Raw genomic sequence first — 64275 nt, 5'->3', positions numbered from 1 at the left:
CTTTTAAAGCCTGCTGTCCCCAGCATAGTGCAAAGCTTAATGTCCTTGATTTTGAAGTGTGTGATAAAAAGATTAATTTCATTTTATGGAAAGGGTAACCTGAGCCAGGGGCTTGTCCAAGGTTGTTCAGAAGAGCAAGTTCAGTTAGACAGGGCAGGGACAGGAGTAGGAAGAAAAAACAGTTTATTACTCTAGTCACTGGTGATTATTGCCTCAACACAGAATGGGTATTGGCATTTTGTTTATGCAAATGTATATGTACAAGGAGTTGAGACAGACATTCCTGCTGCAATTATTTGCCCATTTTTAAACATTTGCAAACACATGGAGTTGTTTAGATCATCTCTACTTGTCCTTAAATTTATTTGCTATAGCATGCATCATTCTGGCATCTGTGACGCTTTAAATATTTTCCATTAAACTCAATTCCATCCCAGGATGCATGCTAGGAAGCCTAAAGCAGTGAATACAGCCTTCAGCCTATCAACACCCACTAATCCTTGCAGTGCTGGGCAAGGAATTGAGCCTGTTTCGATACATCAACAGGGCCACACTCGCCTTGTGCAGGTGATACCCACTCAGGGAAGTGCAAATGCTCTCCTGCCTGAGAGGACTGGAGCTCTCCAAGCTGCCTTCCACTCCCATTCTCGTGACCTTCACTGCTGGTTTTAGGCCACGGTGTCAATGTGAAGAGAGGCTCTGTAGTCAAAACAGACCTCACAGGAATAATTTGTGGCTGATTTTGCAAGGCTTATTTGTATCATTGAAGAAGTTAAATGTTGTTGCTCACTCTGTTTTTCCTTCAATGTAAACCAGTGACAACTTTTGAAAACTTTGATGTGATGATTGAATTGTAGGTAGAGTATCCTCCTTGTCAGAATGAAAGACCTTGTGAAGGTCTGCTTGGGAAACTGAGAGTGGCAAGTGAAAGAACAGCTTAGGGCATCACTGAGGGATGTTAAGAGAATCCATTCACACAGAGGTGTCAAGGATTCTGCTGAATCTACTGACTGAATCTATGATTGGTCTGCTGCAGATCCAAGAAGGTCAAACTGATTGCATAGTTTAAAATATTCTGGGAGAGGAAAATAAAATAGGCTTGTTTTAGGAGAGTAGGATAGATGCAGGGAACTTGCTGCCAGGCTGTGGGCTGAACTCACAGTGTTACCTGTGAATAGCTGGCACAGTATCTGAGGGCTGCAATGCATTTCAGTGCCCAGCATCCTGGGAAACCTGTGCTCTCCATATTGACCCTTCTCCCTTGTGCACCACCCTTCCAGTGACACTCTCAGACAACGCCAAGGTCTCTCAACATTGAAACCTTCACACGATTGCCCAAACCTTGTCTTTTCCATGCCATCCACCTGTGATGTTTATATTTGGAAACTGGGCGATTTCACCTCCTATGCAATGTCTGGCACTGTTTTTAGTGAATTTTAGAACATATTAGAGGCTTTCAAAGTAGAATTACATTCCAAGGCCTGCTCCATTCACCTAAAGAATACTCCAGTTCTCAAAAGTATCCTGTGTTTCTCAAGCACAGTCTAGCAAAGGAGAGAGAAGTTGGTCCTTTAGCAGTCAGGAGGGAAAATATAAGACAATATTTAAATGAGGCTTTGGATAGGAAAAGAAAATCACCAATACGCTTGGCAAACTCCTCCTCTTCCATAAAACATTAGAAGAACTTGTGTACTGCATTTAGAACCTGATTTTCTACTGAATGATTACATGGAGTCCTGTAGAACCCAGTGAATGGCATGGGGAATTTTGTGTGTGCTGTTGCCAGGATGTGTTGACAACAGATTCATTTGTGGCAGGTTTAAAATATGTACCTTTTCCTTTTTAGTAAACATTCTCTGTCTCTCCACCCTTCTCCTTGTCTCTGTATGTCTCTTTCTTTGTCTCCTGTCAAAATAAATCTGGCTGACATGCACTGTAGTTAACTCAAAATATTGCCAGCATTAAATGTGCCCAGACATTTTTATGAATACATTAAACTTGCATGAAATTTTTAGGCATTATAATTTACCAAGCTTACACCAAGATGGCATTTGATACTGACATGAGCTATTAATTAAAAAAGAGGATGTTAAATAATTGTCAGTTGACATATAAATTGCTGTTTTGTTGGCTGACAGAATTTTGCCTCAAGCCTTTTTCTTCTCAAGTGTTAGTAAATATCCCATTGAGTTTAAGGGCAACCCATTGTGAATTGATTGTTTAAACCTTAATGCTATATACCTGACTAAATAAAGTGGTAAATTCTGTTAATTATTTCACAGTGAGCTGTCAGTGGCATGCAGGGATCGAAACACTTGTGTTTTAAGTATTTTGGAAATTATCAAGGGGGATGCATTCGAATACTTCCTGATTTTAGTGAAAATCTGTCCTTGGAAGGGGTCAGTTGGGTTCAGTACCAGCTAATTGGGGTTCTGACATGGGGGATGATTATCTGCATCAAGACCTTCAGCTGGTGTGAGGCTGAGCGACTCCAGTGCAGGGCTGGGTGATGCCCACTCAGAGAATTCCCCAGCTAGGGAAATACTGAGTGGCTGGTGGTATTTGTAGGAATAATGATGTAAAATTTAAAACAAAATTTGGCTGAAGGTGAATTTCGTTGAGTGTTCTATCAGTTGGATTAAGTATTTTTTTTTTCCTGAACAAGCATTAATAATCATCCCTGGTCTAGCAGAAAATGAAGATGTTTGCAGATTTGCCAGTTCTGCTCTCCAGGCCTAAAGAGATGGTGTCTCTTAGCACTGAGCAGGTTCCAGGTTGCCTTTCCCTGAGGGATTCAGGATGGCTATGTGGTTGGTTGGAATAAATCAGGTGATTTCAGATAATAGACTTCACTTTATCCGAACACTTTCTAGGACTAGCCACTGGTCTAAAAATTCCATTAATTAGAATTCCCTAGCGAACTGAAGCAAGTAAGTAAAACCAACTTAGACCTAATTATCATATGTGTCTCTGGTGACCTAAATAAATACTACTAAGTATTAGTTTATTAGGGGCATTTTTAAATGTTTATATAGCTCTGTAGTGTTTTTACTGCCAGAGGTTTCCTCAAAACCAGTAGAAGGCTATTCTGTTTCCACAGATTATTACCAACATCACCGAATCCCTTAGTGACCTACCAGAGAGTAATATATAGATGCCCTGAAGTGAATGAGAACAAAGATTTGTTAGTAAATTACTGATTAGCACAGCAGAATTGAGAAGTGCACTGATTAAGCAGTGCCAGTGGATATCTAAGTTTTTTTCTACTTAGCCATAAAAGTGCCATCTTTAACATAAATAGTTTTGCCCCAAAATATTGTGGAATTACTTTCTGTCACTGGTCAGTGTCAGTGGCTCTAAGGCAAAATGTTTTTGTATTGTGTCACACTTCCAGCCTTAAGACCAGAATTTTGTCATGAAACTGGAAATTTCACTCTACCTTTTAGCAAATGCCTGTAGACTGGGATAAGGAAACATCAAAGAGGTCAGTGTAAGGTCACCATTAAAGATGTTAAATTTTGCTGCCACCACAAATTCAGCCACTTCCCCTAGAAAGATCAGAGGATGATGTAATAAATGTTCAGACTGTCTCTGAAGGAAAATATGGCACATAATAAACAGCAAAGAGAGCTAGAGAAGTCCAGTGTGGAACAGTTCATAGATCATCCTGTCTGCATTTCACCCAGGCAATAAATCTACCACTGCCTTCTGTGTTTCTTGTCTTTGTCCCTCTCATCCCTTTATTCTCTTTTCTCTTGACTCTGGTCTCTGGCTTCTCTGTTCTGGCTTAGCTCTTCCTCATGACTTTCCCATTCACTGCTCTGTCTACACTGTCCTGAAAGCATCATAAAGTTTACCAGGTATTCTATGTTTGTTAATCTGACCTTATCACAGCCCTAATCTCTTTCAGGTTAATGCACAGAAATTGCCAGAGTCTTGAGAATGGTGTGTTACTAGAAAAGGAGACATTTCGTGCCAGTTACACTGAAGGAGTGTCTCCCTGGGAAAATAACACGTGCTGCTGGACTGGGCCCTTCTCTGTCAGGCACTCAAAACATTGAAGCTGCTGCTGCAAAGGGTGTCCTTGCTTTGGTGTTTAATTCAGTATTCACATATGCTGTGCTCTCTTTATGAGGAATGGCTGTGGTGGGGACATTCTTCTATCCAGCTCTCTGAGAGAGGCCAAAAGCCATTTCTGAAATCATAGAGTGCAGCTGTTGTCTTCCCTTGATGAGAATGCTCATGAGCTGATGTTTTAGTTACTTATAAAATGTCTCAGAGGGACACAAAAAAGTGTCCACATCTGTATGTTACCATGAGCCACCAGAGCTGGCAGTCCAGAGCCTCTGCTCCTGTAATCCCTTCCCCACTGCCTGTCCTTGGGGGAGATGCAGAGTGGCCATTACCTGAGAAGGCTGGCACTGCTCTGCTGCTGGGGAGCTGGTCAGGTGCTCAAACCCTAAAATTGCCTCACTGTCTCTGGGTGAGGGGGAGGAAGGTGTAGGGCAAAGAGGCATCTCTCCCAGCAGGAATGATCATTGCGTGACCCTGACTTGTAAGTGTGGGGGAGTTTTCAGAACTGAGGTGCAGACAGAGTAACCTTAGAAGAAGCCATTTACCCAGAGTTTGCTGTTATTACTCATGGTACAAACAAACAAAAAAAAGAAGTTTCATCACAAGCGTTTGAAGGATTTTCATTTTTAAAAGAATGTCTACTGGGTTTTCTTGTGTATTTCTGAAATGTTGAGAAGCTGTTAGAAGACAATTCCTTTTTCCATGCAGACTCACTAGATATCCTAGCCCTCTAGAGGCTTATCATGTGTGTTATGTGCAGTCATTCCAATGTGGGGAAGCACCATGCATAACGAGAGAGAGAAATTAGAAGTTGTGCATGACAGAAAACACAGTGACTCTTACCTTCTATCCATTTTGCCATCTGACTCTAAAGTGAGAAGAGGAAAATGTGGTTAGTTGAGAAACAAGCAACAGAGTGGTGATAGGCCTCCACAGAATTTGTGAAGAGGCAACCAGGAGTACATAGTTACAGCTGGTAAAGATCCAGCCATCCTTTCTGAGGCAAAACTCTTTGATATTAGTTGTGTCATGCAACTTTCCTAAAGCCCTTCTTGTTTCTTCCAGCTGGAATATCTCATGACAATTTTCTCAGACCTGTGTCTTAGCCAATACTTTGTCTGGTTTGAGTTAGGTTGTAGCATATCCCCCGGGTATCATGAGAAACAACTTTGAGGCTAAAGAATAGACTTGGTTATAGTGAAATGTAAGTCTGCACTTCTAGGCAGTCCAGCAATTCAGACACTTTTAAAATAGTTCTTCACAGGAACGCCAGAACTGTTGTAAATACATAATTGCTAACACTGAAGCTCAGATCTGCTGTATCAGAAGATGAGGAGAGCAAGATCTATGGAAAAGGGATCAGGAGTATTTTTTTTCTTACCTCCAAAGCCACTGTCAATCATTTTGGCTTTGATCATGCACATTATTACTGCCAGAAAACCGATTGCTAGAACTGCTCCCAGAGTAACTCCTATAATAACATATGTGTAATCTGCAAATAGTGAAAACAGCTCAGTGAGTATACACCTTGAAATAATAAATACATTATTTGAGTTTCAGATGTAACACATCCCTAAAAAAAATGCTGAGCCAGAGTAGAAGGGTCTGAGTCTGTTCTTTAAAATCCCTGTGTACAATGAAGCCATGTGAACCTGTGGCTATGGGGCTTGAGGGTGTTTTATGATAATGAACAACTTCAGCTTTTGGTGTATGGACCTCTCAGCTGAGTTTTAGAGCCAGGGCTTTACTTTTATCCCAAAAGCAAAATCCCCCATCCACACTCCTTTGCCAATCTGCATCCTTCCAAACTGTCATTGCTGCTTCCAGATATGCCCATGCACATATCCACCCCCCAGTCCTGAGCCTCCTGCCTTGCCCAGCTGCTCTGCCTCTGTAAGCCTTTGCTGGGAGGAAGGAGAATTTGAAAGTGTAAACTCTGTGTTGTGATTTGGCATCACTGTATGTACACGAGGGTTGTACCTCAGGCAGGGGGTGCCTGTGTTCAGGATCTGGGTCCCACACTCTGTCCTCATACATGTAATTTAAAGAGTCAGTCACAGGGCAGGACTCTGCAGCATAGGCAACTACAAACTCACAATGTTTATCTTCTACACCTAAAAAGTATATGAAATCTTCTAAGGACATTCTATTTTGTTAGTTTGCCTCTAGCTTCCTGTCTGGAAGTGAAAATCCCACCATGAACTCACCTATTTCTTCCTCCCATGGGTTTCCAGAAGCATGTACCTTTGCTCTCCAAAAATCTGGAATGGAAATATTTTAACCTGTAAGGACATTGAGCAGAATTCCATTTCTGGCTTTTTCCAAGGGGATAGTTGATTCTAATAAATCCTAGGGTAGAATCCGAGCCTTCCTGCAGTAGTGAAATGTTATCAGTCAAGTTAATGAAGGCATCCTAGAAATGTGGCCACACACATAGAAATGTGCCAGTTTTTGACCAGAAGAGAAAATACAATTCCTAAATTTTGTGTTGCCTTAGGACTTTTTCCATTCCATGATTTTGTCACTACAAGCCAGAGAGCTCTACACAAGAGAAGCTGCTATAAATCAAGGAAAAGATTACAGATGCACTAAAGCTAATAAAGCATGCTAATAAGTGAGGATATGGCATAGCCCAACACCCATTTTCCCATGAATCCCAATCCTTCCAGTCTTCAGAATGTGATTTATTGCTGGCAGAGAAGAGTCTTTTCCTCTTGCAAGGAAGTTTTGTGGTCTGGAAACCTGTCCAGAGTGTTCTACACCAAGTTCCCTGTTAATGAAAAGGACACCTCCTGGTTCTTTCCTACTTCATAAAGCCACTAAGCCGCTCTGATGCTCAGAGTGTGCAGGCCCTCAGAATGGAGTGGCTTTGAAGAAAACAATTCATTCCCACATACTTCAGCAAGAAAACAGAATCAACATTTTTTTAAAAATGAGAAAAAGGAGAGGTAGTGTTCAGTTTTAATGTTGCTTGGTTATTATAGGAAATTGTTAAAAACGTACATGTGAATGTCTTTTCAGTGCAAGGATATTTCCACCAGGGGCTTTTCAAGCAGCTCCAAGTGATGTAACTGGTGTGCAGCTGCATGGGGTGCTGGGCCATTGGAAGGCTTTAAAGGCAGATATGGCCCCTGCATTCCACGCCCGTGTGCTGCTCAGCCCCGGCCTCCTGCTCATGCTGCAGGCACAGCACGAGGGCACGGCTCCTTGCCAGGGTGACAGTACCAGGGGCACCTGCTGGGGACACACCTGCTTTTCACACAGCAGCATCTTCTCATTGCCATTCCCCACCACAGCAGGAATTGGGACAGAGTATTGTCTGGCTGAAGTAGAATTTCAGTGTCTTAAATGCACTCAGTTTTCCTGCTACTCAGGTGTCCGACATTGTAAGTCCCAGCTCCTCCCCTCCACGTTTAATGGAGAAAGAATTTTATTTTCTTGAGGTTTTGGGTCTGCACTTTCATTTGTTGTCCAGCAAAATGAATGCTAGGAACATGACTACTTTTAAGGTTGAAGCATAGTCCTTACGTTACAAAACAAGGCATTTTGGTATCTTTACCAAAGAAATAATCTTGTGTCTGCTTTTCAGACTGCTAAAACTCTTGAGCTGAGTGTGGGCCCTGGGGCTTCCAGGATTATGCCAAAAAACTCTGATATATTGGGTGGCTTACAACAGATTTATTTTTATTTCCTGGTCTTAATCACATTTCTATTCTCAAATTTTAATAAATTACAAATCAAGCTTCAAAAATCTGGAGAAGAGCTTAAAAAAATCTTGAGTTTTAAAGCAAATATATTTTGGGAACTATAATTCAGAGCTGAATATTTTTCTTTTTTTTTTTTTGGCAAACTTTTCTACATAATGAAAATGTCTGGTAACTTATTTTGTACAAATAGAAATGTTTTCTCTCCAAAACTTCCATGACACTCAGAGGAGGGTTGTGAGGGGTAGAGAATCTATGCTTACACTGGCTATACTAAATGACCAGTATCAAAGTTATAAAGATAAGGAAATTTAAAGAGAACAAAAAGCTTTAAGGCTACACAGTGGGCACAAAAAGCATAGCTTCTGTTTTTTCCATATTAAAAGCTGGTCTCTTTGCTCTCACCTGTGATTTTATTTCATTATAAATTTAAAAAAAACACCTTTCTTCCATCCCCTTAATTATTCTTTGTGCTCATATGAAAAATGTTTTAAATTCAAGCATAATAAAAGTAATATTGTATTACTTTTATTATCCTAATGATCATAATACATAGACCTTAATATATGCTTTCTAATGGAATTAAACCAGTGACAGATTATGTGTTTTATGGCAGAAATAATATTTTACATGGAATATTTTATGTAGGTCAGTTTAATATATTGAGATTAAATTATTAGTTTCTTTTTAAAAACGGAGGGAAATTCCTGAAAACTCACAAGACTAAAGAGAATATTTTCAATTCATTCTTGCAATATGCTTTTAATTAAGCTTTAATATCATTTACTGAATGCTGTTTAAATACCATTTGCTTTCAAAGGCAGTGTTAGGTGGATTCTATTTGTTTCAGGTTTTTCTTGGGTGGAAATAGGTGGATTGACTAATTCAAATACACGTTTTTCTGTTTGATCTTGATCTTATCTGCAATTTAGATCTTTTCGGGAGGTACAAAAATCTCCCACTTGGGAAGGTTAGAAATGATGGTTTAAACTCTGCAGTGCTGGATTTCTGACTCTATAGAGAGTTTAGACTAACTGTCATGTCTTAAATAAGCCCTCTGGACTTGCAGAGTGCTTGCTCGTGTGTGGAAGAGCCTAGCAGATGAATTTGATACCCAGGCTTGAGTGACCTGTGGATCATTTTTCAAAGAGCCCCGGAGCCAGTGCCCTGAGCAGTGTGCCGGCTCGGGCACGGTGCAGCTGGCACGGGATGGGGATGTGCCCCCGGCTCTGGCAGCACCAGGAGCCCGCTGAGACACCGGGCAGCGCCTGCAGCCCCCGGGGAACACCTTGGTGAGTGCGCTGCTGGCACAGACCGGGCGGCACGGGCCCTGCTCGCAGGTGGGGCTCTGGAGAAAGGAACGGAGAATGTGCTGGGGGAGCTGGGCTGGAGCCGGGCTCCAGCGGGGAAGCTCTCCCTGCCGGCTGCAAACACTCTGCGACTCAGAGCATCCCTCTGCGACTCAGAGCATCTCTCTGTAACCCAGAGCATCTCTCTGTAACGCAGAGTACGGCCCTGTAACGCAGAGTACGGCCCTGTAACGCAGAGTACGGCCCTGTAACGCAGAGTATGGCTCTGTAACGCAGAGTATGGCTCTGTAACGCAGAGTATGGCTCTGTAACAGAGTGTGGCTCTGCCGCTGTGGTTGCCCTCTGCGAGGTGGAGCTGCTGAGCAGGCGATGGAGCCGCAGATAAGCTCACTGGGCTGGCAGCCTCCAGGCTGTGATGTCGGTGTGACTCTGGGCAGAGTCAGCCCTGCTGCACACAGAGCCGAGCCAAGCACAGAGCTGCCTCTGGGTCACACTGCTGTGCCCGGGCTCTCGGACACAGCGGTGCCTTGCCCAGAGGTCAGCTCAGCCAGGAAAATGGGGCAGAATGCAATTAGGGCATAAAATCAGAGAGCAGGAAGAGCTCAATTTCCCCACCAATTAGCTATTGTAAACCACTTCCAGCCGTGACAGCAATGGGTGCCTCGTCTTCATAAGTACTCAGCAATTCCCTTTAGTTCCTTTGTTTGTTACCTCCTGCTTCCATGTGACTTTTTTTCCGTCCCTCCAACAACTCATGTTTCTCCTCATTGCAACAGATAAAGGCTGGTCCTGTGGCTTTGCAGCAGCCAGGAGCTCACCGTTTTTTGTAATTGAGGCAGCAAACAGGAAAGGAAGCCAATCTGGGAGCCCCAGAGGCAGGGTAGAGCACTTCTGCAGATCTGTGGACAGCTTTGCAGAAGGGGAGGCAGGAGCAGATGGATACCGAGTGGGTGCAAGCGGGAATAACCGGTCAGCATGTCTCAGGTGGGGCAAACTGCTTCTGTGGGATTCCCCAGGTGTAGATGGCGATTTTCTGTGACTGTCCGCATGAAGCTGGGTAGCATGGGAGGCGCTCATTAGGTAAAAGCTGAGCCCTGCCACCAGAGGGTGATGCCTGTCCCCTTACCAAGCGTCCAGGGACGGCAACAGCCCATGGAGCTGCTGCCAGCTCCCGTTATACCACACTGTCCCAGTGCTCAGCTTCCTCGCCATGAGCCCCGCTTCTTTCCCGCACAAAGTGGAGATGAGTAAGAATGAAGTAGGAAACAGGTTGTGAGAAAGCCCTGCTTGGGCCAGCAGGGAGCATTAGAAGCAGCGTGAGTCGGGACTCTGGCGGTTCAGTGGGGGAGAGGCGCAGAGTCCAAAAGCAGCTTGCAGCCAGCATGCACGCAGGTCAGTTTTCCCTCAAACTCTACTGAAGTACTGTTTCCTGGACAGGGAGAAGGAAACAGAGTGCTAAACAAGGTATTCAGCAGGTGCACATCTAATCTGCACAGCTGCAGGCATTTGACTTCACTGTGTCTTCTGGATTGTGCACAGCTGAGCCCTTTGCACCCAGAATAAGAAATGTGAGCTAGAAAACTCGGCAAAGTACCCCTCTGGCTCAACAAATGTTTTTTCTCCAAGAAACAAAGTTTTACACAAGATATAGACAATTAAGCTGGGGAATAAAGAAGCCCATCAAGCTCAGGAGTAAAAGCTCTCAGAAATAATGGAGAACAAATAAGTTAGATCACTTACATAAGAGAAGAAATGCCGTTGGTGCTGATATCCAGCTTGTTAGTAAGGTCATTATGAACTTGTGACAAGAGTGGTTTCACTCAAGTTTTCATGAATTTTGTTCTTCTGCAGTGTCTGAAAAAAAAAAGCTAAAACAGGTCACATGACTATTGAGAAAATACCGTCACATCCTGAGTAGTTAATTTGCAAACAGAAGTTCCCTTTTTTGGGTTTAAGCTCAATGCATAAACAAACTTGAAAGTGTTTTGTGAAGAAGGTGGACAGCCAACAGCACAGCCTAGTTCAACTGAGATTAGAGATTTGCTCTCTAAGGGACCTTTAAACACTAGCAGTTATTTTTGCATATTGAAAACATCCTACCACAGTGAATTTGTTTCTGCTGAAATCTTCTGAATCTGTGGATAACCAAGTGGATTTTCTGTCTTAGAAGAAGAGTTTTCTGAGGCATTCTCTTTCAGTATTGCTAGCTTTCTTATGAACTCAACTTGAATGCTGTCATGTTTTCAGCAGAGCACTCATTTGAATATTTCCCTTTCATAATCAGCTTTTTCAGGAGTAGAGAAGCAGCACACTATTAAACTATTGCAAGCCAGTTCCCAGACAGTAACTTCTAAGAAAAATGTCTTGATGCCCCTATCCTATTTTGCTGTGTGAAGCATTGGTGCAACTGACTGAGTGTGGCAGATGTCATAGAAAGTATTTGTTTCTGCTTTGACCTGTACTGTTGGTGTGCACACACACACTGTTGGTGTGTGTGTGTGTAGTTCATTTTTGCTCTTTCTCTGCTCCTGGCTCTCTATGGGATCAGAGTTGGAAACACCAGAACCAAGCAAACAAAAATCTCTGCACCTGCTGGATGGGAAAGATCAGGACCCTTGTGAGAAACCTCCAGTGTTTTTTGTACCTCATGTTTCATCTGCAAATGATACCATGCTTCAAGGTTCCCGAAAACCTCTTCTAGAAGTAATAACAGGAATGTCAGCTTGCTTGTTTTGTTTTGGGCTTTGGTGGTTGAGTTTTTTTTATTTGGGGGGGAGTTGCTTTATTTTGTTTGTTGGTTTTTGTTGCTTCTGATGGCCCAAAACAGCAGTCTCAAGTAGTTTCAGTATTTCAGAGAAGGAGCTAAGCATCTGAGTATTTGGATAAAATCTCTAAAGCTATTTGCTTTATTCCTGTACTACTTTTCCATGAATGCTTCAAAGAGCTTAGCTAGGTGACTGCACACTGTATAAGATTCACTGTTCTTGTTCACAGCATACCTCTAGCAAGGAAAAGCACTGACCAGAATAAGGCAGACTTAATAGAATCCTGCTTTGTAATAGGTTTATTCTGATTCCTGACCAAATTGGGAAATGTGGTTTCAAGCACCGTCATCATTATCAGCCTTCCCCCATTCTTCACCATCCAGCCACTGGGTAGGATATATATGTTTAATTAATTCTGCTTTTACCTTCGACCTGTAAATAGTGGGAGTAATGTCAGATTTATACGTTATATGAATAACAAGGATTTCTCAGGAGACCCTATCTTGGTGAAAGAGGCTAACTGTAATTTTCAGCTGTGAGTAATTGTATATAATATAATCCTAAATGATTTTTCTTCTGTAATTTCATTAGAGTTTAGAAATTTAATTAGATTTTGAATCACTCTGAAATAAAGTAGCAAAACACCCAGAGACTAAGTGCAGTGGTTATTTTGTCCTCTGAGGCCAGAATTCTTGGTCTCAAATTGGCATGTGTTCATTAGGAGGAAGTTTGCAGAAGTTCTTGATATATTATTGTCTTTCAGAACGGACTCTGAATAGGTCTTTGGAGAGCATTAGAAGAGCACACAATTATTATACAGACTCTTTTTGAGGTTTAAGATCATCTGCCTTTCATATACTTAATAAAAATGCGCCTCTAAAGTTGTTTAAGAAACTGTGGAGATAGGAAAGATGCTACTCCAGTGCCTCAGTGCTCTTCCTGGTTTATTAGTAACTCCAGTACCTGTGTATGATGATACAGAGAGGAGCTGTTTGCTTTACTTTAATGATTAGGTAGGTTTATGGTTATTTTTATTGCTACACATATGAACTGTCATGGTGGCTGTAATTAGAGACACACTAAAATGCTGTTCCTCCTGTTCCATCTGAGGTTCAAAGGAAATCTGTCCTGGCCAACTCTGATTGTCTGTGGAATTCATTCTATGGGCAAAAAATGGACTCAGATGGCACTAAACAGCATGAAGCAAAGACCAGAGTGATAGCATGGGGTGCCACGATAGTTGTGGGTTCAAAAAGGAGATTCTCTTAAAAAATGAAAAAAACAAATGTTGTAAAATGAAGAGTTTCATCAGGAAAAATCAGACAGACAAATATACAATATATGAGTAGTAGGTCCAGTGCAATGGGATGCAGTCCCAAAGTGAAAAATCACAAAGAAGCACCCTATATAAGCAGAATATTCTGTTACAGACTGACCCATGCAAACATTGCTGGCTGACTCATGTCAACATCCTCTGTTGACAGGATTCCAGCATCCTCTTCAGCTGGACATGGATTGAAACAGTTCCTTGATCTGATCCACGGGGTCATTTCCTTTGTTTCATTAACAGCTCTTAAGGAAAGCTCATCATCACACAGAACCAGTCCTCAGGCTCAAATATATGCTTTCAGAGTGTGGCCAAGTAAATCTTGAGTCCAAGTGAAAAAGATTGAAAGACTTTGTGCATTTTTCTAGATGGATACCATGGTGATTAGACAACCTCAGGCAGCCTGCTGTGTGTGGGTATGCTGCCTTCCATTAACGTGTCATGTCACATCATGGAACAAATTGAAGAAAACATGTTCAGGCTGGCTACTGCCAAAAAATCAAGGTGCTTTTGCTGTGGGCATCCAGAACAAATGGAAACTATGCTTGAAAACTCACAGCTGCTCTTCCTCTGCTATTTTCTCCATCACCCCCTCTGTCAGGACTCTGAGCTGCTGGGACAACTGGAAGGGATTCCACAGGGCAGCAAGCAGCAGAATCACAGATGTCGGGCGTGCTAACAAAAGGAAACGCGCCTGCACCAGTTATTCAATGCTTTCCTCCCTTGGTCCTAAGGAATACTGTGGGAAACCATTCAGCATTCCAGTCTTGCTCCTTTTTTATTCCCCTCCATCTCTCTTTTCTTTTCCATGTAAAGCAATGTGTTATGTTATAGAGATGCTGATACATTTTTAAAACGTGTTTTCTGGATTTTTCTTGAGGAACACCATAGCTTGGCCTGTTACCAACTCAGAGAGGTGCAAGGAGGCAAAGAAAAAAGCCTTGGGGCGTGTACTCAAATCTCTAGTGTGCATCATGAAAGACAGTGCTGGAGCAATCTCTACATTATTTGTCTCGTTGCTGAAATCTGAGTGAGCAACTGGAGGAGGAGATTTTTCCATAGGTTGTATATTCTCTGAAGCACTGTAAGCCCCAGTGGAGATAATGTAGTATTTGTAGGACTGCCAGAGGAACTGGGATGCTACAGAGGGAAGAAACAATCCCACAAAGCTCATGAAAGACATCATTATGGGAGAGTTTGGCTCTCTGAGCAGTGAGTTTGGACTGGGCGACCCTAAATGAAGGGCTCCAGTATTCACTGGATGATATTGTCTGGTCCTCTGGCTATCTCAGTCACTGGAGGGGTGTTTGTTGATAAAGTTCCTTTAGTGAGGCAGCGCTGCTGGAATTTTTCCTATGTAGGTATTCATACAGTGTGAACAAAACACGCCAGGCAGCCTGGCTTTGTCATTGTTGCATATTCTGGTACACTCAGCTGTGTCTTAAAATACCTTTGACGTGTATGATGATAACTTGGAAAGCTCCTAAGCAACCTCTGAAAATGGCTGGGTGCTTACTCTCTGAAGGTGGTGTGTGTGGAGGAGGAGAAAAAAGCAGTCAGAGCGAGAGGAAAGGGTAAAGTATGTCCAATTTCTATCCAATATTCTTGCATCTCCTGTCCATCTGTATTCTGTGAAAGCATGTTGGACTTTATTAAAAGGAAACCATGGTGAGTTTCCTCCAAATGATCTACTAAAGAACATAGGTGGTAGAGTAGAAGGTAGTTTTTTTGTCTTTCCTATTTCAGGTGTAAAATGGGATTTTCAACAGACTAAATCTTCAAAAGAAAATATGCTGTAAGAGTGGAAAGGTTGAGCATCTTTATGAGGAATTAACTCCTGAAAAACTCCAGCTGTTCCTTTGTGAAAATGTAGATTCAGTGCTCCTTAGGAGTGGTAATTCAGGTAGCTCATGCCCCTGTTATCCCCTCTTGGCTGGGTCACCCACTGAATTGCATTTTCATGATGTGCTGTAACCAGAGAACAGAATAATCCATTGCACTGGCACAGCAAAAATTTGATGTACCCAGGGATTTTTTTTTTCTATTGCTTGTCAGTTCAACCATCAAAAGAGGGGACACAAAACGTGAAATATGTAACATCTACAAGAAAACCTGGTTAGTTTCTGGGTAGAAATGTTCAGCTTGTGGTTTTGGGTGTGTTTGTGTTTGTCTTTAGTGATAAGGAAGTTTTGTGTGTTTGTGTTTGATTTAGTGATAAGGAAGTTTTGTGTGTTTGTGTTTGGAAGTTTTGCTGTCAGACTGCTAGTCAAGGGCAGCTATGCCCAGTGAGCAGTGGACAACTGGGCTGCTACAGATCATTCATATTGTTCCTTGCATGTACAAATATGTTGCACTTTACTTTCGAAATCCTGTTGTCAGAAGCCAATTTTGAATGTACATAGAGCAGAGTTACTTGAACAAACCACGCAGTTCCTATCCAAAGGAATTGCCACTTTCTTTATAATATGAGCAATACTGGTGACATGACATTAGACCTAGCTGTATCCCATTTTGGTGCCAAGTAATATTTGCACTTAGACAAGGCATTTAAGAAGCTGGGACTTCTCTTGACATAAAGCAAATGTTGCATCTTTAATGGAATATAAGAGGCAGAAACAAGTTAATCCCTTCTTTGGGATTAGAAATATGTTTTTTTCTTCTTTTACATCTAAAAACACTAAAAGTCATTAGACATCTTCATAAACACCAGGTTACAGTTAAACAGCCATTCAGCATTCATTTCCATGCAGATTCCCCAGAATAGATTACATTATCTGCCTGTGAAAACAGTCCTTTTGCTCATGTGCACAGTTCTGTGGAAAGCTGAAAGCTTTCAGCCTCTGACAGAGGCATTCAGAAATCTCATCTGTGCATGGTAGGGCTGTGCCTGCCAAAGTGAGTGGAAAGATGTTTATAGACAAAGGAAGAATGGCAGTAAAATTCAAATTTAGATAGCTGAAGTAAGAGAGTTAAATATGTTACCTCCCTTCTTTCTTTAATCCTATAAGTTATATATAGATACAAGGACGTAAAAACTTATTTTAACTCCTTCAACAGGAATTTAAGTATCTACATTTTGGTTTAAGATAGAATCTTATAGGATGTAACCTATGTTATCTTTCTGCTGGATGAGGCCTGAAGTCTTTCCTATGGAGGTAGAGTTACTGATAGGCAGTTAGCAGAAACAGCATCTCAGTGCAGAGGCACTTTGCTAGTAAAATCATCACTATGCCTGATCAAGTGACAGCCAAGGCATTCAGCTTTTGCTGTGCACTAACGTCTGCCTGCATCACAGCCCAAATTAATCTTATGGGAGGGATCTGAAACCAGACTGCCTTTCTCACTGATCCTTGCAGCACCACAAGTTCTGGTGGATGCCATTCCCCTGCATTGTCTGTCTCTATTGAGCTTGCAGACTCCTGCACCTCTGGTTCCCCTTACACAGAGCCCTGAGTGAATTAGATTAATTTAAAATATCCTTAAAAGCTTTCGGTGGTGGACAACAAATGTGAGGTGGTCACTGATGGCAGCTTGTGTAAATGTGGTCTTCATTGCTCTGCCAGAACATGTTTCTTGATTTCCTTCCCTTTTCTTTGTCACTGGCCTTGTTTATCAGTCTAAAGCATATCAGATGAGCCAGGTCAGGGGCAGCATGGGGTTGCTTAGAGCTGTTGATGCCATAGGGGGAAGCAGCAGAACCAGCATGTGAAGTATTCAAGGGCTGACTTCGAACTATGTGAATTTGCGATATGCAAGCTGCACCAGGAAAGGGAATGTGAGGTTACTGCAGTCACTCAAGCCTGTGAAGATATTTGTCATTCCAAAACCATGCTGTTGAGGGCTTTGGTTGAGGGGGAGCATCAGGGAGCGTAAAATAGAAAGTGGAATGTAGGTTCTGAGGATTGCTATAAAGAGGCACAAGTGACATCATGACAAACTCCTCTATTTCTTCCCCAGGGAAGAGGTGGAAACAGGACACAGAACATTATCCCTGATCTCTTGGTGTGAATTTTGCAGGGTTTGTATGAATCTGTTCAGTGTCATGGATATCAGCTTAGGCTGGAACTCCTGTGTTCCAGAGAAATCTGAAGTGCACTTTGGCTTCTCTTGAGCTCTTACTTTCTCTGTGGGCCCGCTGGCACCTGAGCCTGGCCCATGTACCCCAAGTCTCTTTGTGGGTTCAGCTAAGCAAGGGTTTGCAGAATGAGGAGTGAAGAAGAGATCACATCTACATGTCCCTGTTTTGGCTGCAGAAAATCAAAACCATCCCCGTTTGGTGATGAGTGTCCTTAAATGCCACCATCCACCACTGGGATGCCAGGAGAGTGGTCTGTGAAGTGGTGCCACTCCTGCAGCCTGTGTGTGGGGCTGTTTCTGTTTCAAACCCATAGCTCACAGCTGTGGGTTTGCCTAGACATTTCCAGTGTCAAGACATGTCCAATACCTCTGGACATTTTCCATGTCCACTGATAAATTTTTACTTTTACAGCATTTTTCCATGATTTTCTTCTCCTTGGCTATCTAAGGAAGTCATGCCTTGATAACTCCTGCCTGGAAATGCAGGCTGGCCTGGATCCTTTCTCATCTTTTGGGATCTTCAGTATTAATTGTCTGTTTTCTCCTTTTTTGAGCTTTTGCCTTTTCCAGTCCAGTCCTTTGGCTCTACTATCACCTAGCAGTACTATCACCTAGCAGTGAATGCAGCTGCAGCAGAAGGTTTTGTTCAAAATTTATTTCTCTGATGCCCAAAGATGGACAAAACTAATAAAAACCTGAATAAGTACCTGCTGTAGTGGTGGGAAATTTCTGACTTGAAAATGGAAGATTTTTCAGTGGTCCACATGTTCGCATGGTCTGATGCTGTGATTAAGGGAGGCAAGGGTTCATTTTCAGCATCATAGCATGGTTTGGGTGGAAAAGAACCTTAGAGATCATCGACTTTCAACCTCTCTGTCATGGGCAGGGGCACTTTTCACTATACCATGTTCCTCAGAGCCCAGACCAGCCCTGAACACTTGCAGGGGTGGGGTACCCCCAGCTTCTCTGGGCAACTTCTGCCACTGCCTCCTCAGTTCCAGTGCCTCATCAGTTCCAGTGCCTCACATATCATGTTCCTTTGGCATTCAATTGTCTAAATCATGTAAGAAAAATTCTAGTCTGAGTTACGTGTGTGCAGCTTAGTGTGTCACTACTTTAGTATCTTACTCTGTTTTCTCTGTGACTGAAGGATTCCCAAATTTCTCAAGTCACCAGTAGGACCCCAATCCAGCAAAGTTTAGGCATCAGTAAAATTACCAGGTGTCTTTTTTCTTTCAGAACTCTCCCCCATGAAGTCCTTTATGATCAGCATTAAGAGGTCATTTCTTCACCCTGGCAGCCTCTAGTGGAGTGAAATACAAGCACTTTTACCAGCACTTACCATGGATAATTAACAGCTTAGCTGGGGCTTCAGTGCTTACTTGAAGTTGCAAGGATGCAAGACTTAGGGAGGCCCAGTCTGATCATTATTCACTTCTGAGACAAATGCCCATGTAAGTGGTTAGTATAGTCCCTGGCTTCTGTGTGAAGCTGGGAGCAGGGTTTGAGGGGTAGGGATGTAGGGAGGCCATGGGGGAGGGAGGGAATGACAGTAGCAGAAATGAGAAGATTTAAATAGCTGTAGGAGGATGCTGATGGCCACAGAACAGGGGCAGGGACACCCTTGACTACAGCAAAAGTGGCATGACGTTAAAGGAGAAAGGAATTGCAAAACTGAGGGTCAGGCTTAAACTACAGACTGTGAAGTGCCATGTCTGGGGTGGGCATGTGGGACTGATGCTAAATGAGTAGGTATATTTTGTAAAGCATATTTGAGGGCTCTTAGGCTAAGGAAATTTTAGATGAAGTTTCAGATGTCAGGTCAGACAAGGGGACCGAGATATAGCAGTGTTAGTCTGAGCAGGGAGCCAGTGACAGGGCTTGGCTGATTCTGCAGAGCTACCAAGCTCATGCAGCATTTTCCAAAGAAGCCCTTGCAGTTGATCCCATGGACTGAGTGTCCATATCCCCTTGGCTCTTCAGACTATCCTTGTCTCTTCAGTGAGCTCTTGCTATCCCACTTGGTGTGATAAAAGAAGCTGCTAAAACTGGAGGCTGCTGAGTGTTATGCTGCCTCTATTCAAATCTCTAATGAGCTCCTCCTTGTAGCTCTAGGTTTAATTAGTTTTCATTGCAATATTAATGATCCAAACAAACCATTTTAACTTTCCTGTTGCACAGCTGGAATCTTCTTATTTAGTATTGTACTCTGTAAGGGAATCACACCAACTTCCTTTCCCCTCCCCCATTTCTGCCATTAATATGCATTAAAATCACAGTCTCACTGGCATAGAATTTCAGACCTGCTATAAAACTCTAATAATTTCTAAAAATGGTGAGGCTGAACTAGTGACAGAGCCTTATCCAAGTAATGCAAAGATAGATTTCTCCTAGAGTTTGATGAAAATTATGATTAATATTTCATTTATTTATTTACGGTGTATCAGAATTTACAAAGATCTGTTCATTCCTTTGAGCATACATAAAATCTCTCTTGAACTCCTTAGTATTGGAGAAGAAATGTCTAATCTGTCAATCTTCAGCAAAAATGCTTTCTCTCTTTATTTCCCCCTCAGGAGAAGGGCACACCCTGCCCTTCCCAGCGTAGGTCTGAAGACTGCCTGCCTCAAAGTCTTCTCCTGTCACAATGGACTAGGTGCATCTCACATTGCCCTCTGAAATCCCCAACAGTGATGGTTTAGAGGACAGTCCTTTTGTTACTCTGGTGTGTTTCACCTCCTGGACTCACTCTGACTTGTGAAAGCTTAAATAAATTGGATTGTAGATAATCTGGGTATCTTCCTGTTGAAAGATGCTAGAGAAGGCTAGATTCTCTGAAGGACTGATGTGGTGTCTTGTCAGCACCTTCTTCTTTCTAAGCCTTAGAAATAATGAAAAACTTGGTAGCAAGAAAGCTCCAGAGTTTGTTTTTTAAACTGCTCCTCAGAGCTGGTCTGTTGCTGTCCCAAGATCTGGTCAGTTTTGGCTTTTTCCTGTTTAGAAATGGATGTTTTCTAGGAGCCTGAAGAGCTGTGCTCTGCTGAGAGGCTGTCAGCAGCTGGATAAAAGGATTTGCCAGCTATCCTGTACAAGAGAGGTCGAGATACAACTGTGAAAGTGCAAAATTCAGTTCCACTTGCAAAAAGTAAATTTCATTGGGACTTATTCTCATAAGTGCTCACATTGTTTTTGAAAATAGGACTTCGGAGTGTGCCCGTGAAGATAAGGAAATGCTGTGTGAGTGCTTGCTCTGTTGTTGCCCGCAGGGTCTGGGTTCAAAAGAGGAACAAGTGACTGACTGAGAGCCCATCCCTGTGGCCCAGGCCGTGGGGAGCGGGAGGTGCCTCCCCCGGAGCCCCTGCAGGTTTCTCCCTTCCCCAGGAGGGCTGTCCTCACAGAGCACTTTTCTTTAGGGGGTCATCAAGCCACATGGGAGCTAAACTCACAATTCTATCCTTAAGTCAAGCATTTATGGTTCTGTAGATTTGCTTGAAAACTAAAGCAATTCAGTAAATGCAGGAAAGCAATTGTGTCATCAAGGTCTCTGGCTGCTGCTGGTGTTGGGAGAATCATCCAGGAGAGGTTAGATACTGATGGTCAGGACTTCACTCAGTGGTCCCAAGGTTTCCCCAGCTGTGCAGTATTGTAAAAATAAAAGTCTCCACTTATGTGTTTAAATACCATTTCTTTTTCTGCCTGAATACAAATTTTAGTGAGTGAGTATTCTGACTTATGGGACTCGTGGCCCATGGCACATCTCTCTGCAGCAGCAGTTTCTTGAAGATTCATATCAGTGAGCTGGTTTTGCTGTTGCTCTTGTGCTGGTTTACTTCATATTTGTCATTCATTTGTTGGATGGGAGTGCAAGGGTGAATGGTAACCTACCAAAGCATTGTCCTAACCTACATTGTCAACAGCTGGCAAGTGTTTGTCCAAAGTGGTCCTGCTGGAAAGTTGTTGATAACTTTACAATAACTAACTTGTTTGCTCCCATGTGGAAGAAAACAAGAGGATGTGTTATCCCTTCAGAAAACATGAGAGTGGATGGGGTAGAGGAGCAGCCGGGGAAATGAGGGATGCTATCTCCTTGCTCATCTGCAAAAAGTGGAGATAAGCTTCACGCGATCTGAAAGCTGATCAGAATCATATCCTGACAGTGTGACAGGGCGATACAGCCTGCACCCCTGCACCCACAGGAAGGTGTGGCATCATGGGAACACAGCTCCTGGCTGGGCTGTGCCCCAGTTGGGAAGGACACCTTCAAGAAAGGAATATAACAGCAACAGGGAGATACCTTCCCTGAGGTTTCACATCACCAGAGTCACCTTTGTGTTTTGTTGCAATTGACAATACCACAGCATGAACATGAGCAGTTTAAATGCACTTTTTACTCTAAATGCAACTGTTATTTAAGATTAAAATTGGTAAGATCTCTTATCACTGCCAGCTAACCACAGCTTATCACACAAATATCTCCCTTACTTGGTTTCCAGGGGCTTATTGTCTTCCCTTGGCTGCCAACATAATTATGTGTGGTTTCTTCCTAACTCAGTTCTGCCAGAAAGATGAACTTTAGTTTAAGTTCTTATCAGAAGGACTTTCAGTCTGTTCTGTTTCTTCAGAGCCACACCTGAGGCACCCAAAGAGGCCAGCAAGATCCAGAGAGGGGAGATGGGCATTAAGGTTAAGCCAGAAAACTGCTGGGCACCAACACCCCCACTGCATTGGCAGCAATGAGCACAGCATGTGGAACTGCAGCTTCAGTGACCTGCTCTGCTCTTCCTTCAGCCAGTGGCCCCTTAGCCAAAATACTGCTGTAAAGCTAAAATCAAAGGGATTGCACCAAGGGATGGATGTCCTTTCACAGAATAGTTTACTAAATTGAATTAAATTGCTGTTCAAAGTGTGCTGCCTTCAGTGACAGCAGTGTGATTTTACCTCTTTCTATTCCTTGTATCTCTGCAAACCTGAACCACCTGAGAGGGGACAGCTTCGTGCCTCTCCATGTCTGGGCATTTCCACTAAAACTGAGCCAACTTTTAATAACAAAATATGTATTTTTCACTGATGTTTAAATTAAGAGCCTTGGTTAATTTACTGCTCCCAGACTAAATCACATGGCCCTTAGAGAAACATCATTTCATCTCATACCCAAGCACATCTTTCATTGCTGGTGGAGCTGACGGCATCTCTTGAAGAGACAAGACTTCAGAACAGCAGATGCTTTATAGTATTTCTATTAGCTTGCCATTTTGAATCTTTATAACACCAGCTGGAATTTTCTTTAGCAGCTGTGAACATAACTCATGGTTTTGAGGGGCACTGAGGACTGGCAGCCTTAGATAGAAACCATTTAATGGCACTTTTCTCCCTTTAGATGAAAGAAACATTTCTTGTGCTGAAACAAACGTAAAAATTGATATGCTTTGGGTGTAAATTGGTGCTGCTGAATTAAATGCTGAATCTTCTGCCTCCCCATAGAAGCATGAGGGCCAGCAACATTGCCTTAGGTACAGACACTAAAGACAGAATTGCAGACACTCACCTGCAATTTCAGCAAGGGCATTTCTGAAGACAAATAGTGCTGCAGGAACCAGGTGCATTTATAATAATTATAAGAATAATTATGTTAAAGGTGTAGGGTTGACTGGGTAGGCTTCCTGTTCTGGAATTGGAACCTCCTCTTAAAATCTTTAGCCATTTGTCTTGTGACTGAAAGCTGCATGATGTTTCCACATTGGAGCTCCTTGCAGGGAAAAGCTTAAAGCTGTCAGTTGTTCCAAAAGCTAATGGAGACATTAAAAATATAGCAGCTTACTGGGGAGAAAGCAGGGTGTGTGGGGAACACGTGTTACTAGCATATGCTGTAACTGGACTGTAAGTGGTCTCCACATATTCATGAATGATGGCTGACCTCTACTCTGCTAGGGCACATGTGTGCATGTCCATCATGACAACACACTCTGAACTTACTCTATCGGAGCCTCTTGGGAACATAATCCCGATATCTGCCTCCAAATATAACTCTGCTGGTCTGCAATATAAGGCAGTGAGGAGGGCTGCTGCGTCCAGGAGCCATTTGGAAACTGCTGCAGTGATATTCACAGGGATCTCTGTGCCTGGTTGATGACCTTCTTCACTAAGAGGCAAATGTCTGCAGCTTGTAAAAGAAAAAGATGCCTCTGAATGCCTTTCCACTTTTAAAAGCTGCTCAGTGCCGGCTCAGCAGGGCAAGTGAAACCCACAAGGGGCAGTTCTTGCTGTGTTTGTAGTGTAAGAATGTGTGCAGCCATGCATCTGGACAGGGAGGCTTGTCCCAAGCAGGGCACTGGGAATAATTCTTGGAACTGCCTCCAACTTAGAGCTAGGGGTTTGACCCGAGCCAAATCACTAACTAGGAACTGCCTCAAAGTCAGTTCCTGTGGAAATAAGGCCAGTAACACCTCTCTGCCTCAGTGTGCCCCTTTTTAATCTGTTTGTAAGACAAGACTGCAGAGCAGAGCACAAGGGATTGGGAAAGACTTACTCATTTGTATTTAAAGAACATCAGGATCCTTGGAGAAAAGTTCCTTATTAGAGCAATAATGAATACAAAAAATAAGAACAATAAGAGCAATATCACAGGGAAATTGCAGAGATTTGGTCAGCATCACTTGACTATAGCTTTATTTGTCCTGTGGATTACAACAAAGGAACAAATCATCCTCTCTAAGTGTTTTTGAATATAGAAGATGAAAGTTATATATTGAGATCTTTTAAAAGAAAATTAAAACTTTAACTCTGAGGTGTGTGTAATAAAATGGCACTTTAATTCTCTAGTGAGCCATGCAGGCTTCTTCTGTTAATTTATTCACTACTTTTCTTTTTGTGCCTCATGTAATATTCTGAAATTATTAATGTGGCAATATATTTGACCACAAAAACCTGCCTTCTAGTGTTGTTAAGATTGTGAATTAACTCCACAATGGAAGGAGTTCAAGGCAAAGAGATCATGCTTGGGATAAAATTATTTACATGACAGGTATGCAAAACTTATAGCAGAAGGTTTTCCCAGGTGTCTTGCCAACCTGTGGCATTCCATCAGTCAGGATTGTGTCTCTGTGGAGCAGACACCTGTGTACCCCACACCTGAGCTGCTGTGACCCCTGGGACACAGCACCATTCCCCCTGGGCAGCACTGCAGGCCCTGGTGTGCTTGGGACACCTTCCAGTGCCCAGGGAGGGTTCTTGGTGCCAGGCTGAGTCTCTGCATCACCTCCCAGCACAGCACACTGCAAAATCCTCTTGGTAAGGAGGCACCTCAGCCCTTTAATGGCTTGTATGTCATCTGTCCTAGCTGGGTAACCCAAAACCCAGCAGCAGCCAACAGAAAGGAACATTCACAATGAATATACAGATATAGGATCAAACCTGCAAATTTTAGAGGAAAAACAATGACTTTGCTTGTTCTGCTGCTCCTAGTTTTCCCTTTATTCTTCTCTTTAATTTTTAGGATTTTCTCATTATCCCTGTCCCTTTAAATCTCCTCTGTTGAGTATTTCCTTTGTATTTCCTTGCTCAGGGGATCTCAGTCATTGCTGGGTTTCTGTCCCCTTTCTAGGGCCAAGGTCCTGCCACCTCTCTTCAGCTGTCTCAGCACTTGGTGCCTGGGCTAAGCCATCAGGAAGGCTTCCTCTCTTGTCTGCCAGGCATCCTGAGCTTGTGATCCTTCCTTTCAGGAAAAAGGGCATGTCAGATATCCCAGAGGGGTCTGCTGACCTCCAGGGATGAGGAAAGGAGCCAAGCTCAGTTTAAACTTGTAAAAGGTGAGCAGTAGGTGTGCTGGATTTTGTCCACTGATCTCTCCTTCTTGCTCATACAGGATATTTGGCACTAGAGCTGTTCTCTACCTCACATTGTGAACTATTTCTGCATCCAACACTGAAACAAGGGCTCTTAAGTGTCTCTGTCCCTTGAGGGTGAATTGGTGCATTCCTGTGCCCTCACAATAATAATAAATAAAATCTTCTATTTGTAGAGCTTCAAAGTTTCCCAAGGAGCTGCCTTTGGGATGGAACATACCAACAGTTAGTGCATAGCAACCCTAGATAACAACTTAAGACACTTGAATGTATCCAGTCAAAGCTGAAGCTGAGATTTCTGTTGGCAGAAGATAATTGCAAAAGTTATTAATTATTATTGTTTTTGTTTATGCAGCTCTAGACTCAAGAGCAATAGGCACTTTTAAAATATGACCAGCAGTTAGAAAAAAGCACAAAGGTATTGCAGTCATACCACAGTAATTTGCAGAAGGCAGAATGTGCTAGGAAAAATGCTCCATTGGAGGTTTTTCCATCTAGGACTCAGCATAAGCTATTGCATAGTCCATAATGCCAGAAGGAGAAGGAGAAATATGGCTTTTTCATGAGTTCCCAGTGTAAACTTGAGCGTATAGTTTGGTTGCTCTGAAGCTAACATGTCTACAAAGCATGTTGTAGGTGTCAAAAGGTGGAGATGTGGAAAGAATGCCAATGCCAATGCAAGTATTTGATATCAATCTCTGTATTTTGCAGGGTGATTTTGTTCAAATTGACAGTGGGATTGACAGGGATTTTTTGTCTTAAGCTACTGGACCATGTGTACATAGGCCTGGATTTACAGATCATCTCTAATTGCAAGGTGAGGTGTTTGCTCACTCTGGTACCAGCCACAGTGGAAACCACTGATATACTAGATGAGTATTATTAAAATCTCCTGGACTTCACAAACTAATGTAGCTCAAATAGTAAATATAAGGACTGTGTGATTATATTGGAAGTGTTTTGTAGGAGCAGTGAGTCTGCAAATGATTTTTGAAGGAACTGCAAAATTTTATTACTAGATTTTTTTTATATTGATGCCCAAATAAATGGTAAAACTGTGAAAGGTGTGAAGGAAAATGTGAATCAGCACACTGAAATTAACCATTCATCAAGGCATCTAATGCTGAATTATGTGAAAATATTCTTTTTAAATGGTGTTCCATTTTTGCACATTTTATACACAACACCCATTCCTTGCTTTCTTCTGATCTTGCATTACTAGCATGGAAGTTCTGTATTTTTTTCTTCAGTTGTTTTCCTAAATATCTGCAGTCTTTCAGAAAGGGTAGAGATGGGGTTTTTTCAATGGAGATGTTTCCTGCTTGTCATGCTCAACTAAGCTGGAAAAAGACTAGTCCAAGGTCTCATTACATCCCTCCTGTAAGGACAGCACAAACCCTGAAGCAAAAGCAAGCAGAGCACATTCCAGCTCCCACTCATGTCTGTGGAATGGTTTCTGTCGATTAGAGCTGGCTCAGCTGCATATGCCAGGCTGCTTCTGCAGTAAACATCAATTTCCAAAATATCCAGGTTTTGTGCATCACTTTGAAATGTGTGAGATGCCGCTGTCCTTCAACAGGGCTGGAATATGGAAATCAGAGGGAGCTGTGATCCCAAATGACATGGGTGCAGTTAAAAGTGTTGCCAGAGAAGACATCACACCTTGCCTCTGTTCAGGTCTGCCTGCATGTGCAGTCATTTTCTGAATGGATGTGGGAACATTGGGTGTAGAAATTGCTGCAGTGTTTTGAAACAGCAATATTTTCTGTCTCTAACTGAAAGACTGCAATGAAAATGCAGTTTGAGCTTGAATGCTTAAACACTTCAGTCTGCTCTCTTTTGAGTGTAAACGCTTCTGGAATCAAGGACAATGTCTGTATGAGTGTTGTTATGGATCAGCTAGAAGCCTTGATTTTGTGAACGTGTTTAGTTTTGTTCCTAAGAGAAGAGTCCTTAATTTCTGAATTAAGATAATCATGTACCTGTTTGGCGCATAGAATTTTCACCAGTAATAATTTCATTATTGTTTTATGTTTATCTTATTTTATCTAAAACACTTTTATAAAGGTTAAAGGAAACCAGTTGTGACTTTTTTGAAAAGACAGCATTTTTCTCTTTATCCCCATTATGTTTTTATTCAAATATTTGACAGTGTAAATTTTCTAATGAATTTAACAGACTAGAAACATTCAAAAAATGCCTGAAGGCAGTGGTTTATATGATCATAATTCAAACCACATGCCTTTTCCTTAACAGAATGAGAGTAAAGAATTATTTTGTTTCCATTTGTTGGTTTATTGATACCAGCCACTTTAGTAAATTTTGTATGGTGACTTTCAGTCCCAGGAATCACTTTACTACTAGGAATAGTCTCTGATTACCTAGGACTCATCTAATTATTCATCATTAACAGGTTGTGACATGGTTTTTAGGCCTGGGGGAATTCTTAGGGTGTTCTCTGATGGCATCTACTCCACATATATCACTGAGTCCATTCTCCAAGTTCAGCTGCAGGGAAAGAATGAAAATCCATCCTGGCTCACCCAATTCCCTGGGCAGGTTTTGCCATGGATCTTTCAGGTGGTGCAGGGCAGTGCCAGCCAGCCCAGGTGTGCTGCACAGGGGGAGCTGGGCTGACTCCTGCAGAGCAGCAGCGCCGGGCAGTTCTGTCTCTGAGCACCTGCTTCCATTGCCTTGCTCTTGCTGGGGGGGCTTTTCTGTTCCTCATTTGGCTCCTTTCTTCTCATTATTCAGCTCTGTTCTGCAGAGAAGCACATTTGCTATCTTTCAGGCCAGGTTTTTAGCTGTTCTTGGCCTTGCTGTGTTTGCATGACTTCCTCCTGCTAACACTGATAATCTCACTCCTTGTTAATCTTCCATTCCCGACATTCAGCAAAACCTTGAACAATTACACACTGACTTTTTCTGAAAAGATGGGCATGAGCTTCTCCTTCTCTCTCTAGTGCTTTCTGGTTTACTGAATGCTGATTTTAGATTGCTGACTTTTCTTAAATGTGGCTTAAAGTCATATCATTTTGGAGAGACAGTGTTATAATTATTTGGATTACTGGAATGAGAAATGCAAACAGCTGTGCTGCTTCTTGCAGCTTAGGGGTGTGCTCTGTTCTGCTGGTGGGCTGGAAGCAGGTTAAGTGTCTTTGCTGTGAAATGCATACTCCTGGTACCTGTTTTTCTGCCAAGACATGCAAAAATTGAATATATTTCAAAACCTTTGTGGTTTCCAATAACCCTTTCCTGAGAAGCATTCTGAACTAGGAAGAAAGTTGGTTTGAGAAGAAGGAAGTGCAAATTTAAATTTCTTCCCTGTCTGATTCAAATCTGGGCTGAAACCTTTCTCCTAAACCAGCTGGCCTCCCCTTCACTGTCCACTGGTGCTCCAGTACAAAACCATGCAGGGAGACATTTTGCACCCGAATATCTTCTGAACCCATTTTGCAGGACTCTTGAGTTTTTGAGATAATGCAGGCATGTTTTGATGCTTCATTGACTTCTGAGGAATAAAACTGTATTATAAAATTATTTTCTTCTGTTGTGCTTCACTCTTTCTTTTTCTTGGCCCGCATAAAGTGTATTCTACAAACCAGGAAAAGAAAACCCATGTAATTCAGGCAACTCATTTGACTAGAACAAGTTTTAGTGTTTTATCTTTTCTCTCTTCATCTCTCTTCACCTCTCTTCACCCAGAGATAAACACACGTTTGTACCACAGCACCTATGCAGTATCAGCTGAACTGCAGCATAACAGAACTTCCTCTTGTAGTGCAGCACACCACAATTTCCTCTTCTGATTTCCCAGCATCTGGGGAGAGTCAGCCCTGCTCTCCCTGCCCAAACCCCATCTTTCTGCTGTGAAGGAACCTGGGACAGGACAAGGATGGTGATGCTGTGGATACTTCCATGGGAATTCATCCAATGTGTTGTGTAGAGTGCAAAATACTGCATGAAATCTGGATGGAGGTGTGTGGGGCTGAAACAAATATCATCTGTCTGGTTCACCTTGCCTGTGGTGGGGTGAGAGAGTGCAAAGGACTGAGAGCAGCCATGTGACACCTCTGGACTGACTGGACTCCTGGCTGCCTGGGCTCTCACACGGTCCCCTAAAAATAGCCCCTCATGGTTCCCATCATTGTTTGTCCAGCTATTTTAATTAGCCTGTGGTCGCTGGTTTTTGCTTTGCAATTTGTAAATGGGAAATACTTACACTAGGCCAGTGACCCCACATTCTTCCAACCTTTTCTTAAATTAGATGGATTGTAGCTATGTTTATAAATTACCTAATGCATTTGGCTTAGCATCCTTAAATGTCACTGGCTTCTACATAATGTTTTTAATGAGAACTAATTTTAGATCACTCCCAGTATTTACTGGTATTTTTTTCCCACACCTGATATGTCACTAGTGTGCTCATTTCTTAAACTTTAGCTTCAGAAAGACTGGTTTATTGTATGTCCTGGCACAGGCTGGACCTCTCCTCAAAATTGCAAGGTGCTGTCAGGTTTGCTGACATATCCTCATGAGAAGGGAAAGGTTTCCAAGAAAAATCAATGCCCAGAAGGCAGATAGGTACTTAGAATATTATTTTGGTTATTCTAGGTAGTGCAACCTAAATGGGTGAAAAATGGGCTCAGGTAGAAGAGTGCTTTGCAGGTTTAATCTTTATTTGTAGAATAATGTAGAATAATTTGTAGAATAATTCTGCTATTTAACATTCTCTGTAGTTAATTTTTTTATTGCCACATCTGTCTTCCACTCTTGGCAGAGTGTTTAATAGTGCAGCAGTTCTGCAAAAGCATCTTCCTGGGGTTCCTCAGGTATGATCACTGTAGTGAGGTGGCACTGGTAAAATGTGACTGCTCCTGACTGAAATGCCAGTTTGATTTGGGGAACTATGTGCAGGATGAAGTTGTGACTGACATCCTTGCGAAAGTGTCCCTGAGGCTGTGTTTTTAGAGTCCTTCTGGTCTGCATTCTGTCCCCAAAAGCCAAGAGAGAGATGCTGAGCCCCAGGCTCAGCATGAAATGCCATGGTCGGGCATTTCACAGAGGTTTAGGATGAGTGTTCCAGGCTGGAATCCAGACAAGTTCTTTCTGAGTCAGCTGAGTCTGGGTGCTATTGATGGCACAGCAGCAGGGAGAGGAGAGCAGGAGAGCAGAAATTCTTTTAAAATTGCATTTAAGGTCTTATTCACAGATGGACAAAAAGATGCTGGAACCAATGTCTGCCAGTGATTGCAAATGCAGTCAGAGTCAAAATGTAACAGAGTTTGTTATGTTTCATAAGAAATCTGATTTCAGAGAACAAACATAACAATTTTTTTAGGAAATAATATTTTTTACTATTTTTTGAGGGGAGGATGAAAATAATTTTGACATTTTATTTTATTAAACACCATATTATAAAATTATGAGAGATGAAATTAAGGAAATATTTCTTTTTCTTGAACCCTTCTCAGATTTCTTCCAGAGCTTCCTTTTGCAGAGACTTTTTACTTTGCTAGGCTTCATTCAAAGCTTCGATAAGGAAAAATGGGAAAAAATTGCAATGGATTTAAAAAGTTCTCTCCTTGTCAGAATTCTAGGAGACCCTGGAGTTGGAACCAATGATCTTTATCTTCTGGCAAGGTTTGAACCCTAGGGAGTAGTCCTGGGGAGAAGCTGGGGATGAGTCCTGCATCTGTCTCATTGCACAGATTCTGCATGAAGGGATAAGCAGCTCTTCCAGAAAGGTGGAGAAATGTCCCCAGGGAAAGAGACTGCTAATGGTTCTCAGGTGCTGGGGATCTTTATGTCCTCACACACATCTTCTCAGCTGGGTTTGTCAGGACAGAATCTTGTTCAGACCAGGATGTGTAAGGGGCTGGGCACAGACGGAGAGGAACATGACCTGTCATTTCCCCTGATGCCACGTGCAGCACAGCCTGTTTGGCTAGCAGGGGGAGCTGGGCAGAAAATGCACCCTTGATCTTGTTCCCCCTTGGAAGAGAAAATACCTGCATCAGCAATTCACTGCTTCAGTGCTTTTGCTCAGCTGATATGACCCAGAGGCTGCTCTGTCCAGCCAATGCTCTGCACTCACCTACACTCCTTGTCCAGTGCCCAGACATCAAGTTATTCCACTCACTGTGATAATAGTCAATAAATCATTCAATCTCTGGCTGCCAGGTAAGAGCTGAACCTGTGTTGCTTTGCTGAACAAAAAGTGCTGTAAGCAAACAACTGAAAACTCAATATAGTCCTATTGCTCTCATGGGTTCCTAAACAGACCCCTTGTTGTTAATGCCTTGAGAATTATAAAACATTTAATTTCTACAACAAAAACAGTTTGATGCTTGAGTTTTCCTAGTCCAGGGTGATGTTTTCATTTCTGTTTATAATCAGTTCCACTCCTTGGTTTCCATGTACCAGGGACTTTTTGCATGTGGTTGGTGCATTGACCCCTTGGGTTTGCATACTGCTTCCCTGGGATTTGCAGCTAAGGTAACAAAGGGAAAAACTCTCTCTATCAGCAGGGCAGAACTCCATTTATTTCCCTAGAGAAAGTGTTGGGATGGGATACAAATCAGAAAAGGCTGAAAGCTACTGCTCTTGCATAAGGCTCTCTTGTCAGAATTCTCAGTGTTGCCAAGCACACAAAGTTTCAAGTGTGTGTGTGAAAGATGGAGTTCATTATGCATACAAACATACATACATTTTCCATTGACATATTTGTGCAAATTGCATACTGTTTTCATACAAGTTTAAAATTTCAGTCCAAATTGCTGTCTGAAAAAGTTCAATGTGGTCTGTTATTGCTCGACACTCACTGAAAAAAAGCAGCAGGAATTTCTGGTTTTTAAATTTCCTGGGAGTGAGATAACAACATCTAAGTGCCACTGGGTTGTGTTTCCTGTGTGTTATTCAGTAATTTTCCCCAGAAGAGGTTTTATTTTAATGACAGCCCATCTGATCCCAGACTCTCATCTGAGCACTGAGTTAGCAAATATTTACTACCACAGTATTTGAATAAGCTTAATGCCTGTCCCAAGATTTGAGTCCTTTCAAAGCTGGAGTCTGTGAACTACATTTATCCTGATGAATAGTGTTAACCCCAGTTGCTTTCATGTGAGAGGCCTGTTTTGGATTTTCCAAGCAATCAGCCAACCTTCCTGCATTAGCAGTTACCATTTCCACAGGGATCTTTCTAGTTGTGATTCAGCCTCTCAGCAGTTCACAAGTTCAGACCTTACAGAAAGCAGGGCTTACAGAAAGCCTCTCTTCATAGACAGCAGAGATGGGTTTATTTTTAGCACAAATATTCCAGAAATACATTCCTCCCCTCTTTAGAAATCTGTGGGAGAGACAGACACACGTACAGACAGTTTTGCCTACTTTGGTGGCAGTGGGTGCCTGAAAACTACTTTTTCCACTGTCTCTTGTAATCCCAAACATGTTTTTCAGTGTGCGCCAGTTCTCTCCTATGTCTCAGTCTATAGGTGCCATGACTGATGATACCAGACCTTTGTGCATAAGTGCTGCTACAGGTGCAGAGCACTGGGAGCTGTTGGAACTCTGCAGTTCCAGGCCAGAACTCAGCACTTAGAAGTGCCCTGATGTTTGGCAAGACCAGCATTCAGTTTGGGATGAGTTAGAAATACCTGAGCACAAAAAACCCTGAACAGGACTTCAGAAATGTCCTATCTTTGCAAAATCTTCCTGCTGAATTTTAAGTTGAAAAATGTGCCTTCCTCAGGTTGGGAATTCAAAGCTGAAGGCTGCTTTGGGAAGGCAGGTCACTGTCCCTCCAAGGAGGGGTAAGCCTGGGCTGCTCTTGGATCTCAGGGACAGCTAGCTCATCACAAGTGTCCTGGTGCTTGGAGATTCCCAGGCTGCAGAAACTTGCTGGTGCTATAGCAATGTAATTAGAAGGTCTTTTTAATGTGTAAATGACCACTGGGCTCATGTGGAGTCCTGCTCTGCCATGGAAACAGGGCTGTAATGACAGGAGATCCTGCTCTTCATTTTACTGTAGGCTGTGGTTCAAGTCCAACATGATGCTGAACCCCAGGAGAGTCCCATGACTCCAGTAAGGAGCTGTGTGCACTCAGCATGGCACAGGGTGCCATCCATTGTTCAGATCTGCAGTACAGAAATGGAGCTTGTTGACTTCATGGCATATTTTTCCCATTATCCAACATCCTATTGCAGTGCGCCAAATGAAACCCAATGCTGGCATGTGCTCATCTTGTTTGCTTTGGAGGGACAGTGGAAGAGGTCCTTACTCCAAGAAGTCCAAGAACACTGGCTACATGTGTCCAGCCTTGATGATGAAATGAGCTATTTATGCAGAAGCCCCCACAGGACAGCAATGTGTTACTCGTGTGCATATGTGCGCAGTATTTTTAGTGGTGACCCTAATAAACGCTTTGCCTCCCACCTGGAGGTACAAAACTGCAGTGCTCTGAGCTTTGAGTCACTGGCAGCAGCAAGCCCATGGCCCAGCATTGCTGTCTGTATTAGTTATCTCTGAAGAATTACCAATGGCCAATGTGGATGTAAAAATAGCTGATGACTGTTTGTTTCATCTGTCTGTTACTCGACACCGCGTGGTTATTCCAATACGTGTGTTTGCCTCTTCCCCACCATGATCTCCGCTTGGTTTCCCCTTGCCTTATAACTATTTAAATCCATTTTACTAACTTTGGATTCCTTGCTCATTTCACTTCACCTGGCTGGGCAGGTCTGCGAGGATTCAAGGCTTAGCTCCTCCACTTTTATTGGTTTTTTTTATTTTTCAGTCATCGTTTTTATTAAAATAACCATGTTCAGAGGAAGAGTCCGACACACATAAGTAATGGGAACTGCTAATAGCAAGCAGGCTGCTCTAAAATGTGCTGGGGCTTTGACTTAAGGGAAGAAAGCACAGCCCTGCATTGTCCCTGTCAGGAAGCTGGAGCACAGAAGGTAAGGGGGAAGCGTCTGGGTGGTTTTAAAACAGGAAAATTGTGGAGAGTGGTTGTTCCTGTGAACGTGTGTGCACTCAAGGATCAGTAATGTGATTGATCAGATAGGAGAAATCAAACATCATTGAAATCTTTTCTTCAGTGATTAGAAGTGGAATGTCCTTTCATTTTATCCAGTTTTTTTTTTTTTTTTTTTCTCAGAGAAATGCAGGATTGCCTCTGAAAGTCTGTGTGTGGAAAGAGACATACACATAGATTTGTTTGCAGTGAATAGTAGTTATGACATGCAATTATTTTGCAAAGGGGCATGATATTTTAAAAGAGCATGATCTTTTAAAAAGAGCACTAAATTGATATGAAGCTCCATTTAATTTTTTGTACATTGTGCTGTAAACAACTTTAAAGAAATATGTATTGGTTTTACTTTCCAGGTGATTATTGCTACAGATAAGCTACTCTCTAAAACTCCAGTGATTTGTATATGGTTTGGAAGGCTGTTGGATGTTTCTTTTTTTGGAACAAATAGGAATAGAATAATTTAAATATTTTATAAAAAGTAATTACCATGGTACACAGCCTGAAAAATTAAGATAGTTCAAATATCTATGCAGTGCTAAGAGGCCGCAATAAATGACTGTGACTATGACTTGCATCCAGTTTTAATTGTTGGAAGATTTCTTAAATGGCATAGGTTTTTCTTACTCCAGTTGTTGCAGAACTTCTTAGTTTCCTGTCCTAAGGAACTGCACTTTATTAGTCTAGCTGCAGAACCCAGTAGCAAAAAAAGAACAGAAATAATTAAAATCGAGCTTGAGAAGCCAAACTGCTTGTGCTTTTTTAAATTACTTGTAAACTGGCAATTTGATTGAATCTGAATAGAGAAAAGTTTTACAGCAGCAGACCAGTGTGACTGATTCATACTGGATTTGTACAGTGCCAGCTAGAGGGTTCCTCTCTAGTCCTCTGACATTTCTGGGAGGGAGGCAGGGGAGGAGAAGAGAGAAGAGATAAGAAGGACAAATAAGCTTTCTGGACAGGATCAAAGTCTGTGGCTCTCCTCCTTCACTTCTTCAAGGAACTGACCGCTTAAAAAGCAAATGTCCTCAGTTAAATGCTTGAAGGATGAGGTCTGTGACAAACACTAAGATGTAAAAGATTGCCAGTACACTGGAGCCCCAGCTCCATTTCTCCATGCTTCCACACTCGCCATTAGGAAGGTATTCATATGTGCATTCTCAGCTCAGTTACCCAAACAGCTGTAACTTTGAGGCCACAGCTGGGTGCAGGTTTGCAGGTGCAATTGCACCCCTGCTCTGCAAGCCAACAGAAGTTTTGCTCTGTAGCCTCTTATTCCTACCTGCTTCTTCTCTGAAATGCTTGTCTTACCTGTACTTGCATTACCAGAGCTGTGGGAAAAAAGTCCACAAAACTATTAACCCCTCCAAGACCAGAAGAAAAGTCAACTAACCCTATGAGCCATGCTGGGAGAAAATTCCACTCATCTGTATCAGTCTTTCTTAAGTCCAGCTGAGTTACACACAGGGAAAGTTGCTGGCAGAGGCAAATTCTGCAAGTGGTTTTTAGCTGCAGGCCTGGCTGCAGCTGGGGTGCTGGTCACACAGAGCTGTGGCTGCTCCCAGCAGAGGGTGAGTTCATTGCTCTTAGAGGTAACTGTGCATTGCCTGAGGTTGTGCTGCATTTTGGGATCAGCTGTGTGTGATCAGCTGTGATCAGGTGTGTGGGGAAAGGACCACAGTGGGAGCTGCATGTCTTCACTCAGAGGGGAACTTTACCTTGGAGATGAGGTTGCTCCTCTTCAATCAAGCCTGCATATGTTTTTGGATGGATCAGTGATTATATCTGAAGTTGTATATGTGTATGTATGTATATATTATATATGTATATTTGTGTGTGTATGTGTGTGTTGAGCTTGGTGTGTTATGACTCTCTTGCTTCTTGCCAGGTTTTTATGGCTTGCAAGTGTGTGTGGTGGAAGAGACTGCCACCAAGACCCCTGTCCTTTAGCAGTCTCAGAGAAATTAAGGCAGCATTGAAGCTGTAAGAGGACAACCCTTACCTAGAAGAAAGGTTTCCCTTGTGTTTCCCTGCCAAATGATCCTCTTTGGACAGGAATAGAAAGCAGATAGTTAATTATAGTTTGAGGTTTCTTTAACATCCATCACCTGTGCTTGCAAATAATGATATACAAGAAGCCAGTGGCTAGCAATGATTAATCTAAATCATCTGGTAACAGTCAGGCCCATCTTTTTATGAGCCAAAAAGGTCAAATAGGGATGCATCTTTATTTTCAGCCTCTCACATAGCCACATCTCATTAGTTTCAAGGATGCTTTCCCCATTACCTACACACTGTGCCAAAGGCTTTTTGGGGACTGTGAGAAGGGTATGACAGTCAGGTACATGAAGGCCACCCAATTCATACTTTCCATGTGCAACTTTTTTGGAAGAGTCTCTCAACGGAATGTATGTGGTTAACAATTGGCTACACCTTAACAAGCAAAGTCAGCAAACAGCAGTCTCTGGCAATTTGCAGCTCCTGCAGTCTCAGGTGTGCCTCTGTCTATCAACTTTACCTGGGTCAGACATAAGCTGTCATACCTCAAGGCCATCTTGGCTTGCTTGTCTGCTTTGTTATAGACCCATGTACAATTTTGCACTCTTCTGCTGGCTTTTGCTTTGTCGAGATGTATTTCATGTGTCCCAGTCTCTGTCCTTTGCATATTTCAAAGCACAGGGCTTCATTGTGTAGAAATTGAGATAAGTGCCCAGGACTGCCCAGGATGCTGGTGCAGAAATAACATCATACTCAGAGGGTACTGACCCCTGCAAGCTGTGTCAGGGTTTGTGCTGGCAGTGGGGCAGCGCTCCTTATCGTGGTATTGTTCAGTGAGACTCTTTGTTTTGACTGATCTGCTTTGAAGTAGTGATACTGGGACTTGGTCTGTCTCTCCAAAACTGAGACATCAGTCTTTGAGCAGGCTTGTGAATGGAATGAAGCTACAGACAAGTAGCTATAGTTGCCACCTCTGTGGTGTGTGGGAGAATTGAGGAGAAGGGGTGGGGGAGTTGCTGGTGGCAGCACTAGGCTGGTGCTATTGTTTGTCTGCAGGCTTCTTCAGAGGGTCTAGGGGAGCCCCATGCTGACAGCAACACTGCAGCTGCTGAGGGACTGACTCTGCCAGGGTCATCAGAGTCTGTCTCTTGGGGAACGAGTGTGGATTCTCCTTAAATCTCTTGATGCTCCCTTTTCTGTCTTTTGCACATATCCTTCACAGAATAATCACATGAAACACCATAACAAGTGCATTAACTGTGAAAGAATGAGGGACTGGCTTGGGGACACACCATTAAATCATAACAATTAATCAGTCTCTGAATAGGGAATCTGGAGGGCAAAACCAAAGCAACTCCTGTGCAAAATGCAGAAAGAGGCAGCTGGGAGGAACTGTCATCTTGTTTGGGATTTTTCTCCTGGCTTTTGCTCCTCGAAAGGAGGAAAGTAGTATGGCCTCTAGAGATACCTGGGGCAACAGAGAGGGGGCTCTGCCCTGCCCTCCCAGAGGCCTCCCATAGGTGTGGGGCTGTCCCATGCCATCCTCCAGATAGCAGGCAGAAGCCAAGCCACAGCTTTTGTCCTTCAACTGGAATGGTTCTGTTATAATCACAAAGGTTGAGGAGCAGTTTGTCACTGGAGGAGAGATGTTATGTGAAGGGATGGCTGTGTGCTTGGGTCATGTGCTCTGGCATGCACTGAGTATCACCCTCCCTGCCACACTGCGTGCTCAGGAGCAGAGCTCTTCTGGCTGCATTTGAAACCTACAGCAAGGTGTAAGTGAGAAATAGCTCTGTTCCTGCAGCCTGAACCAGAATATTTTAGAAACCAAAGCCTCCATCTTCTCCTCCACCTCTGATACCTACATCTTTTTGTCTATGGTGTTTTGGTATATTGCCTGTCTGTAAATCCTGTGGAATTCAGTGGGTGAGAAAACTGCTTAGAAGTTGGAACCATTTTGAACCTAGCATGCACAAGCATTTTGAATTCTCTTAACAGAAAACAGATTCAGCAGTCTCTGTCCAAGTCTTGAAAATATCCAGAAGTTATAAAGAAAAAGAGCAGACGAGACCATCAGTAAAAGAATAATCCTTTTTCTCTGCAAGCCTGTTATTTCCTGAGACTGTATCCTGTCTGGTGGGTGTGGGTCAGACTCTCCTTGTCAAGAAGCTTAAATGGTTTAAGTGCAAACTTGACAATGCTGATGGTATCAGTGTGTTGGGGCTGATGAGCAGAGGGCAGTGCAAGTGGGGGATGGTTTCAGGTTCCCCAGCCTGGAAAGAGAAGTGAGGCATGGCTTGTTGCTAGCTGCAGATTTCCTCGTGTAGGTCACAGGGGAGAATACACCTGTCTCCCATTTGTGTCTAACATACTTGCTGATATGGTTACAATTTTCCCATGACAGGGACTGGGACTGTCTGGTGTGCTCTTGATTACAAGGCATCCAAAACATTGTATTTGTTTTCTTGACCATATTTTATTTTATATATATCATAAAATTATAAATATATAATTATAAAATTATATATTTTCTTTTTTTTTTTATTATTTCCCTTCCCCCTTTACCATCTTCCACCTCTAACCATTGCAATGCTGTGATACTCCACAGCTTTCCCTCTGCTGTGGGAAAATCTCCTTTCTCTTATTCAGGAAGGGACAACTCAGAAGCTTTCATCATCTAACTCTTTCTTGAGAATGGAGAGAGATGAATACCTGTCTCATCAGCCAAAATCCTTCCAGTGCTCAGTGAGGGCACTGTACCATTGTCATGTCAGCTGTCACCACCAGCTAGTGAGGAAGGCTTGGGTTTTAGCAATCTTAGCAATATTTAGGTATCAAGCACCTGAGATGAAGCAGAGATCTTTGCAGTCAGTCACCTCCAAACTTGGTTGGATTTCACTATACAATATAATGCCAACCTACAGCACCATACTCAGCTGCAAGGGGGTGGGGTGGGGTGGGCTCCCAGAGATAAAAGTACCATGAGTTATGAAGGGCAGTGGGAAGGCATATTTTTGCCTTACCTGAGAAAGGTTAAGCTCTTCTTGTGCAATTCAGAAAACACAGATTTGGTTCCCTGCCCTGCCACAAATGCCCTCTTTGATCTTGGGCAGATCAGCCAGTTGAAGGTAAAGTCTAAGGCAAATCATCCTTAGCTGCTGCCCTGTAGATGAGACACAGATCCTGCTTGCAGTGGGAGAGTTTGCAAAGATAAATAGCCACGAGGTGTTCATATACCATATTGCTGGGGAGCTGTATAAATATCTTGGTGTACAGTGACTGACCTAGTTACAGAGAGTGGCCTTTTCCAGGCAGACATTTAATGCCAAGAAACGCACTGTTTGGGTTCGGTTGCTTAAATGTCACTTGTCTGTGCTGGCTGCAGGTCATAGGAGGAGCACCATCCCTTGTGCCCTGTGTTTCTCATAGACTCGTGCTGTTTGTCAAGTGCTGTACCTGCCCTTGGCCTGTGTCAGTCATGTGCTCTGTGCCTTTGACTTCCCCTGTCACGTCTGCATGCTCCCGGCTCTTCAAAGGCAGTGAACCAGGAGATGGAAAGGATGAACAGGAGTTGCAAGAAAGCCTCAGTCCAGATACAACCCTTTCTGAGAGACATCTCCTTCTTCCAGACGTAACAGGCCTGTTGGCAGGATGGGGCATTTGGAGGACATTGGGAAAGGCAGCCCGGAGACCGGCTGGAAATAACTGCTGGGTCTTTGCCACTGAACCAGAAAGGGAAAGGTAGAGACACTTGCAGTCTCTGTTCCTCCCATTTTTCTTCATGTGAGGTCTTCATCTTCCAGTGTTTGGAGCTTTGTGGTCTGAGCTGGAAAGGTAAGCGTTTCAGCTGGGGCTGCAAGAGGTTCACCTCCTTTGAGGAAAGGACACAGCAGGATACAGAACACAATCATTAACTAGGTACATGTCTTCCTTGTGTTCATACTTCCACCAGCCTACACTGACCTTCCTTGAACTGATGAGTCCCTGGTTCCAGCTTCCATTGGAACAAATGAAGTAGCTTCAGTAGAAGAAGAAAAAGACTTCAGTTCTTTTTTCAGAAAAAAAATGAGAAGAGGTTTGATTAAACAAATAAAATCACAATCATATTCATTTTAATGACATTTCCCCTAGAAAGATAATTCAAAATTTATGGGCTTTATAATTTGAAATATTTACTTAGGGAAATTTGAAAACAAGATCACACTCTCTGTTGCAGTACCATCAGAGTATTGTTTGACATAGAAAATAAAATGAAAGATTTCAGTTAATGCTAAATAGCATATACCCTCTTTGATTTAAGGACACTAATAACATACTATTATAACTATTATAGTATATATACATATTTTTTCTCACAGGCTTTTTTCACTGAAAATGATGAAATAATCTAAAATTTAAAACAAAGTTTTTAATTCTAAATGAAATTTTTAAATTCCCAATTTAATTTCTCTTCAGAATCTTTATTCCATGTGAAATTTCAAAAGCTATCTAAATGAGAACAACCTCCCCTAACACATGCACAAGCATGTTTCCAAAAGTTGATATTGTCCACATGATGGCAATTCAGTTTGGCAGCCAGCTCTGCTGGTGCAGTCTGGAACTGTACCATGCCTACCCCTGCACTCTTAGATCTGTGTATTCTAGTGAATATTGCAGAAAAGAGCAACATTACTTTATCCCAAATGTGCTGCTGTTTTCAGTGATGAGCAATACAGGTGAGAAAATCAGAATTGTCCAGAGGGCATGATTTGGTGGCATAACAATGTGGTATTGGTTCTAACCCCTTTCCTTTGCATGTTGGTCTGAATACCTCATGGTGGTGAGGTTTGGCTCTTCGCAGATGAATTTCACTTTACTGTGGTTACAGTTGCAGATGTAGCTTCTGGATAGCACACAGTGCTGGCTGAGGAAGTTGATGTATTCAGTCACCAATTCTGTTCTCAGTTATTCTACTGACGTCTGTAAAATGACTCTAGATTTATACCAGCGTAACTGAGAACAGAAGCTGGCCCAAAGTCAAGAACAGTCTCTCCTCTCCTCTGGCCCAGAACAAGCTGTTCGAGCCATAATTGCCAGGCCAAATCCTCAAAGGGAATGGACCCATTTCCTACACTGGTTCGGTTCAGACACATGGTTTCTTTGCCTTGCTTTCCAGCGCAATAATCAAAGACCTGATGCTGGAATAGCTGAGGTCACCTTGTTCTATGCTAGCCATTTCTGCCAGCATTTGGGATTTTCACCCTAAGCTAGAAAGATCCACTTGATCATCTTCCATCTGCTGGGGTGGGTATTTTTGTTTGAGTAAAGTGGTTTCCCTTTCCCCAAGCAAGAGAATTCACATTGGTTTCCTTTTATGACTACAAAGAATTGGTGAAAGTGATCTTGTTGGATGAGAGAAACAGAGGCTTGTGCTAATAGATTTAATTTTATGTCCACCTCAATTTAGAAATTGCCTTTCTTGACAGTTCAGGGAAATGTGGCTTGAGGACTGCTGCCTCTTTTGGAGGCAGCTCCCTTGCTTGTTGAGGGTGCTGTGATCCTCCCCTGGGTCCACATGTTAACTGCCTGACACCTTTTTGTTTGTTTTCCTAAATGCGCAATGAATCCATCAGTGCTGTGATCACTGACCACCAGCAGCAGCAGCTCGGTACTCATTCATGTGCTGATCCCTGCTGCCATGCAGGATTTTCCAGCAATATCCAAGGGACCTCACTGAGCCAGCCCCACTTGGGCCAGGGAGGAGCTGCCATGGCTGGGAGTGCTGCCTCAGCTTGATGACACAAAGCTGAGGAGACATTTTTCCATCCAGAGCTCTCATCTGGTTATGAACTCCTGTGTGTGCCATGAACAAATACAAACCTATGCAACAAAGTCCTCAATTCATTAGGGATTCTCCTATTTCCCATGGCAAGGAGCATTAACTATTTATTGTCATTATGAGCCCCTGGAAACTTAAAGAAGCAGCATGTGTGGAAGTGGAGCATGCTGCTGAATAAACATCAGCCAACAGTTACCACAGGGCTCTGAGTTTTGAGCTGGAGCTGTGGATGGATGCCACAGAGAGAGCACCACCTGAAGAAACCAGCTCACAAAGATTTAAAAAAAAAAATCTTTCCTTCTCTTCTCATTCTCATGGGTAACGCCATGCTGCTGACTTCAGACCGCTATGCAACTCCCAGAGGGTGCTGCCAAAATGCCACTGTGATGCCTCATGGCATAACCCTTCAGCCAAATACCAGCCCAAGGGGGTGGGGGAACCAACTGGCCCTTTATATATTGCAGTAGCAGTGATGTCATACGCTCCAGCCGAGTTTGCTGGTTTACCCAGCTCCTGTCTAGTGAAAAAAAAAGGCTGACATTCAGTCTGTGCCAGGCCAGGAATAGTATCTGTAATTTAACCTCCTCATCACAACTTGCTGGGCACTTAAGAGAAACTGAAAAAAGCCACCTATTTAAACAAGATAGGAGGTTGGTTTCTGGATTAAACAGCTTGAAATCTGTGTTCATGCTAACTTTTTCAGTAGCTCGTATCAGATGATGCCTGCTGCTAACACCTCATACATTTCTCAGCATTTCCAGGCGGTTTCAGATGCCCAGAATTGCCTTCCTTTTTCTTTAACAAAGACTAAATTCAGACATCCTTAAATGTTTGAACCAGCTGAATCCTGACCTAAGCTCAAATACTGCACCTTGGTTGTTAGTGGCCATATTTGTCCAAAAGGTAAAGAAACGGGACTTTACCAGGTTATTAAACCAGTCAGGAACAACTTCTTTGCCTAAGAAGTTGTTATCATATTTATACGAGGAATAGCTACATCAGTACAGTGCTGCTGTTTCCATCCAGTCCCAGGAATGGTCTGCACCTTGAACACTTGGTGCAGATGCAGCTTTTCCAGCTTGAAACATTATACTTTACAAGCACTTGTATTATGTCCAGGCAAGACAAGGATTGTCACAAGGGTTTCAGGGACAGTGGCAGTCACTATTCTTTCCTTCATCAGTGGCGCCGAGTTGTTTTTGTAACTGTGACTCCATCTAGGAAAATAATTGTTGAGATTACATCATGATCTCCATGCTTATAGTTACTCTACTCACTTTTCAGCAAAAGTTCTCAGTTTACAGGAGACAATATATTTCTCCAGACCTCCGTCCATGAGATCTGAAAGCCAAGATTCCTCCTGGTTCAGGCTCCACCACCACTAAGCACTGATAAACATTGTGCTACTGGAGAGTAATCAGCAGCCCCGTTAATGAGTGAGACAGAACTTTATCACCATCTCCCATGTCTGTGTTGGCTTTGCACTGTTAAGAGTACCACAGAAGCAGTAAAACTGTAATTTAACCTCTGAGCAAAGAGAAGACTCACTGTACATGTCTGGAGAGAGGATACCCTTTTACATCTGGCTGTAACCAGACATAGCTCTGTTTGTTGTTTGCTTGCTTTTCCTTTACTTTAACTTTTTTTTACCTACACATCTTAGACAACAAAAAGCTGTGATTGGTACAGGCTTATCCCTAAACACAGAGCTACCATTCCTCAGGTGAGGTGCAGGACACAATCACAGTGTGTGATTGCCACTTTTACCCATAGATTTTGAATACCATGAGCTGACTCAAAAGTTTCCTTTGAGAAGACTCTGCTATCTCAAAGCACATTACCTCAGGGCCAGACAGTTCTCCTTGTAGGAAATTGATATTTTCTTGCAAAGATTAGGCAAACTGGCCTGAACCTTGGGGGTTTCCATAGAAGAATGGCAGCAATTCATGTTCACCATGGCTGAGCTTTCCTTTAGCATCTCCAGCCTCTGGTTCATGCATGGAAGCAAAAAGATATTTTGTTTACTGCTCCTTACCATGCCAGCTGTCCAGCTTTCATCTCCTTTACCACAGGGACAGTGAAAATCAAGGACTTTCAAACCTCAGCTACTTCAGTTCCAAGTTGACCAGATGGACATCTGTATTTGTTGACAGTAGAAATCCATATACAGGTGGAGTGGAGGCATGTATTTTTCTCTCAGTCCCTCTGAAAGGGTGGCACAGCAGGGAAGAATTCCTCTTTTTAGCCTGGAGTCATCACCCAGCCTTTGCAAAGGGCAGAATGCCAGGAAATCATTGCTCACTCAGCTGCCTGTCCCTGCTGGGGCTACCAGAGTGTGCTGGAGATTGTGACAGTTGTTTGCTAGGAACCTGACTGTGCTCCACAAAACCCAACAGGTATTTGTTATTGTCACTCTGGGATGGACAGCTGTCTCTTTTTGTAAGAAATCCTGTAAATCAGCCCTAAAATGGTTGTAAAATGGGAGTGAACAAATGAACAAAACAATCCTCAGATCATGCAAACAAATACCTTTGTTTTCAAATTGCAGAGTTCACTTAGGAACAAAAAAATGCTGAAGGCGGGAGACATCCTGGGACACTACTTCTGTGGAATCTACATCACTGGACTATTTCTACCTCCTCACTAAAGATGGTCAGAAAAGAAGCCAAATACAAGTATGAGAGTGAGTTCTAAAAACAAGAAGCAAAATTTTAAGGCAGGTATGTACTTGTATTTCTCATTTATATAAAAGCTAAGAATCAAAACCAGGAGCAGAATGACCTTTCATTTGTCTTCTCTTTTTTCTTGCTGCATTATACAGAAGGATGTATGTCTGTGAGGGAAGTGAAACTCATGTTTGAAAAATCTTTGTACAAAGTAAGATAGAGAAGCTCCGTTAGGCTCATTTTATTTGTGGTGTAAATCTATTGTAGTTGTGCATAAGTCATTGGAATTGCATGGCTGGAAGGATAGGATCTAAATTCACTATGATACCTGGAGTCTAAAAATAGGTTGGCTGAGATTCTTTTATTTAGAAAAGGAAGGTGAGGAGTGTTTTCATTTGAAGAAACAACTGAGCCAGAGTAATTTAGCTGATTAAACTCAGTTCCTCTTACCTTTCATACTTTGACCAGCACTGGCTCGCCATAGAGAAAAACAGGTCCTTCCAAGAGCATCACTGAGATGGACCAAGGTGGAATCAGGGATTTGGACACCTGGAGAGGCTGGAATCTAGATCTGAATTTCATTGTTCCATTCTACAAGCTGAATCAGTGGATTCAAGCTTGAGATGTAGATGTCTTCTACTGTAGATGTGACCTGTGGTGTTTCAGCTCATCACAAGTTCATACTGCCATTGTAAGGAGGAAATGGAGATACAGACCAGACTTTCGTTAAAGTTTCAGCCAGTTCTGGAGTATGCTTTTAAACTGAGTCTCTCTGCAGTTAGTCAAAACTCTGCTCAAGTCCTCGGATGTGAGAATAAGCATCTAAAGAATTTACAGAGAAACTGTGAGAAGTTTTAGTGTAGAGATTTCAAGTACAGCAAAAGGGTCTGTGTTGTTTTCACTTGTTCAATTAAAAGATTCCCCCATCCTGTGTTCAGACGGGAGATACACAAAAACCTCAGTACTGTGGGCCCTGACTGTGTGTCATAATCAGCCTGTGGTTGAATGGGTTGCCTTTAGCTCTCAGCAGTGCTGGAACTGAAATCAATTGTTCCCTGTGCTGCTGTAGTGGGTGTGCCGCAGTCCCCGGGGCACTCCTGCCTTCTGCTGGCTAAGCTGATGTTAGCAGCCTCTGCAATCCAACAAACCAGCACAACCCCACTGTATCCTGCTATGGGTGCCTAAATTGAGCCCCAGCACTCTTTGTCTGGAACATTCACAGTAATCCTTTCTACCTGTAGTGCCACTCTTCTTTCTCAGACAAGAGTTGTGTTCATGGCAATTATAATGCAATTATAATGACAAAGCTGTGACAATTAAGTTTTATTGACTTTACTTTCATTTTGGACCTTGCGTGCAATGATGTACTCAGTGACAACTTTTTTTAAGCAACTTTTGTTGCTAATTCTTCCTGGCCAAAAATGGCTAACCTTCTTTTCTAAATGGATGCACAGCACTTGGAAGTGTTTATGGTTGGTAATGGAAAGGGAAGTACTTGAAATTTGTTTCTTATGACCTTGTTTAAGAGCTAAAAAAAAAAAAAAAAAAAAAAAAAAAAAAAAAAAAAAAAAAAAGAAAAAGAAAATACTTTCTTTAATGGCTCTTTCCAGAAATTCAACTATCTAGCATGAGCAACTTGAATTGATCAAAATAACAGTGATTTTTAATGTTGTTCATTGTGTTGCTAGCATCACAAAATTAGTCGGTGACTGATATATCTGGAAAATGCTCTCTGTCTAATAGTGTTAATATAGAAAAATGGTAATTTGTAATTTTTGGCTTTGCAGAGAAGAAAGTTTCCTTCAGCTATTCTGTAAGATGAGTCAATGTGCAGCAGCACCACCTGGAAGAATGGCTTTGTGCTTGTGAATTGCAAACAGCTGGATCTGCCTCACAAAGTCACCTGCCTATTCAACATCTGAAATTAATCCTTTGGACACTTCACCCATGACTCTCATGAACAATGCAGGGGAATAAGAAACATACAGAAGGACACAGTGACTCCTCAAGTATTGGGAGTCTCCTGGATGACGCAGACAGAGAAGTGAGCAGCCTCACAGCTCGGGCTTTCAAGAGTTTGTGTGTAGCAGAACTCGAAGACCCTTACAATGAGCCAGAACTTTCCATTTCACCTGACTTTGCCCTCCAGTTGTCTGCTAAATTTCACTCAGGGACGTTAAACCATGACATCAAGAAAAGCAATGTCTGTGACAAGTTAACAGCAAGAAACAATGAACATACAATATGGGCTTCTACATTCCAGCAGTTACCTAAGTGTGCTTCGGAGGAGAAGAGGATTGCTAAAAACAACACCTTTGCCATGGAGAGGAAATTGAGCTTGCCAGTCCCTGGTTCAAGGAACAATAAGCATGTTTCAAAAGTGTCCTCATTGATTAAGACGTTTGACAAGACTGCAGACCAAGGGTCAGGAAGTTCTCTGATAACAAATAAGCAGCCCATTAAGAATAGCTTTCAAAAATACAAAATAAATCAGGGCAATGATGCTGCCTCCTGGGATGATACAGACATTTTAAGCATCCACAAGGAACTTTCTGAATTTTCTGAGGCTAGTCAAGGTAGCCACTGCCTCAGTGGCAAACATGAGCCACAGATAAGACCTAATAAAATAGACCTGAGTTATGGGGACTCTGATGGTTATTATCCTGTGCTGGTTGAGATGTCAAAAGTAGCCAAGTCAAATTTTTCCCATTCTTCTAAGAAGGCTTTAAAAAACAGAAACTTGAAAGTTAGTGAGCCAGCAAAAAAAGGTAGTTTTCTTCACAGTGAGAATAGTGCTTTTGAATCATGGAATGTTCATCATAAAAAAATGTCAGAAAAAGAGGAATTTGTTGACATAAAAATGGAAAAGGAAGGTCATGCATACCTGGAAGAATCACCATTTGTTAAAGGATCACACACAGGTGAACACAAATTGTCACCTGCCACGACCACTGTTGCTAAGAAGAAAGAGAAAGATTTTCAGATGAAGCCAACTCTACAAGAAGCTTCTTTCTCTCTCCGAGTCGTCCCTCAGGGTCCCCACCCTTTAGAAACCAAATTCCCTGTTGTTTTCCCTCCCACCCCTCCCCCAAGGAACCATGTACCCCAGGGTCCCCCTCGACCACCCCCTGCCCCACCAGCTCCTCCTCTCCCACCCCCGTGCCATCCCCCAGCACCCCCTAGCCCTGAAGCCCCTCCTGTGCCACCACCCCCAGTGCCAGCTCGACTGTCCCCCACTGCCCTGTCCCAAGGCTCTGTGTCACCCCAGTCTGTGTCCCACAGCATGGTTTCACCCTCACTCGGGTTTGAGACACCCAGTCCTCCTCCACCGAAACCCCAGGGCATCTCAGCTGAGGAGAAACCCCAGAGCCCCCGGCTGGGCAGTGCCTGCCCACCCTGGAGGAGACACAGGGCTGCAGAAAGGGCAGCAGGGAGGAGACAGGCTGCAAAGGAGAAGGTCACAGACAGCCACAGGACCCCATTGTCTGAAAAGGCGACTGGTGCTGACCCTGGTCTGCGTGTGTCTCCTCTGGCTAAACAGGCAAACTCCCCTGGATCCATCAGCCCCTCTTTCAACATCAGCGAGCTCCTAACACCTGTCATACCCCCAAAACAGGACATGGACACTGCTGAAAGGGAGCTGATCCCACTGACACCTCCTCCCACGGAGAGCATGGCCTCAAGAGACCCTGAGGAGAGCACCGTGGATGATTACAGATCCTGGGATAATTGCAGGCTGACGGCATCGAGTCTGTTATTTAACTTAAAGGATGTGCGCAAACGTGTTAAAAGCATTTATACCCCTTCTCCCCTGTTAAGGGCCTTGGAGGAGAAAAATAAAACCAGGGAAAATATGCAGGAGAGTACCAAAATGGATCCCTCATTCTCAACTTCACATGACAAAAGCGAGAAAAATATTACAGAGAAAGATGAATTGAGTGATATAGCTTATGTATTGTCTAGCAGTGTTCATGAAAATGACAATAAAACTGATTTAACTGGACACTTCAGAGGCAATTATCTGACTTTGAGATCACCCCAGACAACAGAAGACCTTCCATTTTACCAAACTGGAGACAGCATGAAGCAAGACAATTCAAAACACCAAGATCTGGTTAAAAACACAGAGGATGACGAAAATTTCCTCTCGTTCAGACATGAATCAAATGAACCTGACTTAGGAAAACATCAGCAGTACACAGCAAAGAGACCATTCAGTAGAGACAATGTAGATACAAAAGCTGGGCAGCCCATGCAAAATCACAATGTGCAGGGTGAGGAAAATGAAAGACAAGCTGCTATTCAGAATGAAAATTTTGCCTTCAAAACACTCCTAAAGCAACTCTCACCAGAAGAAGATGAGCCTTACAGTGGCGCCCAAACCACCATTGTGGTACCTGGCCGTGAAGCACGAGGCAAAAGAAGCACTAGTTCCTCAGAGCAATCCTTTGTCTCCACAGTGGAGCAGCCACTTCAGGAAGAGCCATTTCTGCCAGTGCCCCTAATGGAGCAGACGTGCCTCCAAGAGAGCCAGAGGACTGACAGTGAAACAGGTTCAGGAAGTAAGAAAAGACACAAGGAGAAAGGGAAAGAGGTTGGGGAAGATGAACTGCAATATTATGCTTGTATCAGCCCTGGTACTGGTGCAGCAGAGAAGAGGGAGGGAAGTGTTACTGGGGATGAACAGAGGAGCCTGATGAAAGAGAAGATAGGGAGAGAGAAAAGGGAAGAGGCTGACAGCACAAATTCTGCATCTGACAGTATTAGAGACATGTCCATCCCCAGGTCTGAGGAAACACAAACACCATCATCTTCAAGCTCAACCAAACCCAGTCTGTTTATGATTAAAGATAACACATTCAGGTCCCCTCAGGTGATAAGGGCTGTCAAGCTGCCCCTGCTCCGGTCATTCTCCTTGGATGACTCAGTGAGCAGCAGCTATAGGGAAATGGAACGTAAGTTTATGTCCCCAGCAGTGTACAGCAAGCGGCACCGAAACATGTTGCACGCCCAGGAGGGGGGCTGGTGGGCATCGAGACACAGAGGGCAGCAGAACGTGACAGATGGAGCAACTGACAGAGAAAAAGAAGCCAGTGAGTCTGGATCTACTTCAGTAACAGTGGATCCCACTCTTCTGGAAGATACAGAGAGCTTTTCATTTGGAAAACTGACGGAAGAAGATGAAAAGATTTATGTGTTGTTAAATAAATTTGGGAAAATGGATGAGGAAAGTGTCTGTAGAAGTGAAAAGAAGCCTACAAAGGCAAGACACAGCTTAGAACAGCCAATGACAGGCCTGGAAAATGACCAAGCTCAAAACAACAGCTATCCTGCAGAAAGAAAGAAAAATTACTTTAAGAATCATCATTTATCTAACCGCAAAGGGGGCTCTTGCGCAAAAAAAATAATCACTAGGCAGACAATTTCCCCTGTGACTGGCTCCATGTTAGAGGACCACACATGTTCTTCTGTATCCAACGACACTTTAGAGGATATCCTGCATCCAGAAGATGCACCTTTGTTAGAAAATCTTTCACGCCCTGCTGTCAGAAGCCCCAGGTCAGGAAACACAATGCACTCTCTTGCTGCCAGTTCATTGTCAGATAAACCCACTATTTCTGGCCTTAGAGAGACAGGGGATGTTACAAATCCTGCCTTGTTGAACATGGCACTAGAGAGACAAGCTTATATGCCTGCAGAAGAGATAATCAGTTCGGCACAGAGGAATCTGCTTTTGGATGTCGCAGGGGAAGATGGGAGACTGGAGCCCAGGGGACTTGGTGGGAGACCAGCAGGCAAGCCACCCACTGTGCCACCAAAAACAGAAAAGGCTCTGCGTCGGGCTAAAAAGCTGGCAAACAAGAGGAAAAAGGTGCAAGAGCAGCAGAAAAACCACCAGACTGAGCATGCATATGCCGTAGGGAAAAGGCCTACTCATTCTGGAGAGACAGCAGCATCTGCTTCACCCTTAGTATATTCCCCCCTTCATCCTCCCCTTCACTCAACTTTTACTCCCACAGAAACCACTCCTGGGAAATCTAGGCTTGCACCAGCAGCAAACCCTTCACCCTCTTCAACCCAGCGGAAACTGCTCCAGGACCCTGACTCTGGTCAATACTATGTAGTTGATTTACCAGCTGAAGTGAATGTAAAGACATTTTATGACCCAGAAACAGGCAAATATGTTCAAGTCTCAGTCCCTTCCTTGGAACAGAACTTACACCAGCCCACCTCTTCAGAAATGAAGAATTCTCCCTATGCCTCCTACCCTAGAGTGCTGCCTTTACCAGCCTCATCAGTAGCTGTGCTGAAATCACCTTCTCAGCTCTCTGAGCCTGCCTGGTCAGTGCCTGCTGCACCAGAACGAGCTGAACTGCCTGAAGATGGCCTGCAGGACTACAGATACTCTGAGTCTGTGGATACTGAACCAGCCTCCTACTCCTACCATCAAGATGCTGGAGAAACTCAAGTTCACTTAGGCAAGGATGTGAGCCCAACCCAAAGCACTAGCATTGTCACCCTCACCAATTTAGATGATTTTGCTGCTGAAGGAGTATCTTGATAACTGAAGTAACAAAACATGCCAGCTAGTGTTTTTAAGAACTGTTTGGACAGACACATGCACACAAAAGCACATGCAGATTTGATATTTGTGCAACACTTTGTCTGAATCTCATTGTGGTTTGGGTGGGAAAGGAAAAGGAAGCTGTTCATGTTGAAAGATGCAAAGTAATGACCACTCTGAAGGAAAGAGAAATTGAGTAAGCACCAAACTATCAGTGAGATGAAGGGGCAATGCCAGCTAGACAAATACATTTGACAATGTAAAGCCACTGCTTGCTGCTGCTGCTGCTTTGTCATTAAGAAGGCTGGGATAGCCAAAGCAAGTGTCCTGTTGCCCAGATGTGTTGCATGATACATGACACTAAATAAAATCTGTGAGACCATCCTATGCATCCTATGAGGCCTGGAACTGACGCTACATCTACTGAACTTTCCTCACTCACTGCCTTTGAACTATATTGACATGTAGAAAGTCTGTGGCTACAGATATGCCATATATGCAAGATCCATTTTTTGCACACCTTGATTGCCCTGAAGTCATTGACAAGAAGATTGTATACTGGATGCACAATACAAGAGCCATGTAAAAAAAAAACCCTTTTAAACAACCAGAATACAGTTACAGCTGCTCGAGATTTCCCATGTACTTTTGCAGTGCCCACTAATATGCTGCTGAATTCTTTATATTTCTTGATAATGCCCAAATAGGTTTCCCCAGAGTCAGGATTTCTTTATAATGCAACTTAAAACTTCAGGTTATCTTGATACTTGGCCTGAAATATTTTGGTGAGGAGCAAAGTTGAATGAAATCCCGCAACAGTATTTAACTGTTGGTTAGGACAAGAGGTTCTTAGCTGTTGTAATTGAAATGTGTTTTGTTTAGTTTTCAGGCTCCCACTGAAACATGGAACTAACTTTTAAAACCTGCAAAATGTACTTAAGTTTGATCATGTGAATTCTGTGATTTAATACAAACAAACAGACAAACAACATATTCAGGACGTCCAAAGTATTAATTTCTAGAAAAGTTCTTCTTTGAATTATCACTTTTCTTTGAAAATTTGTAGGAAAATATCACTCATCCTTGCATAAGCTCTTTTTTATCATCACAGTTAACGAGGAAACTTAGGTGAAAAGATGGAAAAATTGAATGTATTGTGCCTGCTTGTAAATATCTGTATTTGGAGTATTGGCTTAGTTTTTTCTGTCTCATTTTCACACTGTTTTCCCCAGTTATAACTGAAGTGCAGAAGCTCTAAAGAAGAATTATGCCAGTGACTTTCAGCCTGATTCACATCTTAGGCAATTTTTACAGGATTTTTTTCAGTGAAGCAGCTCTTGCCTTCCTGAGAAGAAAGGGATGAATGAGGCCTTTTGTTAATGAATACAGTGTGGAGACAGGACACAGGCACTGCTCCACTCTCCCAGTGTTAATATTTATGACAGAGTTTTCCTTCAGAAAATTTCCAAGTACAGAGGCCTCTCCTGGGACACAGACCCACTTTGTGGTTTGTCTCCTTCCTTAACCTGAATTCAGTTCTCAGCCTTCCTCCATCCCTGACAAGAGCCATGTGCTCACAACCTGTCCTGTCCCACCTGACAGTTCCTTTCCTCAGTGCCACTTACTGAGACATTTCTCTTAGACAAACACTAAGGGCATCACTTCACTGATTACAGTGGGGTTTGGATTAACGATTTTAATGATTTTCTGTGGTTGATTTCACCTGTTACACATTCTGTGATTTGGTAGATTTGATTGCAGCAGAGGTGTGGGTTGGAAATGAAGAAGCTTGTACTGGTATGTTTGAGTTTTAAGCATATTCAGCCAAATGCCCATATTTGAATAAACATTCATTGTTCAGTTTTCCACCCCAGAAAGTTTTCAACACCTGAGTGAATAAAGCTCTGAACAACCTGGGGTGTCCTTCAGAGATGACCTTCCTTGACCAGGAGGTTCACACAGAGATCTCCTGAGATCTTTTGTGGCCTGAATTATCCTGTGATCCTGTTCTGAAAACATTAAAATTTTAATTAAATTTGACTTGGAACTCAGCAAATGCAGTCTCCCCTGAAAAAAGGCTCATTTTGAAAGAAAGTTTTTTTTAAAAAACTATAAAAATCAAGAGTGTTTCCAGAAGAAGAATTCATTTTCAAGTTGTTAAACTGAGGGAAGTGGCTCTTACTATAAATATTTTTCTTAGTCACCAATATTTTGTAAACTGATGGTGCTATTCATGTTGCACTTCTCTGTTGCTGTCACTCTATACAGCATAATGTCTATCCAGTATAGAGCAGCATCTCATCCACATGTTAAAATATAGACAAATAGATCCGTTAGAGTTTTCCATGGTGCATTTAGACAAAACCTATGAAATCTTAAAGCCTATCAGAGTGCACAAGATTTTGTGTGTGTGTGTGTGTGTGTGTGTGTGTGTATGGTATTACAAATTTTAATGCCCTTAAGGGCCACAAGTCAAGAAGTAGGCTCTCAGAAGACAGGATAAAAGCTTCATTTCCAAGGGAAGACTACGAATATGAAGTATCTGTGCACAGATTAAAAAATGAATGGTAATTTGATGACAAAAATTTATATATGTACTTAAAAAGGTCCCTTTTACTTCTTTAATTGTCATTTATTTCATAGACATGCACACTTCTGAACCCTTTTGTCAAAGGTCTCCTAAAACTGTTATTGTGGAGAATGGGATGCTCCATTATACTGCTGCCAGGTATGTGAGGAAAGCAGGGTGGTGTATTTTTCCCTCTGCTGTAAAGGTGAACTGAAACATGGGCATTTAAAGAGGAGACAGTCCCAACTTGGAAACCAAATACATTTCAAGTAGGACTTCTTCATTTCCATCAGCCCTTTCTGCCACCTTCAGGGAGCTTCATTCACAGTGGACTGTGTCTCTGAACAGCTCCCAGAGGGGATTTTGACCTGGAAAATTTGTAAGTAAATTGTTGTAGCAAGGTGAAGGTCTTCTCCAAAGTAACAAGTGACAGCACCTGAGAAAATTACCTGAGGAGTAATTTCCATGGAGGTTTAGATGGGACACTAGGAAACATTTCTTCACTGTAAGGGGGCTCAGTCACTGGAATAAGCTGCCCAGGGAAGCAGTGGAATCACCATCCTTGGAAGTGTTCAAAAGATGTGATGAATGCTTGGTGCTAAGTTAACTGTTACTCACAATGATTTTAGAGGTCTTTTCCAACCTTAATGATTCTATGATTCTGTGAAATTAAAAAAACTGGGGAGAGAGTAGATAAGAAAGTGAGGTTTGTCTTGTATCCAAAGCTTTCTGCACTTTGCCACAGGGCATGAATGATATTAGAAAAGTATTGCTCCAGGTCCCAGCCTGGTATTGAGTAGGAACCCATCAGCAAAGCTGCCTCTGGCCTAGCCCATGCTGCTGGCCAACTTCTTGCTAGGCTGTGGGAGTATGTGTGAACAAATACACCCATGCATCCATGTAAACAACCCTATATATATATGTAACATACCTATAAAACTGCCATTTGCATATCAGTATAGGAAAGCAGTAATGCCTGTGATGGTGAGCACAAAATATTTGTGTGTTGAAGGAAGACAAATGACACTTTTCAAATAACAAATACTTTTCGTTCCTTGCCCTATCGTGTTTGTGTTTGTTGGGGGGATGTTTCCCTTGCTGCTGTGGGAGACAGGGCTGAAGAGGTCAGTACCAGGCAGAGTGAGAGCTGTAAATTAACCCTTTTTTGGGGGGGAGGGGTGCTATGGGAAACGTGCAATAGTCCTGAAAGCAGTTGTAGGAAAGCAGTGTTTTGTGACAGTGACATTAAGGTGTAGGTGAAAGAGGTGTTGAGGCAAACCAAGCCAAGTTCTGCCTTGCCAGCAGGCTGTGGTTAGGACTAAAGAACACAGCAGGCTCTTGGTATGCAGGGAAGCACAGCAGGCTGACAGGAACATTGCTTTCATTGTTTCCTACTCCTGCACATGGCCTTTGTGCATGTTTCGTTTCTTGGTGCCCTGAGGGTCCTTTGCAGTGGTGATTCTTCCTTGGCAGGAGTGACTGAGGCTGAACCTGACTTAACTAGTCCTTCATTCTAGGGCCAGAGCTGCCTCCCTCTGAATCTCCTTCTCCTTGTGGCGTGACTGCAATGCCAACAGTCCAGCTGTCACATGGCAGACTTGGACTGCCATCCCACAGCCATGGCTCTGTCCCAGGGGCTTGAATTTCCTCGTGGAAAATGCTGGATTTGTTTTAGAGAGTTCAGTTTAATTGAAATGGCCCACATGCCTGGATTTTTGTCAGCTCCTCCTTGGGAGTTCAGTGCCTAAGTCATCTGTCCAAGAAGATACATGTTCCATCAATGCAACTGTATCTGCAAATAAGTAATTATTTATTAATTAATAAACAAAATAAATGGGACTTCTTTTATAATACTGGAATGACTTCTAGCCAGCTTTTTCATTGCAATTATGTGTCATTGTAATTCTGTCTCCAGTTATGCTGGCAGAGAAAGTGGAGAACATGCAAGTGTGTGTGTGTGTGTGTGTGTGGTATACAGTTAAAAGGTCTAGGAGATGACTGGATGCAGGGCTTCATCCTCCTTCCTAAGGAGAGGGAGCAGGACACTGCAAGGGGGCAAAAGCACCTTTGGCCCACGACTCCTGCAATCATTCCCACCCTCCCTGTTATGCAAGTGGTCTGTCTGGCCAGAGGACCATGGGGATATGTGCCAGTACCCAGTCCCAAAGCACTGGGAGATGATCACCTTCTTGCCACCACCCAGAGGACATCAGGGCCTTTGTACTCCCTGTGTCCCATCCACCTGGGGGAAGTTACCAGGTGTGTAACTTGTCTTTTTTCACACTTCTCCTTATTTTCTCCATTGTATGTTGTGTTATGAAACACAATGGAGACTCTTCTCAGAGTGATTTTGGCTCAGTCCTTGTCCAGACTGGCAATTTTATTTAGGTTTGCTCTGCTTTGATCCCTGAGTAGCCAAGGAGTCCTTGCTGACAGTGAAAGTGCTACTGTAATATGAATATAACAGATCATAAAGAGAATAGTTGGCTGGTTATGTTTTTACCAGAAATAGATTGACAGGTTTGCACATCTGTATTTGGGGAATATGCTCTGTTTCATTTCTGTGTAAATAAAAACTCTAAGTTTTATCCCTTCTCTCAGTGAAAAACTGCAGCAGAAGCTGGTGATATTGCACATGGTGGGTTACATGGGCTCTAGTGAATACATATAAATGTGTAATTTGGAGCAACTGGTGTACATCAGTCATTTTTATTAAAGAAACTCCGCTTCAGAGCCTTATAGGAGATAAAGAACATGGAACATTTGAGTAAATTGGACTTCAATGTGTTTGGGGTTTTTCTGTGAAATTCTCATTTTAACAGCAGAGGTCAGTGATTAATTTATTTTTTGTTTAGGATGATTATTCTGGTCTTATGATGATCTCACATGTAACACCATCCCTTGATACTAAATATAATATTGTAATTATGGGGTTTAAATGGATAGGGAATGGCTGAAAATGACCTGTGGTCTTCCCTTGCTTCTTTTTTATATTCTCAAAGTTTTCATGATGTTGATTTCTCACATTAGATAGTCAGATCTTTGGTACTATATGGCCAATTAGAGACTTGCTTCTAATATGCTATTGAACATAGAAAGCAGCATTCCAATAGTGCAGAAGAGAAATCATTTCTGTCCCAATTGACTAAAGCTCTGTGTTTTTTATTAAAGCAGATTTAACTCAAGCCTTGGGGGAAGCAGCTTGCAGTGGTAAAAGATAAGCACTTTGCTGTGCCCAAGTCCATATTGGATAAATTGAGGCCTGGGTACTTTGAAAGAAGGAGAGAGGGAAGACTCTGTGAGAAGCAGGGACAATCTTTGAAATCCTTCTAACAATGGAAAGAAGTGGGACTCTGGCAAAAAGTAGGAAATGTTCAAAGCTGGAGCTGCACTTTGCAAAGTCAGGGCTTGTCAAAAGCAAGGTGCCTGACAGGCTGATTCTGCCTTGGATTCCCTTGCCACGGAGCTCCTAGTGTGTTCACACTCATGATTAAAGCTGGCATGGGGACTGGCAGCATTCAGAGCACATGAAAATGGAATTATTGCTGTGCCAGCATTGTCAGTGATGTCCCCAACATGAAGCATTTCAGGTGAGCTAAGGGGGCCTTCTTCAGGACCATTCTTACATCGGCAGGGCAGAGATGACAGAGTCTGAGATAAACATTGATCTTTCTATTCCTAACACTGATAAGCTGCAAGGGATGAGAGCTGGATCTTGTCCAAAAGAAACTCTCTCTGCTTGCCCTGAGATTCCTGAAAGTCTGTTGGCAGAATCAGTTTCTGCTGGTGAACACTGACAGCCTGGAACAGGTGCCCTGAGAGTGCATCCCTTCCCAAGGAATGTGAGTGAAAACATTCCAGAATTATTCCATGCCAAGATTGTCTGTGCTATTTGAAACTTCTAAAAGGAAAAGTTAGAAAAAGAATGAAAACAGAATTTCCTATCACTTTACACTGAGACAATGTTACTGTCAATAGTGCACCCATACCTGTGTAGAGATGCATCAAGGAATGTTTACATGTCTATAGAAACTTACAGATACAGCCTTCGTGTACTTCTGGAGTGTCTGGACATGGTCTAAACAGTGCCCTCAATGTCCTTTCCAGCTCCCACTTGTCTGTGCACATGTCCTATTACTTGCAGCTCCACAGGGAGCTCCATTTCCCCTGGGATTCCCATGTTCCACTACCCCAGGGAGATGAATGGTTGCTTCTTTCCACATTCGTGCCAGGACTAGGATTGTACTTGGGATGTCCCCACACCTTCATCTCTCTGTTGGAGACAGGATGGTCACCCACAGATTGTCCCCTCTTGCTAAAGGTGGTGCAGTTGGTGAGTCTGGGGCCAGGTGGAAAGCTGGATGGAAATGCCCTTTTGCTTACTGTGTCCCCTTCCTGAACCCCCTGCATTATCAGCCCCAGACACAAACACTCCTCCTGGCAACAGGATCAGCCCCAGAACTGGCCCTAGCACTGATCCTGCTGCCATAAACTCCTTTCCTTAGCAACCAGATGAGCCCTAACATAAACCAAGCAGGATCAAATACCACTTGGAGTACTGGACCAAAAACCTACTGACTCAGCCAAGTCACCTTAGCAGGAATTTCCCAATAAAACACCTTCTTTGCTGAAAAAGACACTGCTTTGACAGCACTGAAATTGCTAGGAAAAAGCCGACATATTTGGACTGTTCATTCTTTTTCAATCTGCTGTCTTCTTGGATGGGAAATTTGCTCAAAAATTACTGAGAAGTCCTTTTTTACTTACATGGATGTCCAAGTAAACAGTCCTGGACTGAAAGTACTTTTTCAAGAAGCCATTAATTTAAAATCATGTATTATGAATTTGAAGGTAAAGAAAAAAGGTTTCAAATATCACAAAATGGTTTTTGGTTTATTTCTGAGTTTGTGGAGCTGAATATCGATTTGACCTTTTTTCCCCAGTGTTTGGGGATTTTGTTTGGTAGTGGTGGTTTAGAGGGGTTTCTTGTGCATTTTGGAAGGAAGAAGGGATGTTACCATCACAAAAACGGCTGTGTGAAGGGAGCAGTCTCTGATGCTGTCGCGATGAGGCACAGCGGAGCTCCCTCTGGTGCCGGACCGTCCCTAGCTCTGGATGCAGCTGCCGCGTGAGCAGCTCCAGGCTGGCAGCCTTCTATTAACACTGCAGGGGGCTGCTCTCACTGCTGCGGGCTAACCGCGCTTTCCAGGGTACAGAAACCTGCTTGGAGATTTATATCCTTCTGGGCATCCCAGGCATGTTTAATGGTGTGCAATATCTGCATCCCTGGGGTATGCTGGGAGCTTGTCTGATCAGGCTCAGCAGGACACCAGCCACGTGGTTTACACTTGCCAATTTTTGTGCTTCTCATCTGAAAATCCCAAACAACAGCCTGGTCTTTGGAAAGCTTCCAGTGGTTGTGAGATGGCACTAAAGTAAGGGCAATGAACTTGAAAGGCTCCTACAGCAGGTAAGTACCCCTCATCCTGTAAATAGAGCTGAGCTGGGGGTAAAACAAAGGTTTTATATGTGTGACTGCATCTGTACTCTGGGCATTTGCTGGAGCAGCATTGTCAGCCATGGTCACATACAATCAGGCTGAGCAGGAGCAAGCCTGTGATGCTCAGAGACCACAGATAAAACCCCACGATCCCAATTTGTGTGTTCTTTATTATGGCTAATCCTATATCCAGCCTGAATCAGACTAAACCCTCACTCATTCCTAATTCCCCCAAATTAATGCTCACATTGCTGTGTACATGCTGTTAGCTAACAGAGCACACAGCAGACATCATCCTCCAGAACATGCTGGGCTGTTTAGAAGACTTTTTGCTTCTTGCTGCTTATTGCCAACTCTGCCAGCACAAGTATTTCCCAATCTGCCTGTAGCAAGCCCAAAATGTTCCCTCCTGCTGATAGAAATGTGAGGAGCTGAGCTCCGGAAGAGAGAGGGTTCCTGAGAGAAGGCAGGGGGAAAGGATGAAGTGAAAGCAATGTGCTTAAACCATGTCATCATTTACAAAAGTAGCATCTGGGCAATGCAATTCTCCCTTGTGGCAGATGCTAGGAGCCTTGTTAAATTGTGGGCCAGATATATACACCTTTACATGCAGCAGCTATTTTTGTTGGGCACATATAAGTCCCAGAGACAGAGAGTATGGAATCAAGGTTAAATTGTCTTCACATGCAGTGGCAGCAGGAAAAGGTGCTTCCAGTACCCTGGCTCCTACTTTTCTGGCTCAGTAATGTAATTCTAAAATCTAACTAATAACAAAGACTCTCTTTTATTCCCTCCTCTCCTGCTTTCAAGTGTCCAGCAAACTGTGTATTGAACAACAGAAGAGTACCAGTGTCACTAAGTGTTAATATGGATGTGATTCATCGAGCTGGTGAAAAAGCATAGCTCTTAGCTCAGTGGATTATTTTCTTAAAAGTTTGATGTCATCTGAACTGGCTAGGAATTTGAAGAGTTTCACTTTCCTGTAGACGAGAGGCTTCTCAACCTCAACAGCTCTGTAGACACTTGATATTTGTACAGAGCAGCAGACCTATGACATTATAACCGAAAAAACATTAATCCAACCAACCAACTACTTCAAAAGAGAATTTCAGCCAAGACCTAGTGACCCCTTTGTGTGGGACAAACAGTACCACTTACATCTTCAGCTGTACTGCTACTCATCTCTGTGATGATGTGATGCAGACAACCCAGTGTGGCATTGAGAAGAAGGTGACACTGAGGGGTCCCAGATGTCTTTTGAGCTGTCAGTGAAGGGACAAGTCACCTCTCAGGCTGTGGAGACTCATTCAATTACAATTAGAAGAGGGGACCTCTTAACAAGAAATATCTCCCTTCAGAATGTCTGCACAGAGTGATATAGGGCTCAGGTTGGCTTTTCAGCAAAGGGTCCCCTGGTAAAAATCTACTGAGCAAGAAATTCTCCCCCTTCCTTTCCTTCCAGCTTGGAGCCAGGTTGTGAGCTCCACCCAGAGCCTCATAGTGGAGGTAGGGATGAAACCTTGTGCAGTGAGTCCTGGGCTTCACTGACAGAGAAAGGGCTCTGTGGGGTGCATGAAGCTGACCCACCTAAACACTGCTCCTGAGCCAGGTGGAGGGGAACGCCACCAACAGAGAGAGGAAGCTGTGGCTTGAATGTGCATGCTCACACACACACACACACACACGGGATGTCTGGCTGCTTGTTGGCGGTGTTATTTATCTGAATAAGCAGCAGCATCAATCTGGATTGCTCCCAGGTTCAGACCCACTGGAGAAGTATTCAAGTATTTGGCTTTCTGAGAGCGATTTTCAAACTTTCTTTCTGACCCTTGTCAGATGGTGATTGTCAAATCCTCCCCGGAGAACCTCTGGCTCAGTCCTAGCTGGGTTTAGCTCTAAAGTAATGGTTCAGAGGAGAAATAGGATCAGCTCTTTTCTCCTGTACATATTCCTTCCCTGCCAGCAGCCAATTTCTTGTGCACTGCTACAGAAATATTTCTAATAAAAAGTAACAGCTCCCAGGGATGCTCGTATCCCTTGCTCTGCCAAGGCTGGTGATCACACCAGCATCTTGGTTCTCAAGCATCTGCCAAAACCTGATGGCTTCAGCCAGCACGATGGAGCGAGGGTGAGCCAGCTGGGATATAACAGGCAGAGTTTAGGTTCCTGGGGAGTCTTCTTTGCAGAGATGGGCTCCTTCATTTAATGGGCTTTGGATCTTATTTAACACATTGCCTCATGTACAGTGCGGGTGTAAAGAAGCTGTGTGCACATAATAAAAATCTTGGCCTATTTGTGCCTAGGGGAGCCCTAATAAATTTGCCACTATAGCAAGTGTTAGTCTCTAGGGCCAATACTGAATGCTGGAGTTTAATAAAAAAGAATTCTGAAACCGAAGAACTGAAAAGTAAACCAGTTTGGCTGACAAAGCAAACACAGTTTAATTAAAAATGAAGTTTTCTCCTGGCCTTGACCAGTCCCAAGGAGCAGTGTCTCAGGCTGGCTGTGTCAGGCCTGCCTTCTGATGGCTGCTCTCAGGGTGCACTTTCCTAGCACACGATCAGAGATCTCCCAGACTGGGCTGAAGGCACTTCTCAGAGTGTGTTCAGGCCACTGTTAGGGCAAAAGATGGATAAGTAAGTCTTGAAGGATGACATATTCCAGGCATTCACCTGTATACAACATTAATGTCACAGTACTCTGGCTTGTGCTGGGACTGAGAAAGCAGGCCAGTAACAGCAGCCTTGCCATTAGACCAGCCCAGAGGAGTGGATATTTTCCCTGTACAAATAGCTGTCACACTCTCAGACGCTCCAGGACACTGTGGAGTTATTTAGCTGCACTGTCTGAGAGCAGAAGCAGCTTCAGTAACTTCCAGGCCCATCAGAACAGAATTCTAGAAGGTGCCTTTTGTTGCTCTGCATGTGAAAACTCTTCTTGGTAAAATGACACAAGTGGTGGTGGTTTTTGCCCTATCTGTTTCATATAATGGATGTTATATTGAAAAAAACACTGACTACAGAAGAAGCCACTGAAATTAAATACTAGAAGAATTATGCAAGCCAATATTTTAAATCCTGGTGAGATTTAACTATTACAAGTTTACCACAAGAAATGTCTCACAACTCCAAAATATGATGCTCAGACTTCTGAAACAGCAGATCAGCACCTACTTGTGGCAAACAACTTAGGGCAGACAACAAAGCCACTGTGGTTAGATTATTAATATATTGTCAACACATCACTTTCAACTAAGGCTAGATGTGCTACAGGCCAATGAAATTCACATTTTCACAAGCCAGAACTGTTAAATGCTTCTTTGGTATCTATCAGGAAAGGATCTTATTTTGTGGTAATATGGCCACCCAAAGTCAATATTTTACTACATTGCAAAGGAAGTTTTTAAGCGGAAAGAATAAAGCATTGTTTATTGTACTCTATTACACTTTTATTTATGGCATTGTGGTGGTGCCACCCCCCGCCCTCGAGCCACACTGTGATCTCAGAGCGGGGTGTCAAACTCTTCAGTGCAGAGCTCTGAGTTATGTCCTGGAGGCTCGGGGATCAGTGCAGAGCATCTCACTTCCCCTGCTCCACACGCTGCTCCCACCGCACCGCACGGCAGGATCCGTATCGAGCACAGCTCTTCTAGAGGGAGAATGTGCCACAGCAGCACACCACAAGCATTTCATCTCCATCCCCTCCTCCCCTGTGGTCCACCCTGCAGCAAATGACTTCCTCCCACACTGTGCTGGCTGCTTTCTGCTGTGGGGAAGCAGAGAGCTTGAGTGCACAGCAGAAGTGCAGACTCCCAGAGACACAGCCCTGCCAGCAGGCTTTTATCCCTGGCCATGGCCTGGGATGGGGGACTCCTCTGGGAAGGGGAGAGGTCATCCCAAATTCACCAAGGGCAATAGTCTGTGGGGAACAGAGAGGAGGGCACTGACTGCAAGAGAGAAGAGTTTAATGGTAAACCAAGATCTGCATGCACATGGCCTTCAGCATTGCTGTAAATAATACTCCTAATAAAGAGCCAATTAGACCAACAATCTCATTACTATCCAGCATGCAGTGTAGGAAGGACTAGCCTAAAGCATAACTGAGCAAAAGTGAAAACACAGCTCCACATTTCCTGTTATAATGTACACAGGCATAAGGAGACAATCAGATGTGTAAGAGGTAACAAGCATGGAGAGCTGAGAGAATGGCAGGCAGCCTTATAAAGAAGCCCCACGTTGTGGCACTTTGCAACAACACCCAGCCCAACGTGTTGGGATCACCCCACACTTGTCCTGAGCACAGGCTCCTGGATGGCTCTGCCAAAGCTTCCCCAGTGCCTGCTCCTCCTGGAGCAGCAGGAACTGCAGCATGGGGGTGGCACAGGTGGAGAGTCAGCACCAGGGCTGGAGGCAGGGCTTTCCACAGAGCCATGAACGAGGATGCAGGGAAGGTAGGGGATGAGGGGGAGCCTGGGCATTGTGGGTGTCTGTGATTTCTTGAGAAAGGAGCACAGAACTGGAGACCCTTCACCAAACCCAAACAAGAAGCATTGTCACAGTGACCGCCCATGCTAGGCATGGCTCATGCTAGTACAGAAATTCAGAGAAAATTATTTCATAGGATCCAGTTACAATGCAGTGAGCAAAACATTTTTATCTTACATCCATCCCTTAAACCTTGGGCTTTCAATTTTCCTTCACATAACCAAAAAAAATACCATGCAGGCTAGTTTTGGAGTAGCTCTCATGTAAATCATCCCCTTGGGCTTGGGCCTCTCAAGCTGGGGTTCAGCCTGAGTGACTTTTTATAGCTGAGTTATAAACTTTTAAATGCCAGACTTAATCAGAGCCACTGAAATGGCCATTAGAGTGGTTTAAGTGGCATAGCCCTGATATATGACAGCACAGAAAGTAGGCAGGTGGCTCATCTGCAGTGGGCAGTCCATCTGGGAGGGAACAGGGTCTGGTGGCTGGAAACAAGCATGACTGAGACACAGATCTCTGGAGTTTTGCTCTTGCCCTTGTGC

At 43.1% G+C, this 64275-nt stretch overlaps 1 protein-coding gene across 3 annotated transcripts; it reads left to right on the top strand.

Moving 5' to 3' along the window:
- The first annotated feature begins 14725 nt into the window (after positions 1–14725).
- C8H10orf71 (chromosome 8 C10orf71 homolog) lies at positions 14726–53115 on the top strand. Of its 3 annotated transcripts, none has more exons than XM_059477160.1 (3): positions 14726–14754; positions 44498–44669; positions 46403–53115. In XM_059477160.1, the coding sequence occupies exon 3, from the start codon at positions 46579–46581 to the stop codon at positions 51175–51177; it is 4599 nt and encodes a 1532-aa protein (XP_059333143.1). In that variant the 5' UTR covers positions 14726–14754; positions 44498–44669; positions 46403–46578; the 3' UTR covers positions 51178–53115. The 3 variants fall into 3 exon arrangements, with proteins under 3 accessions (XP_059333143.1, XP_059333141.1, XP_059333142.1); XM_059477158.1 differs by lacking the exon at positions 14726–14754 and adding an exon at positions 33766–34059; XM_059477159.1 differs by lacking the exon at positions 14726–14754 and adding an exon at positions 39764–39965.
- The last annotated feature ends 11160 nt before the right edge of the window (positions 53116–64275 follow it).

This window comes from Ammospiza nelsoni, chromosome 8 (assembly GCF_027579445.1).
Source record: "Ammospiza nelsoni isolate bAmmNel1 chromosome 8, bAmmNel1.pri, whole genome shotgun sequence".
Lineage (NCBI taxonomy): Eukaryota > Metazoa > Chordata > Aves > Passeriformes > Passerellidae > Ammospiza > Ammospiza nelsoni.
Note: the sequence above shows the minus strand (reverse complement) of the source record. Positions and strands in the feature narration are given on the sequence as shown.

Bases quoted from the DNA above. Each gene is read 5' to 3' on its own strand.
- C8H10orf71 (XM_059477160.1), top strand. From the start codon at position 46,579: ATGCAGGGGAATAAGAAACATACAGAAGGACACAGTGACTCCTCAAGT.